General features: G+C 33.5%; 6 protein-coding genes and 1 pseudogene across 7 annotated transcripts; 1 reads left to right on the plus strand and 6 right to left on the minus strand.

The window, feature by feature from the left end:
- Positions 1 to 11038: 11038 nt before the first annotated feature.
- On the minus strand, positions 11039 to 19118 carry LOC127126607 (BTB/POZ and MATH domain-containing protein 4). 2 transcript variants are annotated; one of them, XM_051055558.1, is made up of 4 exons: positions 18610 to 19114; positions 17231 to 17576; positions 16798 to 17077; positions 11039 to 11566 (listed from the first exon to the last, which is right to left on the minus strand). In XM_051055558.1, the coding sequence occupies exons 1-4, from the start codon at positions 19032 to 19034 to the stop codon at positions 11295 to 11297; spliced, it is 1323 nt and encodes a 440-aa protein (XP_050911515.1). In that variant the 5' UTR covers positions 19035 to 19114; the 3' UTR covers positions 11039 to 11294. The 2 variants fall into 2 exon arrangements, with proteins under 2 accessions (XP_050911515.1, XP_050911516.1); XM_051055559.1 differs by lacking the exon at positions 11039 to 11566 and adding an exon at positions 12077 to 12400 and having other exon boundaries at positions 18610 to 19118.
- Positions 19119 to 20870: 1752 nt separating this feature from the next.
- LOC127130646 (protein FAR1-RELATED SEQUENCE 5-like) lies at positions 20871 to 21440 on the minus strand. Its single transcript, XM_051059619.1, has one exon. The coding sequence runs from the start codon at positions 21438 to 21440 to the stop codon at positions 20871 to 20873; it is 570 nt and encodes a 189-aa protein (XP_050915576.1).
- Positions 21441 to 34362: 12922 nt separating this feature from the next.
- On the minus strand, positions 34363 to 37677 carry LOC127126608 (uncharacterized). Its single transcript, XM_051055560.1, has 3 exons — positions 37139 to 37677; positions 36875 to 37004; positions 34363 to 35013 (listed from the first exon to the last, which is right to left on the minus strand). Exons 1-3 carry the CDS (start codon positions 37577 to 37579, stop codon positions 34787 to 34789), a joined length of 798 nt encoding a protein of 265 aa, XP_050911517.1. The 5' UTR covers positions 37580 to 37677; the 3' UTR covers positions 34363 to 34786.
- Positions 37678 to 45573: 7896 nt separating this feature from the next.
- On the minus strand, positions 45574 to 49588 carry LOC127126609 (uncharacterized). The gene is made up of 10 exons (XM_051055561.1): positions 49378 to 49588; positions 49002 to 49230; positions 48761 to 48918; positions 48535 to 48680; positions 48380 to 48442; positions 48187 to 48279; positions 47554 to 47718; positions 47004 to 47095; positions 46418 to 46599; positions 45574 to 46179 (listed from the first exon to the last, which is right to left on the minus strand). Exons 1-10 carry the CDS (start codon positions 49568 to 49570, stop codon positions 45857 to 45859), a joined length of 1644 nt encoding a protein of 547 aa, XP_050911518.1. The 5' UTR covers positions 49571 to 49588; the 3' UTR covers positions 45574 to 45856.
- Positions 49589 to 53988: 4400 nt separating this feature from the next.
- Positions 53989 to 58579, minus strand: LOC127130647 (protein FAR1-RELATED SEQUENCE 5-like; annotated as a pseudogene).
- A 97-nt stretch (positions 58580 to 58676) lies between these two features.
- Positions 58677 to 62838, plus strand: LOC127126612 (probable zinc metalloprotease EGY1, chloroplastic). Its single transcript, XM_051055563.1, has 10 exons — positions 58677 to 59131; positions 59381 to 59842; positions 60085 to 60225; positions 60480 to 60581; positions 60904 to 61115; positions 61351 to 61401; positions 61539 to 61608; positions 62079 to 62147; positions 62374 to 62424; positions 62505 to 62838. Exons 1-10 carry the CDS (start codon positions 58841 to 58843, stop codon positions 62667 to 62669), a joined length of 1614 nt encoding a protein of 537 aa, XP_050911520.1. The 5' UTR covers positions 58677 to 58840; the 3' UTR covers positions 62670 to 62838.
- Positions 62839 to 62845: 7 nt separating this feature from the next.
- LOC127126610 (probable inactive leucine-rich repeat receptor-like protein kinase At3g03770) lies at positions 62846 to 66602 on the minus strand. The gene is made up of 8 exons (XM_051055562.1): positions 66161 to 66602; positions 64645 to 66053; positions 64422 to 64555; positions 64078 to 64318; positions 63781 to 63983; positions 63646 to 63698; positions 63394 to 63505; positions 62846 to 63311 (listed from the first exon to the last, which is right to left on the minus strand). The coding sequence occupies exons 2-8, from the start codon at positions 65966 to 65968 to the stop codon at positions 63048 to 63050; spliced, it is 2331 nt and encodes a 776-aa protein (XP_050911519.1). The 5' UTR covers positions 65969 to 66053; positions 66161 to 66602; the 3' UTR covers positions 62846 to 63047.
- Between the last annotated feature and the right edge of the window lie 5487 nt (positions 66603 to 72089).

The following is a 72089-nucleotide window of genomic DNA, read 5'->3' on the forward strand; positions in this document are numbered from 1 at the left end:
TAGCAACACATTGTTGATTCTCAAGGGGAAACTTAAGCTTAGGTGCCTGCTGCTTAGGTCTGACTAGAGGTGTCTGATTAACAGCCCATTTTTGTTTCTTAATGGGGGCATTATGCTTAGATGCCTTCTGCTTAGGTCTGACTTGAGTAGTCTGGTTAGGATAACCATGCAGCCTGTAGCAGAAGGGTTTTATGTGACCAAATCTACCACAGTGGTGACATCTCCATCTCTGAAATTTCTTCTTCTGATGGTTACTCATCCTGGTTCCCTGATGTTGAGACATCGGTTGTGACTTCAGCTTGAGTTTCTGAACTTCAGCCTTTGATCTTTTGAGTTCAGTTGAAGACTTCTTAGCAAAGCCTAAACCAGACATGGTTCCTGACTTCTGTCCCACCTTTAAAATCTCTTCCAAGGTGTCAGTTCCTTTATTCAACATTCTGATGGATTTAGTCATTTGTTCTAGCTTAGATGTCAGCAAAGATATCTCACCATTCAGACCATCCATGACTTTCAGCTGCTTCTGTTTCTCAGCTTCCAGCTCTTTGATGAGTTTCTTTTGCTTTTCTCCTTGGATACACACTTCTGCACTTTTAACACATAGTTCTTTATATGACGCAGCAAGTTCTTCCAAGGTAAGTTCATCTCCGCTTGAGTCATCATCTGAGGTACAGACACTGGTCAGAGCAGTGACATGTTTAGCAGATTCTCCTTCAAATTCACTCTCAGAGTCTCCTTCTGACCAGGTGACAGATAGCCCTTTCTTTTGCATCTTGAGAAAGGTAGGGCATTCAGCTTTAATATGACCATAACCTTCACATCCATGGCACTGGATTCCCTTGCCTTGAGTGACCTTTTCTTCATATTTTGACTTTCTACTGATGTCATATGAAGAGTTCTTGACATTAGGTCTACCCTGTTGATCAACCTTCTTTATGAACTTGTTGAACTGTCTTCCAAGCATGGCTATGGCTTCTGAAATGCTTTCATTTCCTCCAATGTTTCCTTCTTCTGAATTCTCTTCAGTATTTGATACAAAAGCTATGCTTTTGTTCTTCTTTTCATCATCCTCACAGAAGCCCATTTCAAAGGTTTGGAGAGAACCAATGAGCTCATCCACCTTCATATTGCAGATCTCCCGAGCCTCTTCTATAGCCGTGACCTTCATGGAAAATTTCTTAGGTAAAGACCTGAGAATCTTTCTTACAAGTTTCTCTTCAGCCATTTTCTCACCTAAGCCACCAGAGGTGTTGGCAATTTCAAGAATATTCATGTGAAAGTCATGAATAGTCTCATCCTCTTTCAGCCTCAGATTTTTAAACTTGGTGGTCAACATCTGAAGTTTAGACATCTTCACCTTGGAGGTACCTTCATGAGTTATCTTGAGGGTATCCCACACTTCCTTGGCCAGCTCACAGTGGTGCACCAGTCTGAAGATGTTCTTGCTTATTCCATTGAACAATGCATTCAAGGCCTTAGAGTTTCCAAGGGCTAATGCCTCTTGCTCCTTGTCCCACTCTTCTTCAGGAATTTGCATACTGACTCCATCGTTACCTGTCTTCGTTGGATGTTCCCATCCTTTGTTGACAGCTCTCCAGACTTTGCTATCTAGAGACCTTAAGGAGCCTATCATACGAGGCTTCCAGTCATCATAGTTAGAACCATCCAGCATGGGTGGTCTATTTGAGTGTCCTACATCCTTGTCCATGGTACTAGAAAGTAACTTCCCTAGATCTCACCCAGAAATTAACAGGCAGGGTGCCTGCTCTGATGCCAATTGAAATTCTAGTTAACAGACTTTCGATGTCACACGGGTTGTTATGACATCCAATTCTGCGCAGACAAGAATTATGCAGAACTTAAAAAGTAAGTGCAGTAAATAACACAAGGAATTGTTTACCCAGTTCGGTCCAACATGACCTACGTCTGGGGGCTACCAAGCCAGGGAGGAAATCCACTATTAGTAGTATTAATTCAGACCTTAAACCAATTGTTTAACCCTATCACTTAATACCTACCCAATGCAATTTCAATCTTACACTAAGATCAGAGTTCCTACTCACTCCCCCTCATTCACCTCAGTGATTACAACCTTTAATTAAGATTAAAGACAATTATGAAGTCACACTTCAAACAACTCTTGATTGTGCTTAACAGCTTTAATCAAGATACACAGCACTCGCGCTTAAAAGCTTAGAGTGACACAACACTTACAACTCAATGAACACCCTATACCAATGCAATCATCTCAGTGATAATAGCTTGGCTCACAAGATACACCTAATACAAGACACACAAAAATACAGCAGTGAAGTATGATGGACACACAAAATCTTCACGCCTAAAATCCCCGAGTTCTGAAAGAAGGATTGCCATCCTTTTATATTGCAGCGCTTGGGCCTTGTACTTGTATTTCCTGAATTTAAGGTCAAGCGAGTTAACCTAAATTCCACAACTAGGTTACTAACAAATAGGCTATTTGTTAGGTTCATTTATTGTAGCTTAGTTGTTGGTTTCCTGGACTTTAGCTCAGCTGTTGACTTCCTGAAGAGTAGCCTGAGAAAAATGCTGAAACAGAAAAACTAAACAACCTACAATTTAGCATATGTTTCCAGGAGTGAATGTCACAACATTTAGTTTGACATCCAAAGCATAGACCATATGCTAAGTCTGTTATCTTCCTGAAAACAGACTGTACAAATTTGATGTACTGTACAGGACCAATCTGTCCATACTTCAGTAACAGCGTACATTCATAAATGTCAAAGCATCCAATTTGACATTTACACAATGAGCCTTACGTCAGGTCTGTTATCCTCTTGATAAGCAGACTGAGAAATATACTGAACTGTAGCAGACAACTAACCTGCCTATTATTCAGTATATGCTGTCAATGATGAATGTCATAACTTCCAGTTTGACATTCAGACAGTAGGCCTTGTGCCAGGTCTGTTATCCCCTTGATAAACAGACTAGAGGTAAATACTGAGTTATTAAAGAACACCAGTTGTTCTAGTCCTCAGTATCTGCTGACAGGGATGAATGTCATAACATCCAGTTTGACATTCAGTAGATCCTATATTAGCTAAACCTGCAGCAAACTACTCAAGTATGTCATGACATCAGTCAAGACATCAGAGTACAGTTAGATGATCTAACACACAATGCAGTCAAACAATCATCTCCACAGCATGTCATGACATCAGTCAAGACATTAGAATCCAGCTAGTGTTTTACCATACAATGCAGCCAATTAAACATCTACACTTCTCAACAAATAAAGATAACCATTATGCATCTTCATCATTTCTAAAAGGTTTTAGATCTTTTTCCAAACTATCATCTTCATGCTTTCACCAAATTTTCACACCATCAACCTTGAACTATGAGTCCACTCCCTTAATTAGATCATGAGCTTCAAAAAAGGACCAGAAATCAGTGTCTTGTGCACTGTATTCATAAATATCCACACCTTTAGACCTTAATTTAGGGTCTTTTACAAAACATTAGTGTAAAATACCATCTTAAATAAGTCCGTCTTATATACATTATACATATGATAAGGGATAAATTTGACAATAACTTCACATGGTCATCATATTTCAGTTAACATAACATCAATTTGACATTAAAAATCCAGTTAAGATAACATCAATGTTTACAAACCCTAATGCAATTTTGGTCAAATGTAAACAACAATCATTGTTATTTTATTTCATTGGCATACAAGACAAAATTGGAGTTTATTAACATATTAAAAAAGAAACTCTAAAACGGTGGGACAAAGCAAAAAGAAATCCTAAACAATTCAAAAAAAAGAAGAAGAAAAAAAGAGAGAGACATGTGAGACAAATCTATCTAAAAGGTGTGTGTTGTACGGTTTCAATGGAACCACAACTTTCAATGCCCTAATCTACTTCAAGGACCAGGCCAAAAGAAACTTTGAAGTCTTCGTAGAAACGAAAAATAAGATACCCCTCAAACTGAATTCAACCTTCAACATAACGTTGCAATAAAAACTTCGAACTACCTCAATGGAGAACTGGCAGAGAAGACATCAATGGTGTTTTGAAAATATTTTTTTATTTATAAAGAGACAATTGAGAAATAACTTAAATATAAATGAAGTTTATAATTAATTGAGTAAATTTCACTCTAACATTCATACTCATTTTAACTGTTAAATTTTAAATGTAAGTCATCTATCATGTCACATCATATTATGTTATATCACTTAACGTCATAGATTAAATGTAATGATGAAAAATATTGAGAACTATTTTTTAAAAAAAATTAAGGGTTAAAAGTGAAATTATCAATACTTAAGAAAACAAAACATATTTAACCTTTTACTTTTTTAACATACACTTCCTTGTCAATTGGTGTTGTAGTGGCAAATTTTTTACCCAAATATCCCTGATTTTAAAAAAAAATCTCAACCTACCCCACTTTTTAGAGGAGGCGACAAACCAATTGACGTCTACTCCTAAACTTAGAGAGGAGACGCCAATTGGATTGGCTACAGCACATGGTGCTTCCAATCCAATTGGCGCCCGTGTGTTATTTTGTAGAGGAGGCGTCAATTGGTCCAGCGCCTTAGTGTATTGTGTAACTTTTTGTGTTATAAATAGAGGTGTTGTGTGAATCATTTTTTCACATCTTATTTCATCATATTGCAAACATGTTTGGTGTTCGTCGCCGCTATGGAAAAATGATTTATTCAAGAGACAAACCTCCGATGTTGATGCTCTTCTGGAACATCAGTAGTTTCGATCAACTGAAGAGGGAGCTCGTTCATTGGTTAGATGGAAAAATACCAGAAGGGGAAAAAATTAGAAGTATTGAGAGACTCGATAGTATATTTGGTTAGGTGCGAGTCAAAATTGATAAGGATGCTAGGAAAATGATGTTTGGACGAGATGACATAAGTTTGATTGTTGTAATCAGTTAGAAATATTTTGTTTTAAGTTTGCTTATGTTGTAGTGATGTTTGTTGTTAACCTTGTTGTAACAAAAAGATAATGATATATAAAAATCCAAGGTTACAATAATTAAAAGGAGATACTATCTTATGATGCAGATGTTGCTCCTTGATTCAGACAGTAGTTCTTATTGTGTCCTGGCTGACGACATATACTACATAGTCTTATCATTTTATCAGTCGTACCCATTTCTATTCTAATATGCGTGTTATTTGGCCGTCCTTTTTTCTTTCTTTGCATCCCATAGTTGTGTGAAACTATGTCACCTTTATATGGAGACCAGTATTCCTCCATTGGTAGCACTTAGAAACTTTTGTTATACACATTCATGACGGTAATGGCCTTGTAAACATCAGATAGATGGTTGTAAGCGTCCTGACGAGTATGCGCGTATACCGCAATGACATGGGAGTAAGAAATACGGAAGGCCTGGAACTTTCCACAGTCACACCAACTTCTATTTAGTTTGACAGCATAGGATAAATTTGGCATCCCCTTATTGTGGTCTATTATTTCCTGTACGCTGAAATTTTGCCTATGACAGTCAAAGACTGTAACCGCGTGTGTACTAGCTTTGATACTTTCCTCTTTCATCACTTTCATACAACATTCACTGAATATTTAACCCGACATTAACACTTCACTCTATCTTTCACCTCTGGTTGCGAAGGTAGAAGCCAACCTATAATAGGTTGTTCTAACCAAAGCGGTTATTGGTAGATTTCTAATGCCTTTGAATACGCCGTTCATGCATTCCACAAGGTTTGTTGTCATGTGACCCCATCGACAGCCTCCGCCAAATGCCCTTGTCCACTACTCTAGTGGTATGTTATCCATCCATCTTCCTGCATCTGCATTATACAATCTAATTTCATCACAGTAATATTGAAATAATGGTTGAGTTAGAGCATACCCAACATTCACCACTTTTCTGTGAAGGTTCTTATCTTTGATTGCACGCATGAAGTTTTATGCGATATGTCTAATGCAATAGACATGGGTAGAAGAAAGATCATGACATCTGTTATCATGGTTATTGTAAGCACTCTCAATGGCAGCATGCCTATCAGAAATAAAACATAAATTAGCTTGTGGAGCGACATGTGTTCTGAGATGTCGAAGAAAGAAACCCCAACCACCAGCGGTTTCACCTTCAACCAGAGCAAAGGAAATGGGAAAGACATTGTTGTTTCCGTCTTGTGAAACAGCCATAAGCAAAGTACCATTGTATTTGTCGTATAACCATGTTCCATCAATTTGAATAATAGGTTTGCATAATGTAAAACCTTTGATGCACGGTTCAAACGCCGAAAAGAGGCGGTGGAAGATTCTATTTCCAGCAACATAGGTTCCGTCTGGCGTAACTGCTGGCAATGTCTCCATAATTGCAATAGTTACTGGTACGTATGTTTTTAGGGCCCATAAAAACCGTGGCAATTCTTTGAATGAATCCTCCCAGTTGCTGAATACCTGTTCAACAACCTTTGTCCTTGCAATCCACGCTTTCTTGTAAGATGGAGTATAATTATATCTTGTGACGATATGAGATATTATTATACTCACCTTCACCGATGGGTCTTTGTTAGCAAGCGGCAAAATGTCTTGACATATCAATACAACGCTTAATTTACGGTGATCTTGTTCAACGTTAGTTGCAATGCAACTGTGAGGTGGGTCTATAGAAGCTATCTCCCAAGAGTCGCTTCTCTTTTTGTGAGATGCATCCAACCGAAACTTAGAAAGAATGTTACGACATTCAATGACATACCTTCTCGAATCAGTGTGTTTCACAGTGAAATTAGCAGAGTTATTCATGTGAAATTTTTTGATAGCTCGCACACATTCTTCTTTAGTGTGGAACATGTCTCCCACTTTTAACTCACCCTCTGGTCATGGATACGGGTTATAAAAAACACTGTTGGATGTTTCATCGTCATGCAGATTCATGTTTATCATATGTTGAGGCGGATTGTATACATGACTTGGAGGTAATGGCGTTGGTTGATCATCATCTTCAATGTTGTTGTTCAACATATGATCGACCTGTGTCTCGGTCTCTTCTTCTTCTTCATCAACGACGTTGACTTCTGCTTCTGCTTCTAGGTCGGCGTCATCTGAGTTTTTTGAATCAAATTCATCAGATTCAACTTGATTAGTTATTTGAGATTGCTGAGATGGTATACTTGGTTGAAGAGTAATATACAACTCAATAGAGTTGCAACCAGAATGTTCGTGACTAACAAACATATATTCAACATCTTCATCATCCCGTACCTTCAGCGGGAAAAATTTGCATTGACGGTTCTAAAAAAAATGAACTTTGATACGTGATCTTTGACACAAGATCAGATCTTATGCAAGATTCAATTCGTTTTTTCAAATGCAAGAAATTTGAATTTCCCTTGATCGTAAGTCTAACATATGTTCACATTTCAGTTCATTTGGCGTCCATATCTAAATTTGGATCATGACCATGAAATCAACGAACAAGACGCAGTCGTTTGAATTGCATGCACACCAATCATAAGATTCACCATTGTGGAGATGCACAATAGTGATCGTGCTAAATTGTAGTTCGGTATGCTTCAACACATCTCATATCCCCCAGCAAACCTAGGAGAATGACATCTATGCAAAGTTAACGACCAATGGAACTTTAACCTATGGCAAAGCTTCGCTAGATCTGAGTGTCGCAAATGAAAGCACCGCCATGACCATGTCTTAACTGACGTTGTGATGCCAATTGAAGAAAAACCAAATCGTAATTATATGACTTGATACATATCGGCTGGATTTGAGTTCATCGCCGAGGATATGTACCTATACGATCCACGACAGGCAACTTACACACCAGAAGGCTCAACATCTAACCCCCAACAACACCTTTAACAACATTGTCAGACCGACTACTCACAACCCCCTATCCATCAAACTTGTCGATCCACAAACACACAAACATACAACCCTAACATGCCATACACCCAATCACAATACCAAGAGCATACCCCGTACCACCACCAACTAGATCATCACCAAAAGACCAACATCGCTATGCACCCAACACATCACCCTACCATAGATGTCTTAGCTGAAACACTCAACGATCATTTAACACTAACCGTCCCTCCTCCTACCATAACCAAGAAGCCCAAACATCTCAAAACCAAAACCTTCAACAACCATATGTCTACCAAACACCACAACAATCATTTCAACATTTCCTCGACGTATCGTTCACACCAATGTCTCCCTTCAATCGTCCCGGTCACTGTAACACCCAGAATATTGTTAGATTAATTTAAATATTATTTTAATATGATTATTTGAAGGTAAAATGAATTATTAAATAATATTGGGAATTATTATTATTATTATAGATGTTATTTATTTTAATAATAATTAAATAAATAAAATAAATGGAATATGAAGAGTGGAAGGGTAAAAGTGGAAATGGATAAAAGAGGCCAAGGTGAGAACTCAGAGTGTTTTCACGTATTTTTGCCTCAGAGTCAGAGAAAGGGAGAAACGCTGAAGAGAAAGAGAAGGAAGAGGAAAAGGCCAAAGATTGCTCAGAACTTCCTTCAATCCAAAGAGGTAAGGGGTCTGAACCTTATTAAACGATAATATGCGAGCAAATTCATGATATACGTTGGATTGTTGATGGATTTTGGGGATTTTAGGGAGATTGGGAAAGTTTGGGGTTTTGATGGAAATTCTCCGATCTGTGAGTTTTGTTGAGTTATATGCTTAGAAGCCCGCGCGTCCACTGTTTCCGCACTTAAAATCTTATTTATGCACATAACAGCCAAATGACGTTCGCCATTATGCCTTTGGCGCTCGCCATTTGGGCTTTTTTCCAGAATAAGAGCGTTTAACGCTAATGGCGTTCGCCATTAGCCTAATGGCGTTCGCCATATCAGTTTGACGGACAGTTTTTCCAGAATAAGAGCGTTTAACGCTAATGGCGTTCGCCATTAGCCTAATGGCGTTCGCCATATCAGTTTGACGGACAGTTTTTCCAGAATAAGAGCGTTTAACGCTAATGGCGTTCGCCATTAGCCTAATGGCGTTCGCCATATCAGTTTGACGGACAGCTTTCGCGTTTTAAACTCCCAGATGTGATATCGTTGTAATGTTGTTGTTGTTTTGTTGAGTTGTATGTCATGCTATTAATGATGATGATAACATGACTATATGATGCTGTTGTTGCTATGTTGATTATGATGCATGTTTGGTGTGCATGCATTCATGAAAGGCCGATGCCTAGTGATGAACGGACTGAGTTCCAATGATGTTGTTGACTCCGGGCTTGTGGAGAGGCTTGGTTCCTTGCGGGGAACTCGGATTCTATGGTGATGAATCTGGGAGTGGTGATCCTGTAGTTGGTCACAAAATGGGTATACCGAGTCGTGTTGAGTCATGCATGGGTGTGTGCATTGCATTTGATATGTTGTTTTGTTGATGTTCATGAGTATGTTGATTATGATGATTATGATGAGCTGTGTTGGCATATGTGAAATATATTTATGTTTATATTTCTGTCGTTATATTATTATTTAATAATGTAATTCTCACCCCTTCTGCATGTGTTTATGTTCATCTATGATGAGCAATGTGCAAATAAAGAGGAGTAGCTATTGTTGAGGTTTGAAGAATAAGTGTAGAGTTATTCTACAGAGTCGAGTCAAATGCTCTGGTCATGTGACACCGGGGTTATGGGATTCGATAGATAATTGGTTATTATTTACGTTGTTTATGATGACTAATATGTTGAGATGCTTTGTTGAAATAATGTTGAAACATTATTATGAATTGTTATATGATGAATGATAATATTTGTGTTGTTGTCCGCTGCGAAGTTTTAATAAAATAAATAATATGTTTTATGTTGTGATGCGATAAGTGTTATGTTGTAAGAAATGTAAACTCTTCTACATGTTGTACTCTGATAATTTATTTAAATATGTCGTTTGGGTAGAAGGGTGTTACAGTCGCCCTCCAACAACTCAAACACAACACAACTACTCTGGCATGGGTCATGAACTCAGCTATGGCGGTACCCCTTCGATGCATACACAAGACTGCACTGATTTGTCTGACTATCTGAGATAATCTCCTGCAGTTGGTGGTGATGTTCCTGGACCCTCAGATACTCAAACACCCGGGATGAATCATCAACGTGGATTAGAACCACGAGTTCGGGTAGCTAGGGGATATGGGACCGGATGTCGATTAAGTAATCCTGATCATCAACATTAGTCTTTTTTGTGTAAACGCGTATTAATATTAATATGAATTGGTCTGATTTCGACTTTGTCTATCATGTAGAATATATTTTTTTTAAATTATAAAACACACACGGGTGTCAATTTAATTGACGCCTCCCGTAAAGTTTAACACATAGGCGTCAATTGGATTGTCAACAAAAGGAACACTAGCCAATCCAATTGACACCTTCTCTCTAAGTTTAAGAGCAGAGGTCAATTGGTCTGACGCCTCCTCTAAAAAGTGGTGTAGATTGATTTTTTTTTTTAAATCAAGATTATTTTGAATTTTTTTTTGAAAATAGGACTATTTGGATAAAAAAATCGATAGTGGCTTATCCAATTATTAAAATTATATGTCATACTAAGAATACTTATCCAAAATGTGTTGTTAATTACTTAATATTTTAAATAGAGAATCAAAAGCCTAATATTTTTAACTAATACGTAATGAATTTTTTGTTGTGATTCAAATTTCTTTTATTCCGGTTTAGCTCAAATATTGTTTTGTCAATTATGCAGGTAGTGTTCCACACGCAATTGCTGACTTAAATAGAAATGATTTTAGATTTCTAATCACCAAATATTGATGCAAGTGTTTTCAACCTTTGGATATAGAAAATAATGCACATAAATCAAGTTTGCAGATTAGTATAAAGAACAAATCCAAGGTAGTAACTGAAGAAATAAAACAAGTGTCATATAACACTGAACATTGGCTACCTCAATAAATTTTACAGCGTGAAAATAAATATTCTTCAAGAAATGCTACCAGTAAAGCAAGACCAGTTAATATGATGCAACAGACAAGACAAGACAAGCTTCCATACAATGTCAACTTATTTCTACAACTCAATTCGTGTAATCATATAATCAATAATCAAAAGAGAAAAAACAGCACGACGGTCATGTTACAATGGTGGCTGTATCTCAGCCTCCTTTCTTTACATTGTTTTGCACTCCACTCCCCCTTCTCCATTCAAATACGGGGTTATTAATGTAGTTTAATCTATACCTGAGCCTAACTAACAAGGAATCGTACCTTACTTCATCAAGCTTCTTGCCCTGGACTCCTATCATTGTTAACACCGTCAGAAAGGTTAACCCATAAGCTCTGACCTCTTTCAACTCCGTTTTCCCAGGTTTGTTGTCTTACGCTTCTATCATTAGTCTCACCGCCATCGGAAACCTGGGCCCACACACTTCGGCATTTTCCTTCTCCGCTAAATTCCTCTTCCCCTCCTGCAACTGTCTTAAGCAGTTCTGATTGCAGCAACGGACAGTTTTCCTTTAGATACTCAAAACCATCAGACTGCATCACAGCTGCAGCAAACAGAATAAAGACATGATATTAGAATCAACTGTTATGCAACTGATACACGTCAGCCAGTTAGTTACAATCTCTTAGAGCTGTTGCATCTAACTGTGTTAGACAGTTTAGTTGCGGTTAGTTACAAGGTTAGGCTACTGTACATTGTTTCTACATCTTAAGAACTTAAGACTTGAATATAAACATCTTACGAATTTACGACTCAAATATAAACATCTTAAAAATGCTTAACAGCAGCGCACAAATTCTTGATGATGGAAACATGACCTAGGCATACTGGCAAACACATTTTTGGAGACATTTAAAAGCTAACACCCATATCACAATTGAAGAGCCCAAGGCCTGAATCAAGTTCTTCAGGAAATTCTATTTCCCAGAAATAGCACAAAAGTCCTGAAGCTAAAAGCATGGACCATGTTTCCATAATTTGACTCATCTATACAGTTGTAAGGGTCAGGAGAGCGGTACCATGTGAAAGCCAACATCAAGCCGCACTACTCTAATGAAAACCTTGAAGTCAAATTTAGTATTTTGGTTGTCGGTGATTCAATTCTATTGGATAAATACCAATGAAGCCTTTACTACTGTTTTAAAATATTTTTGCCAACATTTGGGCATTTGACAAAAGCAGTGTGGTAACTTCACTTGGGTACAATCCCATCCTTGCATCACTGCACCATTACAGCATACAACCCAAGCAGATCCATGCAATCCAACTTTTTCTCCAGTTCCTTCTTTGTGTGATTAATGGTTCTTCATGTGAGCTTAGAACTCCCAAATAATAACTTTATCTTTGCTCCCATGCCCAAGCTACATGCAGAGCAATTCTGAGGCTCCCATGCAAAAGTAACACTAATTGTAAGATTTTAAAAAATTCATAAATCCCAAATAGAAGCATATCAATTCATATATATGCATATAAAATAGCATAAGTAAAAACCTTAAATCACACTTGAAATGAAACAGAAGAAGGACTAGGTAGAAGAAGAAGAAGAAGAAACTGTGGCGTGAAAAGCAGGGAAACAAGAGAAACAATGCAAGTGAGAGTTTTAATTGAGATGTTACTGGCTCTTCCAATGTTATAGGAGAAATGTTGCAGGGGAAAGTGGGAAACTTTGGAAAGATACATAAATCCTCAATTTACTGCAGTTATTGTGCATGTTTTCATTAAAAATGAACATACTTCCTATATATAAAACTAAATAAAAACTCATTTCTATTCGGCGTATTGACTTGACCTACAAAAAAAACATCTTCCAATCTGAGTGACAAAACAGGTCTTCTACTGACCCACAATCAGAATCACACCCTCTTCCCCAACAACGACCAGAATCGCAAAAGCATTTAGAAGTTCGTTAATTATACGATTCCACGATTAATAGTGGCAATCCCACAAAATTACGATTATGGGTATACTCACAATCATTGAGGGCAAGCATAGTCACAAAATTGTACAATTCGTATCAGGATTTTAACTGCCATGATGATTCAGATTTGTTGTCCAACTTTCTCACACTACCATGCCACCGCTATCTTGTCTTCAGTTTTATATCCAAATGTGTCCCTTTGTTGTCCCTCCAACAGCAATGGCGATTTCTGCCACCTGTTCCTCCAGCACACATTGATGTGTAGCCATTTTTCTATAAAGGGGGAGCTTGGCTGCCAAATTTACCGCATCACCTATGAGTATGACAGCCAGCTCTGGTACCAAGTTGTTACGTGTCTTCAAGTAAGACCTAGTCACAGGTCTCCGACACGGAAAAAATTTGTTTGCTGCCTATAATGAAATCTAGAAAAAGAACGGGATAGTATATTCGTCCTCAACAAAATCTTCCATATAATACTCAAATTGGGGTCATAATTTGATTTCCGTTTCATTGAGAAATGCACACCATTTAAAAGTCTCTCCCTAATAAAGAAATCCTTGATTGGTAGAACCTTGACTAATCAATAAAACAGATACCAAATTTTAGAGACAACTAAGGATTCTGCTTTATAAAAATCCTAACCAGTAAAGGAAGCATTATAAACAAAAGAAACAGAAATCAAATCAAATCAAATTGCCGGGCCAAATTTATTGGTGATGTCTTTCCCTCACAAAAAAGAATCCACATCAGATCTCTATTATGAGTGCAGAGTGTGGGGCTTTGTTAAGATCCCAGATCAACTAAATGGCCAAATAATCCTTATAAGACTTTGGAAATCCTCATCTCTTTAGCAAATTTTTGGAGTTGAGTAAAGTCTAAGCACAAATTTTGAAAGTTCGCCAAATTTTAAAAGTTCATTGGCAAACAATTTGGGCAACCCTTGCGACTTCAGTGTAAAGCAAAGAAAGAAGTTTTAGCTTTGTTTTGCAAGTTATTAGGGTAAAGGCATCAAGCTTTATTGCTGATGTCTTTACCCTAGTCAAATCATCAAGTTTTATTGCTGATGTCTTTACCCTAGTCAAATCATCAAGCTTTATTGCTGATGTCTTTCCCTCACAAAAAATAATCCACATCAGATCTCTATTATGAGTGCAGAGTGTGGGGCTTTGTTAAGATCCCAGATCAACTAAATGGCCAAATAATCCTTATAAGACTTTGGAAATCCTTATCTCTTTAGCAAATTTTTGGAGTTGAGTAAAGTCTAAGCACAAATTTTAAAAGTTCGCCAAATTTTAAAAGTTCACTGGCAAACAATTTGGGCAACCCTTGTGACTTCAGTGTAAAGCAAAGAAAGAAGTTTTAGCTTTGTTTTGCAAGTTATTAGGGTAAAGGCATGACTATTGTGTGCCGACCATTTTCCTCGGAGTAAATTTTATTTATCACAAGACTTTTCCAGTTACATTCTTTTCTCATATTTTATTTTTATTTTGTTGGCACCCTTTATATAATTTGTCATTTACTCTTTGCCTGTATATTAGACATGCAAATAATTATTTGGTTTTAAAATTGTAGTTGAAATCAATTCCTTGTTTTATAATAAAACTTTGGCCTTTTAGGTGTGCAATAATTAAATCACCCAAAATTGAATACCTAAACTAATTTGTATAATTACTTCTCTCTTGTAATTCATAATCAAGCTTTAAAGCTTCTTGTACAATTTTGTTTGTCATCATGCAGTGAGAGAGATTGGACTACATACTCCTTTAGCTATTCTTTGAAGAGAAACAAAATGGATTTGAAAAAAGTATAGAGCATTTTGTTTATGTGCATTCCAACACTTGACTTTTGCTTATAAAAGATAAGTTGTGGGACACAATATTGTCAATTGTGGATTGAAGGAAATAACAATTTGTTCAAATTCTGTTACAGTGCTATAGCACCACTAAAATCGCTATTTGACAACATTTTGAATTAAAGAAGTATGTAGTGTATCACGTAACAATAGTGATTTGCTCAAATTTCGTTATGCTAAGCTAGTTGCTTTAGTTGGCAGAGTTATCACTTGGCAAACAATATATAGTATTGTGTCTTGATGAACTAGGCATAAAAGCTAGTTTTTTCTGGACATCGGGATTGACAGAAACAAGAAGGATTCATTTTGTATCAAATGGTAAATAATGGCATTGGGACTAATGATGTTTCTTGTGACATTCTAACATGGGTTGGGGAAAAATATGAAAATTTTGCAACATTTTTATTGAGAAAGAATATTTCCTAATATGGGCAGCGAAGATATGTATCTCAGTTTTTCTAATTTATCTTAAGATACTTATCTACTAATCTCGCCATGTATAGAAGAGAAATTAATAATGTCTATTTATAAATATTGTGCATTTATATAAATGTTTATATAGGTTTTATAAGTTTTCATTGACATGACTATACAATATTACATCTTGTGCTTTGAATTTGTTTCCATAAGTCCATATTTGTGCCAAACCATTCTTACATTGAGTATAGGTTTCCAACCTATGCATCCCACTACCAAATGGACCAAGATATGGTTGATCCACAAACACCCAGAAAGTAAAGAATGTTTGCCTCTAAGTCTACGCAAAACCTCGTGTTTCAGTTTTAAGGAGCAGTTGTCGCATTGCAATGCAAATAGTATCCGTAGCAGCTTCTAAGTAAGACTCTAGCAAAAACCCAAATATCCCCTCAACTATGCGTTCCCTCTGTTTTTCGGGACCTGTTGGTCATTTCACACTAAAATTGTTGATGATGACCAAATAGGGCTTTTGTTTTGTTTCATTTGTTCTCTCGCTGAAACAGCTTTGTCTCTCCTAAAACTTGAACAGCTCTGTCTCCCATTCTCCTCGTGCGATTTCCAAGCGTGCAAGGAGACACAACATAGAAGCAGAACACAGAAAAGGAGGAGGATGTAGAACAAATGAGGTCTAGTAGTAGTGAAGAGAGAAAACACGATGACAAGGAAGACCTTGAAAACAGTGATTCCATTTAAGGAATCAAATCAAATCAAATGTACCATGTATTTTAAATATCTTGGCAAGGTATTTTAAACTTTGAAGGCTGGAGCTTATTTGCTTTATGTTTGGTTTGAATATTGGTACCAATGAAAGTAAATTGTAATTAGTGATGTCTTTAACTTTGTGCATTCTTCTGTTATTGAGCTTTTATGTGTATGGTAGGAATTTTGTAATGTTTCCCTAGATTTTGACATAGCGGCTTCCACCGTAGCGTTTTGGGGGTTGGGGCTGCCTGCTATCCAAGATACATAGATTCAAACTCAATCAAGAACAATGTTTCTCCACATGTTCATAATATTGAGAGTTAAAAGTATATTTTCATATAACCAAGTGTGCCATAAAAAAAATGACAGTACAGTTACAGAGCATTTTCATCAGTGTGAACATGAAAAAAAAAACATTGAGTTTGTTTTAAGTATAATATATTAAGAGTGATCTGTAGTGAATCTGTTTGTTTAAGTATAGTATGTTAAAGTAAGATCTGTAAATTTTCTCAGTTTTTACATTGTTCCGGTTTGATATATAAATTTCCACATGCAAAAGGGAGGACGTAAGGGGGTTAAACTGTTAATGCATGCCAACAGCTTAAGAATTATAAGTGAAATCCTCCTAACCCGTTTATGATTGCAAACTAAGTCAATGCCATAAAGCAAACGGAAAAGATTATGCATATACCAATAATCTATTTGTTCGTCAAATAACAGGTAAAACGTTGCTGAAGAATACTCAGTTGCAGAACCAAAATAATGCCAATATATAATAAGCTTAAATGTAGCTGACTATACTTTAGTGTAAAATAAACAAACTCACCAATAAGGTTTTCAGCCGAAAATTGTAGACAGATGGACTTTAACTCCGTAGCATGATGGCGATCGGCAAGAGCCAGAATATAGGCAACAGAATCTATAGATATGTCTTTGCAAAGTACAGACTCACACATCAGCTTAAGTCTAGGCAAGTCATACTTTTCGGCAGCAGCTAATAACTTTGCTGCAAATGTTTCAGATATTGAAGGCAGAAACGATGAACCTGACATGAAGAACTCTTCATCTTCTATAAGAGCGTCTCTATAAATAAAATGAAGCAACGCCTGCCAACAATAGGATTCAAGAAACATCACATAACCAAGCAAATAATATGGAACACTTGATCAGTTAGAACATGCCTGTTTGCATAGAGCATGGAATAAAAGATAGCTGCAAAATGATGGAGGGAAAATGACACTTTAGAGGAAAAGAGCTACCTTGAAAACCTTAGGTTCCATGTCCGTAACAACAACATCACAGTCATCTTCCTCCATCCTATTGAAAAACTCAGTTTCAAATGCAGTTGACCGAGCTGCCATAACAAGTTTGTGTGCGTGAAACCTTTCACCGCCAACAGAGAAAGTAATATCAGATCCCTCCTCATTCTCTAACAGCATGCCGAAATGAGATCCAATATCAGATTCAGGAACATGTATGGTGGTCAATTTAGAACAATCTATGGACGACACAACAACACCAACAGTGCAATTTATCTTCAAGCAGTCATCCTTAAGAAAGGATGATGCCTCGAGTTGAGCACGTTTGAAAAACCGCTTATATCCCCTAACACATAAGCAATGTATCATTGGTTAGTTCATAAAGTTTACAACAAAATGGATGGAATGGCTAATTACTCCTAATTTTACAAGTATACTATATCACAACATCAAGAGTTTTTGAATGGGGTGTTAGAATAAGCAAACATCCAAGTAAAAGGATTCAAGCCATCCATTGTTCATGTTTTAAAGGAAAATCCATCAAGAATAAATACATTCCATAAGGAATTAAATCGACAGAGTAACATTACAAATCAAGAAAATAAGATAAAAAATGAAAAACAAAAAAAAAGAGTAATTCAAATCGCACACTAGTACAGTTTAAATCTCAACACCAGGTTAAAGCATTAGAATATGACTCAGCTTCTGCAGAAACAGTACAAGCAAGGATATATCATATAGACACACACCCTTGATCCAATTCAAAGTACATTGTAATCTTAACTCACTAAATTTCAAGGACATGATACATCCTAATCCTAATTGGTACAATTTAACAACAAACTGGACTTTAGAGTAACTTTTTCAAAGATTTAACAACAAACTGACTTTAGAGTAACTTTTTCAAAAATGTTAAAGTTCATAATGAATCAACCCAAAGCTTATCTTAATAAAACTACTTAAAAATAGTTTAGATAAACTTTCTCATAATCACTTATTATAAATAAAAATATTAATTTTTCAATCCTCCCCGTTACATACCGGAAGGGCCCTTCTGGTAATGTATTTTGGGGGTCTCTAAGAATATATGAGGCAGATTGAGAAATCAAAATCATGAATAAAAAGTAGGCTTTTAAGATAAAAACTTCCGCTCTGAGTTGAAATCACCCTCTGCATCTCAATTTCCCTAAAAACCCTCTCTTTTATCATCTCCATAAACATTCACATACTCATTCAGAAACTTGTTTCCATAAGTGAAAAAACCATAAAAATTAAAAGCGAATTCTAAACCCTAAACCCTAAAATCGAAACAATTCAATTGAAATTTACAAGAACGAAATCACGAAACAGAAAATAGCAAAAAAGAGAAAGAAACGAACCACATGCTGCCTCTATACTTGAGAGTATAAGGACCACTCTCAAGAGATCGATCAAAGTGACTATGAACCTTATGCTTTCCATTGGGACTCTGATCAAGCAGAGTGAGTTCAAAAAGAGCACGAACATCGGTTCCTTCGGAAGCAAGAGCAATGAAAACGGAAACATAAGCGGAATTATCCTCGGGGTTTTTACCATCGGGGTAGAAGTAAATAGCCCATTGGTAACCACCGACGGTGAAAGTTTCGCTGGCTATGTGTTTTCCAACTCCCATCCCTTTGGCAAGAGAGTATCCCTTAATTACGAACTTGTGTGAACCGTTTACGGTTTCGGTTACAGAACGAGAGCTTGTTCGGGAAGAAAGAATGCTCATGGTGTTTCTGCTACCTTCTGAGTTGTTGATGTTGTTGTTGTTGTTACTGTGCATCGTTTCTTGGCATGTTCTTTCTTTAGGTTTTCGTTTTTTTGAGTGAAGGGAAATTTATATTATCAATCTCTCTAGATCGTTGTAAATTTGTATTCCAATGAGGTTTTTGAGTTTCCATTTTTTTTATTTTTTTATTTTTTTACTTTTCTTGACATTTTATTTATTTATTATTTCATCATTCATTTTTACATATTCAAAAAGTTTTTAAAAAATTAATGAATGGTTGGTTTGGATAAATATGACGTGTGTTAAATCTTAATGTGTGCTGCAAAATTTTAACAATTTAATTTTGGTCATTGACATTAATGGCATGTATTAAATAAAATTGACAATGTAACCAAAATTAAACAAAAAAAGAAATGGAGGTGGCTAATAGATTTATTCTTGTCTTTATCATTTAATGATGTATAAAAAGAGATTGACCTAACTCGTAGAAGAACTAAAACAAAAAAGTATAATCTTTTTTTATTACATCTATTTTCTTTCTTAGAAGTGATGTTAATAGGTGGATGTGGAGGATACGGAATACTGTGGAGACAAAATTGGATAAAATAAAGTGACATCATCTCAATCGTTCATTTACTTTAATGATGGATCAACTTAAATAAAAAATAAAGTGAATATATCTCATCCCTTTATTGATTTTATAGATATATCATCGAATAAGCATTTAAATCAATTTTCATTTAGATTGGCCCCATTTTTTCTCAAAGACATTTTCAAACCTTCTTATTTTTCTCACAACTCCATTAAATCAATGGTAATCCTTGATTTACAATTCGTGACAACGTTCGGAGAAATCGACGACAAAGACAACCTTTGATTGTGATTCGTGACAGCTTTCGGAGAAATCTATCAGCGCACAGGAGGCGGTTGCATGTGGAACTTGTTTGATTTCTTTTGTATAATAATATTTCTGGTATGGTTTTTCTGGTTATTGAGGTAGCGCAATGTTCTGGTTTTTGCATTAGCTCATTGTTTTGGTTTGATTTCTGGTATAATGGTTTTTCTGCAACAACCCTTGATGCTTAAATTTTTTCGGAGTATTCATTGATAAATATCTCATGTGAAATTGGTTTGGTTTTTCTGATATAATGGTGGAAGTACATCACTAGTTCTTGCTTTAAAGGTGGGAGCATTCTAATTCTTACCTGTATAGCCAAAGAAGACATCATTAGTCTTGAAATTATTATGGTCTGGTTAAAAGAAGATGTGTTGCTGCTATTCTACCATATTCTTTTTTTTTTAACTCCACGGTCAATTTGTAAAAATGGAAGAGTTATTAGTTTGCATCATATTGTTTGTACATCAATGTGAAATTATTATTTTGTTTGTAACTTATGATCTTTAATGTCCAAGTTTGGCTTTAAAGTGTTTGAAAAACTGAATAATGTCCAAGTCTGGCTTTAAACAAGTTTTCAAATCTGCATTGAAGCTTTCCCTGAGTTGTGTACTTCTCATGCCAATAGTCGTTGCGTTTTTCATGTAGCATGTTGCCCAATTCTCTTTTATTTTATACAAACTTGAGATCCACTCCCTTTGTGTAAGATTATAATCATAAACCAGTTTATCCCATGCTCTTTCAAAATCAACTTCTTCTAGATATTTGTACATACAAAACTTAAGGTCTCTCAACAAGTTATAACCATTCTTCATCAAATTACCAAGATGTTTTATGCCATTTTGCACGAAATGCCAAGAACATAGACCATGATATGTTTCAAGCATTACCTTAGGCAAAGCTTTCGCCATTTCATGGTCTTGATCTGTGAAAATAGTTTGAGGTTTCTTACTTTTATGCGCCTTTAAAAATTCTGGAAACAACCATTCAAATGATTATGCAGTTTCATCATAAAGAAGCGCAACACCAAATATTACAACCCCTCTGAAATGATTAAATCCTGCAAATACAACCAAAGGCCTATATGTATTATTAGTACTACATGTAATGTCAAGAGTGACTACATCACCAAAGTATTCATAATCCATTATCATTCTTGCATCAGTCCAAAAAATATTTGTTATTTGTTCTTCAATGTCTAATTGGACTCCATGGTAAAACGATGGATTTTGTATACACTTTTGTTGAAAGTGTTGTAATAAAGTGCTTGCCTCTCCGTAAGCCATATTTCCCAATCTTTTAATGTGAAGGTAATTCTTTTGATTCACACGTGTATAACCAAGATTCTCTCTACCACCAACTTGCCTACTCATTAGCTCAAATAAAGCCTTTTGCTTGATTCCTGCATCATCTGCAAAGTTAATCTCATGAGCTTGAACTTCAGATAATTTGCATTGAGATGCAAGCATGTGGGTTGTTTCAGAAAGCTGCAACTGATGATTATGCTTATCGTTAAAATCATGAATTTCATGTTTCTTAATCTCTTTCAAGTATTTTATTCCCATATTTACAGGGCATCCTAATCTAGTTTGCAGTCAATGGTTTGTTATCAAGTGTTCTCTTTTATCGATCTTACGGACGACTTCTTTACTACACACATATCTTTCCGAAAAAACCATTCCTTCTTTACTTTTGTTAAAATATTGCGTTCGAACATTAAATCTAATTTTTCCACCATAGTTATTCCAAAATTTCCATGCCTCTTCCCAAGTATTGAATTTTTTTCTACTTCAGGTTTCAACTCAAATTCATTATCCTTGGACACCACTTCTAGTGAAACAATAGAGTCGATTGACAACCTAATAAATTGAAAGAAAATAAAGATTACAGTAGTAAAACAAGATTTTTATAACCTAAATAAATAGTATAATGAAACAATATTATAGAAACTAATAAAAATGTTACATGTTAGCTAGAGGTTGTTCTTCTATATGATTAATAGACAACTCAATATTCATTATGAAAACAAAGCACAACGATGACGATGGCGAAGCACGACAATGACAGAGCACGAAAATGAGGATCAACAAAGCATAAAGATGACGTCAACTAAAGAACCCAATAAGACGATGAAGGCAGAATGACGACGGTGTTAACCAAAAGCATATAAGGAAGATTAACAAAACACGACGTCGACGTCAACCAAAGAGCACACGATGGAGATCAATAGAGAATGACCACAATGTCAACCAAATCTTACAGGGTAACAATCAATAGAGAATGATGACGATAACGATCAACAGAGCAAGGTGGTGGCGTCGACTAAACAAAACACAATGACGATCAATGGAGCAATACAAATGGTTTGTATTAGATTAGCTGTTATGTATAAGAATATCGAAGGAGTGTTAATTTCTATTACATATTGGTGTTTAGATAATTAGTTGTTGTTACGAAAGAATAGTGAAAGGGTTTCAATATCTACTACAGAAAATAGCGAAACAGCAAAACATGAAAAGAAGAAGACGTGAAAATGGGGGGAAATGAATTAGCCTAAAACGACAATTTAGTTAAGTATTTTAATTATAGCCTTTGATCTATCATTAAAGTAAATGAACGGTTGAGATGATGCCACTTTATTTTGTCAGGTTTTTCTCCACGGGAGACAATCTGTTCTTGGAGGATACTTGTCATTTCTACGCATATCCATCAACATTAAAAAAATTAGATAAGTTATATATTATTTTTAAAGATTTAATGATGATGGAAGTGTACAAAAAATTTCCACTGTTATTCAACTTTTGCTATGTCATTAAAGTAGTTTAAAATTTTCAATTTGATTTGGCGGGATGTATGATCGTCATTGATTGACAGTATAAAATAAATTTCCACTACCCGTGCATCATCTTTAAGGGTGTAATCTGTTCGGTTTGGACTGATTTTTGATCGAAAAAAGGTTCGAATCGATGATATCTTCATCAATTTTGTTTGGTTCGGTTTTTAATATTTTTCAAAAATGGATCCAAACCAAACTAATCGGTTTGGTTTGGTTTGCTTTGGTTTGGTTTGATTTGGTTGATCGATTTACAATGTTTTTTTCAAACATTATATTCATCAATTTATTTCCACTTTGGTGTTTTTTTGGCGTATTTTATGCTATTATTTTTTAATATAATATATGTCATGTTGTCATGTAATTTATTCCATGCTCTATTTTTCAAATAAATTACAAGTTTCTCTTAATCCATATAAAATAGTGACATGATTTTCATTGCATCATGAAATGAGTTCTCTATCATAAAAGTTGATACTTGGAATTAGAAGGCCGAGAAGGAATTTGATACTTAATAAATAGAACAGAACAAAACACACATCAATTAACATGTTTCAAACCTCAAACACGCATCAAAATTATTTTGTACGAAGACTAAAAGGAATTTTGTTTAAGAAGAAACAGAAAAGATTAAAAAAATGAAAATTAACTACGAAAACTTAAACACAGAAGACGACCATAAAATATTAGAACGACGGTAGACAGAGAAACACTTGTCGTTGGCAGTGAGAGCAGCAATTCAATGAAAGCAAGTTTGCCTTATGGTTTCTACTTTTTATGTTTTCGAGTTTGGTTATATATGTATGTTTTGCTAAAAAGAAGGAAGTGTAAACAAAGATGGAGAATGGTTGGACTGATACAAAATTTGGACTGAATGATGGGTGAAATAAAACATTTAGAGTATAATTATATCAATTGATTCGGTTCATCGGTTCCTAAAAACTAAAACCGAGAACTGAATCAAATCACATCGATTTTCATTTGTTCGGTTTGATTTTAGAATCAAACCAAAAACAATCAGTTTTATTTCGATTTGATTTGATTTGAGTTATCGATTTAATTAGTTTTTTTATGATCCTCTTACACCCCCAAATTTTCTCTATTTTTAAATAACATAACATTAGTATTTTACATATGTTAAAAATGATTTATGTGGACCATGATTTGTGAAAAGGAGATATATTTGTCTAGCCTTTGAGGTAGATATATAAATTCATCTTTGATTTATTGGAATGTGCGGAGTTTTAAGGTTATTTTCTTAGACTTTACTAGTTTGACCAGGCTCCATCAATGATCGTGGTGGATGACTCATATTTAAGGAACTATCCTGATGTGGCGAGCACATGATATAACTTGTTAAGTCCCATTTATAGGGATGACTATTGTACTCATCCTCGGGGGTACCCGTAAAACTTATCTACAACGAGTATGATAAAAACTCGCAAAATGATAAAAAAATTCTTGTGAATTGGATTCACTTTTCTTGCAGATCTTAAAAATGGTCTCTTCATAAGTGAAACAAGTGTTGTGTATGATTTTCGTGAAATCGAACTAACTCATATTTACCTTCTTCCACTCGTTTGAAAATAACATTTGCATTGCATCCTTTTCTTGTAAGACTCATTCTTGATACTAGATTCACTCTGCTCCTTTTCATTTGTCTTCATTTGCAAATAAGCTTCTTTTGAGCAAACAAAGTACTTCCAACGCTTCACGCTGTTTTTATCTTTAGTTTCTGATGATGAATGCACACTAAATCCAACATGATATGCATATTTTTTGTAAAATTCTCCACATTATTCAATATATCAAATACTTGTCCAATCTTAGGCTTTAACTCATCATCGCAATCTGGCACCCATTCATTTTCCTAAAAATCACAAAATAATATAATGATATCAAATATATTTACATTAATAACATTTAATCGTTTGTTCAGATCATATGCTTTTACTGTAAGAGAATCATTTATTTTGCTTACCAATTTCTAGTGAGAGACTTCTAATATAATTCGATGAAGCTTGAGTAGAGTTATGAGAAGTTGTCTTCAGAATTTGGTGATACTTTAAATTTCTTGGAGTATCGGGTTCGGAGACTAACATAAACTTGTAGTCAGAGCTTTATCATAGTTTGTCAGGATGGTTTTTGTTTATAAATGTCGACTTGATAGTCTTGAAGTTTAACTTGATTTAAACATATCTTTGAATTCTTTCTTTTGTTCAACATGTGTTTTCTATTCGTAATCAACTTTCAACTTTCATCAGACTTTGTATACTTTCAGATTGACTTCTTCAAATGCATAACTTTCTTCAGAGTATAGCTTTGATAATTTGATGTCATTCATACCTTACTTCAAACTTTTCTTTGATTTGAAGTTTGTTTCCCATTAGGATTTGCTTTCTTCCGAGTTGACTATCATAGTTGACTTTTTTAGAGTCTTCAATTATCAGAGTTGACATCAGACTTATCATTAGAAGTTTCTTGACTAAAATCTGCTTGATTAAGTATTTTTTCATTTTAGATTATGTTCTAGCCCTTGAGCTTCTGCACACTTAACAAAATAGTTAGTGCATAAAATTGCTCTTTTATACTTTGTTATTATAAAAACATAAAGGTATGTAGAACCAAAATTGTTCTTACAATCTCCCCATTTTTTGATGATGACAAATAAATGTATATTGATGAACAATTTTTACTTTGATAATCATGTTTATAAAATATCAGAGTTAGGTTTGTAAGATCCCCCTGAATTTTATACTTTCAAAATCATTTCTTAAACTTAAATCTACAGATTGAGGTTTGCAAGCTCCCCCTGAACTTAAGATTCAAAATAATTTTATTCCAATGAAAGTTCAAATCAGATAATCATATTTATAAAACTTAAGAGATAGGTTTATAAACTTCCCCTGAGTTATATACTTTCAAAATTATTTCTTCAACTTAAATCTACAAAGTGAGGTTTGCAAGCTCCCAATGAGTTTAAGATTCAAAATAATTTTGGTTTTCATGAAGATTCAAATCAATAAATATGCTAAAAGATTCAGAGTAAGGTTCGCAAGCTTTCTATGGGTATTTTAGAGTCAAAATTATTTATCTCTAAGTACCGAGTGAGGTTTGCAGTCTCTCTCTAAGTACAAGATTTAGAATTTTGATTCCACAAAATTATTTTATTAAAATACTTTCTCATCAGAGTTGATAGATTAAATTCTTCAGAGTAATTATTCTTGACCTCTTCAAAATGTTAATGTTAATACATTCTTTATATCATTTCTCTTATCCCTTTTGCTTAATGTTTGGTATATTATCAACTGAATAAAAATGATCAAAAGTATTACTCTTCTCCCCCTTTCTCGTCATAAAAAAGAATCATAGAATGATCAAGAAAATTAAAATAAGGACAAAGAAAATAAAATATCCATTGATAGAGAAAATTATACAAAGTATTTAGAGGGAAGACCAAACAACACGGAGAAACCCCAAAGAATAAAAGTTACAAGAACTATTATCTAAAGGACTTTTCCTAAGGGTCGCGCTTCCTTTTCTTCTGAGTCCCCAAGCCTATAACACCTACCGACTTATTTCTCCAGGAGGCCTCAAGTGCTTCAATTTGATCTGTCATTTGTACTTTCTTAACTATCCCTTTTTGAACAAACAGTTCAGAGAGAACTCTCCCAAAAGGAATGAAGTAAAACACACCCTCACGAGAGGTGAAGATTTTCTCTTTCAGATTATTAAAGATAGTAAGAGGTATATTTACCTTTACCCTTGAAGTGAGGAAGTAGATAAGATGTTTGTCATCCATAAACAAGAAGGGTGAATTCTGATCCCATGGTAAAACATTTATGATACATAACTGATACCACAAACTTGCCGCATGAGTTAAATCAAAAGCTTTGGAAGGGTTTCTAAAACTTTTGGTGATGATGAGAATGTCTTTGCGAAAGGTGAGGTTGGTTCAGTGGCACTCAATATCGACACCATCTTCTTCATGCTAAATGATATAAGCAATAAGTGAAGGAGTGATGGCAATATGAGTGTTTAAGATAATAGACTAGATTTCCTTAACATTATCATCATTAAAATGAATCGCAACATTCACCCAAAAGCTTTTCACTAGACTGGGAAAGACTAGAGCAGGGTGCATGTCAAAATAGTTCCCCCATCGTTGAGAGGTAACAAGATTTTGAATGTTGAACCCTATGGATTTTAACTCTTCAAAATTCACAACTTGTTATAGGATAGTAACAAAGTGAGTTTCATCACCTGTGAAGGTTTTGAAGGAAGCCATTTTAGGAGATATGTGCAAAGAGAAGATGAGAGTAAAATGAAAAGAAGGAGTGGTATGATAAGAAACAAAACAAGACTATGTTTAAATAGAGGTTAGGGAGAGGACGAGTGGAGTTTTCTGAAAAGACTCAATGATCATAGAGAAACGAGAGGGAACGCAACTAACATGAAGAAAACTGAAAAGACTTGAATCAACACAAAACGTCTGAGTATGGATGATCATTGCTATTCTAATTAATTAATGACGTATGGGGCGCCAAAGCATGATTTCGTTTTCCCAATAAAAATAATTATTATCCAAAGGTACTTCAAGCATTTTTGACAGCTTGGAAGATAATGAGATAACTTGTCACATATCTTTAGTCACACAAAAGTACTCAAGAATAAACATAAAGAGCTATCAAGGGAAAATGAATGTTACTCTTATTAAGCTAATGAACTTCTAGTCCATAGGTTTTGAGGACTTGAGTGTTGCATCTAGATTTTAATCACTTTTACCTTTCATTATGTGATTGTTTCTCTTACTGTTGGAATTGAGCCAAGAATTTACGCATTCTAAGAATTTTCTTCAAACGTTTAAATGGAGTATTGTACGACGATTGTTTTTACATTGGTGTCATAGGAACACATTTGATTACTTTAACTTCGGAGTTCATATGACATGAGTTCCCATATGCATTCTGGATTAGATAACATTCTGACTCTACTCAAGTATCCTTAGTGTTTAATGGAATGATGTTAGCATCATATTCTGAACACTTCTGCATTCAGCAATTTTCCGAATCTCTTTCTTCAGATTCTTTGCCTTCAGAGTCTGACAGGCAGTCCATCAACTCTGCAAATTTTTCAACTAGCTTTGACTTTTCAGAGCCAAGATTATCAACAAAATTAAACATTAATGAAATCATTCTCAATATTGGTTTTAGTGTTAGCTTTTGTGTAGACTTTTGACCATTCAGAGTATCTTAACATGATACACTCTTGAAAACCAAACTTGTTTAATTTCTTGTTAAAATAAAATAAGTGAAAGATGTTAACCTATTTGATACAGAAAATAGGTTTTTTGCTTTAAAATCAATTTTCATTTTAATAAGCTTTTAAAAGATCATAGAAATCAGTATGCTTATACTAAACTCTTAGCTGAAATTACTATAAAAATGTGTAGTGCGTCTTCAACACACACTTAGAGTCCATGAGAGCTTTTAAAAGAGTTTATTTCTCTAGATTATCATTTTAGATTATGAGAGCATAAATAATTTTAATCTTAATAAACTAGATTTTTCTTTTTTTTTTTGCTCACAATGGGTTTCAGAAAAATCTATATGAATCTATCTGAGTTTCAAAAGACTTTTCAGAAGTTTCTAATTCTTTTCAAGAATTTCAATTGAAGAAGAATAAAGATTTAAATGATAGTGCATTTTCTGCATCTGAATTTGTTTTCAAGGCTCTAGTTCTTTTATGCTTCTTTAGCTTCTTTTTCTGAGGAGTTAGATGCTTTTGTGCTCAGCTTCATGTTGATTTGTTCTTTGAACATAACCTTCTTTAAATTTGCTCTATGTATCCATCTGAACTTTCTTCATGTCCTTAATGAGTTCCTTTTATGGATTTTATATGTTGAACATATAACACTTCATTTATAGTGCTTATTGGATTGCTTTACTTGCTCATTTCTTTGTTGAACTTCATCTTGTTTCACATCAACACCATCAGCATCTGCAGGATGTGTGCATGTGGCTGATAAATTATCTTTTATCATTGTTGCTTGCATTGTCATAATGTGTTTCTAAAAATGGATATTTTTCTAACATGGTTAAGTGTTTGACATAACCTAGTCAATAACTGAATCAATGCTTTGATACTAATTGAAGTTGCAGGAAACACAAGAAATGAGGGGTTAAATTGGGTTTCTAGTATACCCATTTTTTGCTTCCTAAAACAAAAACAATAATAAGAACGATGATAAAAGACATAAGCATTTTATCCTGGTTCACCGTTAACTAGGCTACATCCAGCCCACCCACATGGATGATTTTCCTTAAACAAGGATTGAATTCAATAATCAAAACTGATTACAAATGCAATGACAACCTGTCACTGATTCCTTAAGAGTTTGGCCTACCTGTCCGCTTAAGAAACCTCATCTGTCATTGACTCCTTAAGATCTTGACCTACGTAGTTGCTAAAGAAGATATCACCCTCAATGACTATCCATCACTGACTTCTCAAGAGTCCGACCAACCTGGTCACTTAAGGAATATAACCAATTAGGTTACAATAATTTATGTTTACAGAGTTTTCTTCTTGATAAGCTAATAACATATAAGATGAAGATCAAATAATTACACTTAAAAGATATACAATAAAAGGTTTAAGTGTTTCTCTCTTTGATGTGTTGTCGTGTTGTAGCTTCAGCGTCTGCTAAGATTCACACACAACCAACCACATGCATGTCTGCGTTCACACATGTTCTATCCTTTCTACATTCTTCTCTCTACTCTTCTATATTCTTCTCTCCTTTTGTTTTTATTTGTTGTGTCTTCATATTATTATTCATCATAATATATAAGAGATGAATAGATCCATTGGAGGAAATATTCATAGGAGGGCAGAAAAGGAATTGACCTTAAAGTATCAGTTGTATGAAGGTCACTTCATGCGCAACTGTTGAGCGATACTTGCAGTATAGAGTTGTTGATGATTGGACGTGAGAAACTTCTTTACTTTAAAAGTAGATATGATTTTATACTTATGTCATATCAAAAAATATTGACCTTTAATTCAAATCTTCTAGTCAGAGACTTCTAGTGTAAGTGGATTGAAGCTTGAGTAGAGAGCATAATTTGTCTTCATAAGGAAATCTATTTTTGAATGTACTTTCCTTGAGTATACTACTTGTCATAATCATAGGCTTCATGTAATAGGTGAAGTGAAGATTGATCAGACTCTAGAGCCTAAATGATGTAGACTACAAAGTCTATTCATAGTGATGCTTGAAAGTACCAAAGTCCATAGTGAATGTGAACAAGAAACGCAAAAGCATTTAATAGTTTGTTCAGCTCAGATGCTTTGACTATAAGAGAACTATTTCCTTTGCTTACTAACTTCTAGTCAGAGGCTTCTAATATAATTTGATGAAGCTTAAGTAAAGTTCTTAGAAGTCGTCTTCAAAACTCAGTGATACTTTAGATTCCTTGAAGTACTGGGTTTTGAGACTAACACAAACTTGCAGTTAGAGCTTTATCAGAGTTTGTCTGGATGGTTTTTGTTCAGAAACGTTGTCTTGATAATCTTGAAGCTTGATTTGCTTTAAACACATCTTTGAATTTTTCCTTTTGTTTAACATGTGTTTTCTCTTCGTAGTCAGCTTTCAGCTTTCTTCAGACTTTATCTATGTTCAGATTGACTTCTTCAAATGCATAACTTTCTTCAGAGTCCGACTTTGATAATTTGATGTTGTTCAAACCTTGCTTCTGACTTTTCTTTGATTTTTGAATTTTGATTTCCGTTAGGATTTGCTTTCTTTTGAGTTGACTATCATAGTTGACTTCTTTAGAGTCTTCAACTATCAAAGTTGACATCAGAGTTATCATTAAAAGTTTCTTGATCAAAATATGTTTTATTCAGTATTTTTTTCATTTTAGATTCTTTTATAGCCTTTGAGCTTCTGCACACTTAACATAACAGTTAATGCATAAAGTTGTTATTTTATACTTTGTTATCATCAAAACATAAAGGTATGTAAAACCAAACTTATTCTTACATGAACTTCATGATTGTTTCAAAATTAAGGACTTAGATACTCTTAAGATTCCTTCTAAGAATAAAAGCAGCCAGATCTTCCAAAAGCATCAAGATTAATCAAAGAAATATACTTTATAACTCTTAGAAGATTCTGACCAACTTACTACCAAGCCATCTAAGAGGCTTATTGAAAGACTTTTTTTTATTTAACCACTTCTAGAACCGGCATAGCCTTTGGTTTCCAACAACTTAATATATTACCATTCCCAAATTAATTCACTTAAAAATTGTTAATCGTGTATTGAAATATTTAAAATATGTTCCAGGGACAAGTCTATTCTCTTCTTCCTTCACTTTTTTGTTATTATCTAGCTTTGCAGATTTGGACTGGATTACGGAACAACGTACAATTTAGAATGTGGAGGCATGATATATATTTTTTTGTTAAATAATTTGTCTTGTACGAAAAAAAATTATACTTATGTTAAATTAATTTCATCATCATGTCACTTTATTATATTACTTTTAAAAAAGTATGCAAATAAAATACAATTACATGTGTGATTTTTTATATATTAATAATATGCATATTAATTAAATTTTAAAACTAAATATTATAACATATATAAAATATAAATTAATATCAATGATCGATTATTAGTTTCAACAAGAGTCTAATTGCACTAAATCAAAAAATATGGTGCATATATCGTGTATAACATTTAGGCGTTGTATAATAGATTATGCATACCGTGTACTAATTATTTTTGCTTTTGAAGAGTTCAATTGTAATATAGGAAACAAATATATATATATATATATATATATATATATATATATATATATATATATATATATATATATATATATATATATATATATATAAATATATATATATATATATATATATATATATATATATATATATATATATATATATAAATATATATATATATAATATATATATAATAATGACATGAGTGACTCCGTCCTTATTGAATTACTTACTGCATTTTCAAAAAATTTATAAGAGGATATACAGTTTTTCTTGAAACATCTATACTTTATTGAAAATTTAAGAAGCAAAGTACGATTTCTAAGAAAAGTTCAAAGGCTGAATATCGGAATTTGACTAATGACTACATTATTTATTTAAGGATCTTAATAACTCTTGCACTCAGCCGATTTCGGTGTTTTATGACAACAACTCCGCTATCTATCTAGCTCGCAATTCTCGTTTCAAAAGTTTAAAACACATTGAATTCTACTGTCATGTCATTCGACAAAAGATTGAAGGTGGTTTTATCGAACCTTTTCTTATAAGTACTCAGACTCAAATGTAGATTTCTTTAACAAAGCAGCTATATAAACCTATCTTTGCGTCTCACATTTTCAAACTTAAACTACACAATTCTCATAGTTCAGCTTGTGCAAGTGTTTTACATATAGACATTATAACATAATTATCTTTATTTAATCTGCTCTAGTTAATTTGTTATTTTGTTTTCTGTTACCGCCATAACAACTTTCACTTAGGCCTTGCACATTTATAAGGCCAAGTTGTCGTTTTTTTATTTTATATATTGAGTATTCCTTCCTTCATTAAATTAAAGAATCGTTGCTTATTTCTTTCAATGATGTATACCACATGATGCATATCACATTTGTTCAACATTGTGAAAGAGGTTAAAAACCGCAAATTAAAAAACAATAGAACTTTTTAATTTTAAAATCTAGACAAATTTTTAATTTTAATCTTTCTCATATTTTAGATTGGATTCGGTGTGGTATGTTAGAGTAGTGTGTGTTCGAATTTTAATTGTTTGTTTTTTAGTCCGGATTTTAAAATCCAGTATATTTTTTTACGTTTTAATTTAGAATTTGACATATATTTGACACTTTTGGATTTTAAAAACTATTTTTAAAAGTATTTTTAAAACATCAAATATAGAGTAATGTCCTTAGAATTGCGTACATACATTTCACCACTTTAAAAGCATTACTAGTCCAATTTGTCTGCTATAGATAGATGTAACTCTAATTCTCTCTGTAATTTGACCTCTTAGATTAAATGTGTGGATCATTTAATTAAATTTGCCACTCCCTTCCTCAATTAAACTTGACATGTTCACATAACTGAATGTTATTATTTTTATATTTTTATTAATATTTTTTTTAGAATTTCTATTATATTTACTGGAAATTTAAAAAAATTATTCAAATTTTTTGATGAAAAATCAATAATTTTTAGAATCTTCTTGAAAAAAATACTAGAATTAAAAAAAAATGAATTCATAAATTTCGAAAATTTTTATTTTATACTATCAAAAATTTTGAAATTACAACACTTTTCCATATTTCCGATAGTGTTAACAATTTTTTTTCCTTATTGAATATGAAATATGAGAATTTTAAAAATCCAAAAAATAATAAGGCCGATACCAAATTTATCAAAAAATTCGGTATATCAATTTTAAAAAAATGATACAAAATTTATATCATCAATTTAAAAATGAATTACCTAAAATTTAATTCATTATCAAATTCATTCGTATTTTTTACTCAAACTTATTCATAAAAAATTTAAAAGTTATAAAAATATATAGGATACCCAATTTAGTTGATGAGGTGGCAAGTCGAATACTCAAATGTGTGGAGATGTCATGACACCAAAAAAAAAGAAAAACCATGCATGGTTGAGTTAATAGATCGACCTATTCAGAGAAATTTTGCTATCTCTAGCATGGCAATAGCGCTCCAGCCTTCAGCACTCTTATATTTCAAGCATGCAATATTCGGAGATCTAAAACATCTCAGCTATTCTGATATGATAATAAAATGGCATGCATCATTATATTTGTTTCTTATTTCTATTTTATTAAGTTGTTATTAATAGGTGAAACTATCTTCACAGTTTCTCATAATGGTACCCTCTATTCTCATAAGATTTTTTGGATAACGAAAAATAATATTGTTAGAAGAAAAATAAAAGTAAGAAGGCGCATTTTATGAAGCTTTGGCAGGAGTCACTATTCATAGGAAGGGTAAAATGTGGATCTGTGACTGGAACAGAACAGGATGAGATGAGATAGGAGGTTTGTGGCTGCAATCACAAATGTTTAGAATACTGGCTGACAAAGAAAGCCTGTGTAATTTTTATTTAATTAAAAATATATATAAAAATATTTAACACAAGCAAATTCATTAGGGATAATGGGTATAGCCCAAGTTTGGTTGATTTTGTATTAATAAGAGGCTGAACAGATGAACACGCCAAAATATGTATATCATGATCAATATAAACCTTAATCAATATAAATATTTGGCTATCTCTTCGGATAGATTTGCTTCTGCTAAGTTTCTAAGCTGCTATACTGTAAAAATAACATTATTCATGATCATACAAGGTTGGTATTTGTAACATAACTTCGATAGAGCATTGTGTAACTCAAGCTTAGCTACGAAAATTTCATCATAGGAATGTAAAATGCAAAACTGATATCGAGAACAAGACATTGCAGACTGAAATTCACAGAATTATGAAATGTTTATTTGCAAGCACAGTTGTGAAACATGAATAAAAAATAATAGTGATATCTTGGCAAAATTCAAAAACTGACACAATGTAGAAAAAAATTATAAATGACCTGTCATATTTCTAAGATTCAATCTGGAGTTATGGAGAAGAGGCCTAAATTACAATTTATTAAGGATGGGAGGGGACTCAGTGGTGACCCTCTACTTGTAATAACCCAAAACAAAACATAAACATTTCTATTGCATTCATGATCTCGCCATATCAACTTCCTATTCTCATTTGCAATATATTCTTTTATAAGCCAAAAGAAACAGCAGAAAGAGTGAACTGAAAGGTGGGAAGGAACTGAATAGGCAATGAAAAGGAAGCTTGCAAAAACCTAAGATTGGAATTCTATAGCCGTGTCCTTCACTGCAGCCAGGAATCAACTAATAAGATGACTACAAATGTTACATGTGAGCTAAAAAATGCTTCGGTGCAGCAATAGCAACCACCAAAGATGCAATAAGTAGTTACTTGGATTTCTTTGGTTGTTGTTCAGAAACCCTTTGGCCCATAATTTTACAAACAGCTTCGTCTTTGGAGTGAAGAAGTTTTAATGCAGGATGAATATTGAGATCACCCATGAGCACCTTCTGGCCCACATCTAACTCACTTAAATCCACTTCAATATAGGGGGGAATAATGTCTGCAGGGCATAGATACTTAACAGTCCTTTTGATGGTATTCAAAGAAGCACCTGCCAAAATTATAAAGTGATGAATACTACTCAGCCAAGTAAAGACTGTTGTAAGAATAAAACAAAATGCTGTTATTGTTATTACTGTAAAGATAATAATACCCATGCCATGGCGTCCATATCAGTTAGAATAGTCAGAAATGTTCAATACATAAACTCCCATTTTTAACAGAACTTATCTTCTATCCTTGTAATAATAACTAGCACAGAAGACAGTTAATAAGACAACAGACAAAATGGCATGAATCGGAACATCTCAACCTTGTCATTCCAATACAGAATAGCATTCTAAAATTCACAATAATAAAATATTCCTGAATCAAATGGGTACAATTACTAAGATGCTTGATATTGTTCTTAAGTTCAGTAAACCTTAAGTTCAGTTGGACCTCTGGAAATAACAGAAAAACATTGGAATTTAGAAACAATATAAAACTAACAGATCCACAAGTAAGAAAATAAATTAATTAAAACTTAAGGTAGATGGGAACCCAGATTTAAAAACTTACTACTACTAGATATGTATAATAGGGTAGCTCAACAAAATCAATCAAATCATAGTTGAAATTGGAATAAAAAGATATGAAGATTAGAGCTCGAAGTTATATATATTATTATACAAATTTATAAATTTTACATAAGAAACATAGAGATAGATCACTAGCACATTTTCTGAAGCACTAATGACATAGAGAACATCCATTTAATATTTGCCATGTTTACATGGTAAAATTTTGATAACTAAATCACCAATAGTAGAGAGCTTTCTTCTAAAATAATATCAATTGGAATAATAGTAAGGTTACATGATGGCTTGTAACCTGCCGGTCATGGCTTTTCAGCCGTAGAAACAGCCTCTCTGCTCATGGTAAGGTTGTGTGCACCAAACTCTCACCAAACCCCACACTTATGGAAGCCAAGTGAACTAGAGCATTCCTATTTAGAGTACACTTATTGAGGTTTACCCTATCACATAAGTACTTGTTTAAATGTTTGGAAGTGCTTATGAAAATAGTTTACAAAAACTTTACACCTTAGTTTGATAAACTCTAGAATAGTTTACATAAAGATCTTGCAGTTGCAGAGATCTCTCTCACTTCCATTTTCGATGGTAGAAAGTAGAAACGGCTGATCTAAAACAACTCATAATAAACTGTTGTTGAATAGGAGCTTAATTAAAAAAAAAATTATCCAAACACCTAAGTCTTAAACCCATCATGATAAAACAAATATTGGACATAGCACTGTACCGCATTTTGCTATCCATAGCCATATGGAACAGAGAACTAGAAACTTTTCTCATAAAACATATAACCAGTTGCACATACCATCTAGCATAAAACCCCATGAGCATAAAATTGAACCTACGCAGAAACCATAGTCTTGGTCTATTCAGTTTTGAGGTGATGCTGATCATTGAATTATAGGTAACTTTTTACACTCTGAGCACAAACTTCCTTCTCTATTGCCTCCAAAATTTAGACAGATGAGATGTGTGTTAAGTGCAATAGTGAAAAAGGGAAAGAGTTAAAAAAGCTGGAGAAGTGAACTCTAAAAGAGGTTTGACATTCAATTGACACTGATTGGAAAGATACAGATGCAAATTGTTGGTAGGTAGCAACTAACTAACAACAAGTAACTTAATAATTGTATCAACAACTAACAGCAAACAGAATTAACAAAGAAAAAACTAATCTCCTAATCATGTGAAGCAGAATATTAACCAGAAGTCCAGAACAATGATAAACCAAAAATTAAGGAAAGGTGGTATAATGCAGTGGTAAATACATCAAATTTAATTTACTTATGAAAAACAAAAGCACAAGAACAATAGTAATTTTTCTACATGTGTTGAACTAACCTTTCTTGAGTCCAGGGGAAATATCATCTCCTATGAATACAATAGGAATATCAACTTTCAACAAAGCATCTGAAGGAGCCCTTATAAATGTAACATTCAAAGGTGCATCTGTGCCAGCTTTCAAATGAATCTGTCAAATTTCCAATAAATTCCATCAATTTTATTGCGAGCACAAAATCCATTCAACGAAAATTAGTAGAGCTTCTAATTGAGTAACCTAGCCGAAATCAAAGCACAAATAATCAGGAAAACAACAACGCATACACTGCGGGGCAAAACGCGAACGTTCTCAATGACATTGTCATCGTTAGGGTTTGAATCAGAGTCGAATTGGTGGAGAACGTGTAGATGGAAGAGGCGTGAGAGGAAAAACGAGCGTCCGAGATGGTTAATGAGCTTCCTGATCTGATCGGAGCGGACGGAAATGAGGCGTTTGTTACCGCCGTGCTGGCCGTCCTCCTGCTCGAACACTATGCTCGGAACGCGACCGACTTTGCGCTCCTTGGCCGAAATGTTCTTCCCGGAATCTCTGCGGGGGATAGCGAGGATGGTCTCGTCGTACTTAGGGTCAGGTTTTGGAAAGCCTTCGAGGTAGGTGAGCGGCTCTAGGTCTGGCTCTGGGGGGTGGAGGATGGCGGCGGCGGAATGGGAGAATGGACGGCGGTGAAGGAAGGTTCTGATGAGTATGTGGCGGGGGAGATACATTGTTAAGAAGAAGGGTTTTGGGTTTTGGGTTTTGGGTGAGAAGAGTTAAGAAGAGAGGGTTATGTTATGTGCCTCTCCTGAACCATTTCTTTAGATTGTCTAGGAATTTTTTTACATATAGTTAATTAGTTCTATCTTTCTAGTCGAATTGGGTTTATTGTGTTCATAAGTTCTTTAGGACATGTTCAATTAAATTTTAAAACATGTTTATAAAAAAAAAATTGACAACACAAATATTTTAATGTAAAACGCTTTTTTTTTTATTTTAACCTTATTTTTTAAAAATACTTTATAAAAAATTTAAGGGTTCCAAACTTCCAATATAACTTTTTATTCAAGGTGATAAAATAAATTAATCCGGTGAATTTGGATTTAGATTATACTTCAAGATTTCATTAAAACCTATTAAAAATTCTTTACAAATATTCAATTTATCTACTAATTCTTTTTTATAATATTACAAATTATAATTAAAATAAATAAAGTTAATACACAAATAGAAATAGAATACAAACAAAAATCATGTGTGTGGTTATCCCTTTTGGATTACATAAATCCTCTTAAAAATCATATTCATTGACCTAATTGTTATGTATAAGTCATTGAACTCTCTATAAAAGGATGTATGGTTGTTCTGGTGATAGAAAATCAAAGGTATCTAAAACAAATGGTATGAAATGATGTTTATTGTCGGAACACGTTTTTTCAAGTTTAACCATCTTACTTGGAATGACCGTGAGGAATGCCTATTCTGCATTAAAACCTTCGGTCTTCAGTCCCGCCAATGGAAAATTCATGTCGAGTTTACACATGCATGTTTTCCTCATACCCACTCGTATACAGGGTTGGTCATGTGCAAGTGCAACATGTGCTGCAACATAGGGTCCCAAAATTTAGAGTTTCAAAATTTTTATTTTTTATAAATATTAATAAAAATAAATAAAATATTATTAAAAAAACTCAATAATTAAAAGAAATGTTATGATAAAAATTCAATACATACAAAAATTAAAATTGATCAAAATTCAAAATAATTATAATTAAATTTATTTTTAATTAATACATAATTGTATTTTTTATATATACTTTTTAATTATTATAATTATATTTTTTAAAAAATTTGGGTCCATTTTTAAAATTGGAACGGGACCTTCAATATGATTGGACCGGTCCTACTCATACACAAAAATGATTAATGACCTAAGTGTTGATCTCTTTATGTGGATCAGTAAAAAATACAAGTACTTTTTTTCATAGATACTTCACTCCGTTGAAATATATCAAATATGACATTCCTATCTCGATCATATCGATATTTAAAGCCTAAAAATCCTCCTAAATTGAATTGTATGTTGCATAGTAGTTGATTTAAGACAGATCTACAAGCTTAAGGTTAGTAGTAGCATATATATGGCTGCATAGTTGTTGATTTAAGGCATTTCAACAAAATCCTTTAAAAAAAATTATACATTTAATGTCATTGAAATATATATATATATATATATATATATATATATATATATATATATATATATATATATATATATATATATATATATATATATATATATATATATATATATATCAAAAATAACATTTACTCAATAACATTTTTTTTTAAATTAGTTGTTTGATTGAAATAACTATTATATAGAACTTATCGATAAACTTTAACATTAACTATAATTATTTATAATATTAATTTTCATGTATTTAGCAGTTATAAGAAGTGATTATGTACTAATGTCAGGTTTTAACCTATCACCCCTGTTATACTTAACAGATTCCATTTTATGTAATTTTATCTATATATTTTTTAATAAAGTTATTGATTTTTTATAATATGTGATTACGTGTCAAAAATTTTGAAAATATATTGGAAATTTTTTTAATTGAAAAAAAAAATATATCGGGAATTTCACTATTAATATTGGGGATTTTGTTTTTGTTATAAAAGTTTCATAATTTCGGACATATTGTGGTATTGCAGTCCAAAATTTTGAAAATTTTGATATGTACTAATGTCAGGTTTTAACCTATCACCCCTATTATACTTAACACATTCCATTTTATGTAATTTTATCTATATATTTTTTAGTAAAGTTATTGATTTTTTATAATATGTGATTACGTGTCGAAAATTTTGAAAATATATTGGAAATTTTTTTAATTGAAAAAAAAATATATCGGGAATTTCACTATTAATATTGGGGATTTTGTTTTTGTTATAAAAGTTTCATAATTTCGGATATATTGTGGTATTGCAGTCCAAAATTTTGAAAATTTTGATATGCACCAAAAACTTTTGGAAATAATGGAAATTCCAGTATAACTGGAGTATTCTTTATTTATAATTTTTTTGCATTAAGTTGTTAAGTAAATAACCAGATAAAATAACTATACGATAAAATATATATAGATAAAATTTCAAAATGTGTTACATATATAAATACAAAACATACTACGATAACTTTCTAATCTTGTCTTCCTAGTGCCTAATGTGTCCCGCAAATGCAACTTCCCATGCTCTTGCCTCTTTAGTACAATTCTCTCTTCGACGGCCAATGATGGACAATGAGGTTTCAACTTTACCTAAACCCAGTGATTGTTGTTGACAAAACCAACAACCATGATTTTCTGTCTACTTGTATACATAAGTGGAGCAACTACAAGAGGGGAAAAAGTGATGTTTTAAACCATGGACAATGAGACAAATACGACATTGTATCTGCAAGCAATAGAGTGACCCATATCAATAATCGTCATCCATTTATCCACACTCTGCACACCTAAACTAGATACTCATAACGCACTCCTAACTTTATTTATCGTGTCATAATTTGGAATACAGTTTAGGATGTTGACGAACTTAAGCATCTAAATGCGTTCGGACCAAAGACCGTGACTCTTCGCCCTATCCAAGTTGAGCAGCAATAGCACGAAAACCATAATTTTCATCTTTGTCCATGTTGACAATGTTATCAATGTATGCATAAAGGAAATCAAGAAACAGAGACAAGTAGACATTTCTTGAAGATTTGGTGGACGATTGACTTACAGGAGACATATTTTCCCGTTGACTTAATGATGGTTTTGTGCATGATATTTTGGTAGTCTGACTAACCTACGACCCCGCAGCATACTCCCACTATGAAGAATCATGATGTACATCATTCTCTTGAGCCTTTCTCCTCTTCTTGGGCCCATCTTTGGTTTGTATTTCACCAACGGTGGACACATGGAAGTTGTGGATGGATGTTATGGTTCCAAAACCCTTTTCTTTAACACCCATTGGTCTACAATATCTAAAGTACTAATATATTTGTTCAACACTTCACATTTCACATAATAGTTAAGTTGAATTTGGGAACACAAGTTCCATGGCATTCATCAGTGTCAGTTCCCGGTCCGTCACCACAACTTGTGGTAGCGAATTCTCATAAAAGAATAACTCTTTGAGTTTCTCAAGTTCTCATCTGAAGTTCTCATCCCTTTCATGTTCCAGATAGGCAAAGTCAACCAAAAACATCAACTTCGTTGACGTAACACCAATAATTTCAAGTAGGGGTAGCCTATACCTGTAGGATCACAATGCACAATCGCTAATCAACAGCTGACCAAAAATAAAATAAAACAAAATGAAACATATTCAACATCCATTACCTATTTGTTTTGTACATGAAATCAAAAATCAACACCAAATGAAACATATTTAACAACTTCATTGAATCGGGATGTGGCCAAAAGATATCAGCAACAACATTTGACTCGTCTCTATTTCTAGTCCAACACATGTATTTCTCTTCATGAATAAGACTCAACAACATTTTCATTTTCGTCAACGAACCTCTCTTGGTCGTATGGTATGTTTGTTTATCCTTATACATTTGGGTAATACTCATGAGGTTTTCTGGATCTTTGTCTTTCAACGCATAATTTATGTACGTTGGAGTCATATTGTACTTCGTCATGTCATTCATAAACTACCTTTCATGATCTTTTAAATGGTTCAGTATGTCATGGTTGTCTAAATCCTTAGATAAATGATGATTTTGTAACATGCACCTAACAATCACCTTTCAACCACCACTACTTGGCACATATCTAAGGCTAAAAGGACATTTAATTTTGATACCATAAATGTCATTGCTTTCAAATTTATTCTTCTTTTTGTAGTTTTCACCTCTCTCACAACCTATAATTAACTTATCTTTTTTGTCATGCATCTCATTTGCGGTATACGGTCAAATAGTGACAATAATGCTTTGTTGTTTACCAATGGATTGTGTTCATGCTAATTATTGCACCGCAAAAAAATACCTGGGTGTATCGCACGCTCGAAGATACAACAGAGTCGCAACCGAACTTTATTCATTCTAAAAGGAAAGGAAAAATATAGATAAAATCCAAGGAGAAAGAGAAAAGGGTCAGGAAATCGATTATGCAAGGGGAATGTAATAGCATCCTCACATCTGTTGTACTCAGCAGGAACCATTTTGATTGTTCATTACGCGAATGAGTGTTATTATCTAAAGGTTACTTCCGAATGGGAAAAATAGGTTTATAATTAATGTGATCTCCAAGGATTCATACCCCCATCCTTACGTATTCTCATAGTGCAATGAGAATCAGAGTTTCATAGTTCATGGTAGAAAATATGGATGTGTTGGTTGTTTTTATTGAACGATGTTAAAATTCGTGTTCTAACAGTTAAACGTTGCTTGTATACTCGCGCATGAGAGACTTAAGCATTTGTTTATTTGCGGTAGAATGGATGCGCTTGAATCGCATTCTAGCAGTTAAACATTTACTTGTATGCTCTCACATGGGAGACTTAAGTGTTGTTTGCATTGCGGTAGAACGGAAGTAGCATATCCTTTGTGAAAAGGTTTTGGAATTTCCTAAGGCAAAAAATTAAGTTTGATGGATTGTGATTGATTTTAGTTTCGAAGAGATTGTCTTGATTTAAATTGTACTAAAGTCTATGAATGAATATGAATATTTTGAACAACTAGGTCAAGCGTACTGTATCCAAAGATATTCAGAATGAGGATAGGAATACTCCCTCTCATTCCTTTTCCACTTCTTAAGGCTCGTGGCATACAATTCAAATCGTATTTTTAAATATTTTTAAATTTATTTATAAAAATGATTTTAGTCTTATATGAACAACAAAAGAAAATGGGTGAAGACTGTTGTAGCGTTGTCCTGTGGAAAGATGTGGGATATGGGGAAGAAGACTTGATAGTTATTCGATTTTACTAAAGTCTATAAACGAAAGTGAATAATTTAAATAACTGGGGCCTACTCTCCGTACTCAAAGATACTCAGAACAATAATCCTTATCATTCTTCTCTGTTACTTAAGACTCATGGCGCATAATTTGTACCATGAGTGTTGACAGAAGAGTCTTTTTTATGTGCTTGAATGATGAGGCAATGTTGATCTCTAGTGTTTTCAAAGCCTTTTTTAATTTGAGTTAAGATCTAGCATAGTGTCAATACAGATGACTAATCCTATCAAATGATCAAGAGGTTTTTGATCACTTAATTGGATAGGGAAATCAAACATGTGTCAAAGGACTACTTGATCAAAGATAACTTTGATCAATCAATCAGATGTGAAATCAAAGTATACCAACACATGAGTTTTATTAAGTCTAAAAAACCTAAGGAAATCAAAGTGTTATCGGCTTAAATTTAATATGAATATGACATGTTCTTTATTTTCTAACAATCAATTAAATTCTAAACACTAAATATCATTACTTATTTCTAAAAAATATGGATTAAATGGTTAAAACCTAATTATCTAAGCGTTTATTTTCCAAGGTATTTCTCATGTAAAACAGAGATATGAGAAAAGAGTAACAAAAAGTATTTTAAAAAAGCTAAAATAATTTACAGGAATTAATAAAAAAGAAATTAAAAATAATATTAAAGAAAAAGAAAAATGAAAAGAGAGTGGCTTAATGATAGTTAATTGGAATGCTTAATGATTTAAGAGGTTGTTAGTCTGTTATAAAAATCAGCGAGTTAGCTCAAAAAAGTTAGTTAAAAAGGTAATGTTAGCATGCTAGTTTGAAGATAACTCAGCTGGGTTGAGCTTGGAAAACCTTTAATTCGATTGCCTATACACCTAGATTTGAATTCCATAGAAACGGTTGGTGATTGTTATGTGTTAGTGAGCTCTTTGCTAAGATGTTTAATTGAAATTGTTTGAATGGAACTATTATTTGCTTATGTTAGTGCTATGGCTTAAAATGGTGTGGTGAATGAACTTTGATGTGAGATTAGCTAAAAATGGTAGAAATATTGTGAACTGCTCTTGAATCTTGAAACCGAAATATGCCAATTGATTAGTTGTGGTGGGTCATGTTGAACATTGTGGTGTGTATGTATTTTGGAAACGGTTGTGATGAATAATGTGTTGCTAATGGAAAATGGATGAATGGTTTGATTTTGAAAATTAATTGAACATAATTTTGTTTAGGTGAGTGTATGTGTATGTGTTTTCTAACTGCGTAAGTGTGTAATTTGTAGGAATGGGGTACTTGATCAAGGCATGTGTTATGGAGACATTTTGGACAACATGTGAAACTTGAGGAAGGCTTTGGACACAAAAGACCATGAAATGGGATGGCTTCTCGAAGAAAAAGTAGGATTCAGAGTTAGGATTAGTGATTGATTTTGGTAAACTGTTGATCAAAAAGTCAACAGTTGATCAAAGTCGACTATAGGTCAAAAATATATTTTTTTGTAAAGAATCTGGTTTTGCAACTTTTATAATGGATTGATGGTTTTGTAATGCAATGGACTTTGAATGAATCATATATGTATCTCTGAAAAGAGAGTGGCTTCTCTTGAAATGAGGAAATGTAGCTTGTATTCTAGTAAGTAACATGTTTCCCCTCCCAAAACTTGATTTTGAATTTTGAACTTTGCCTTGACTTTGAAATGCAATTATCTTCTTGAATGAAACTTGAATAACAATGTCTGATACTTGATTCCAAAGATCAATACCATGATGCAATCCGTAGTGACCAATGACCATATTCCATGAATTGTATCACTAAGATTCATAGGTTTGATTCCATGTTAGTCATAAATAACAAAAGACCTTTGAATCAATTATGTTTCTTTTTAAAATGTTAATGTGAATGAATGATATGGATGAATATGGCATGAATGTATAAGTGAGGTAAAGGTCATGAGCCATATGAAAAATGAAAAGAGTATGATAAATTTTGGGGTATGACACTAATATTTCAGATCGGGATTGAAATATCTGTCCTTTACATCATATAAAGACTAAATTATCAATAATATACCGACGAAAAAAATATTTAAATCTAAAACAGGATGAAAAGTAAGCTTACAGCGTCTATGGAAGTTCACAATAATCCATTGACGAGCATTCCGGTTCAAAACCTCACAAGCGAAACATTATTCTATACAACCATTTTTTTTAAGACGAAAATTCTAATATCCAGAAAATTTGACATTTTTTAATAAATTTTGAAATTTTTAAAAATTTATCAGAATTGTCAATATTTTATCTTGATAATTTCACAAAATTTCAATATAATTACATATATTTACCCAAAATATTACGGAAATTCTAATATTCCCGATACAAAATTTCAGCAATTTAAAAAAAAATCGTATCATAAATTTCATTTTAACCATCAAAAATTTAGATTTTTAGATTCAGTGGATTTTTTTTTAAAAAGAGAAATCAATTTTTGTGGTTAGTTATAACATAAGCATTGTTGAAAATATAAAAAAAACTGAAATGTGTAAAATTTAAAATGGGGTGGCAGATAAAAAACTCCAAAAGTTCCGTATATGATCTAATATAATATTGGCCAGTTTATATATATAATTTTATTTCCAACTGATCATTGTTGTAAGGACCAGCAATGCCACGTGTATGTGTCTTCTCGTAAATATGTTTAGCATGTTGTCAAATGCTAGTAAATCGTGGGTACAGTATTGAAATCCAGTAGGAGTGCAATATTCGAAACTATTACAAATTGACAAATGGTACTACAAGAGAAGTAACAAAAACAGGTCCAATAGTAAAAGAATTGGCATGATTTCTCATGCTTTCAGTTTGGAAAATTCAGGCAAACTAATAAATACTATCTACATGTTAGTTGTTAGTAAGGGAATGTGACTTCCTACCAAAATTACACTCTTAATTGTTATTGTTACCTAACCCTATGAATAAAAAAAAATCATTTCTGCTAGTTACTACATTCTTATTTGTATCAACTCACTGCCAACTAAAAAATCGAAATCCATTTCCACTTCCACTTCCTCCTTCTGTGGAATCTGATTCACTCCCCAATATCTCATCCGAACTCTCGCTCGGAAGCAGTTTTATCCGATCCGCGTGTTCAATGATCCAATCAGTGAATTCTGGAGATGCTGCCCATTCAGCTAAAGCTTGCTTGGTGGAGTCTCTGGTGAAGTCATCCCACTCTTCCTTAGTGAACTTCTTCCTGTTGCCCGTCTTGTGGAAGGTTGAATAATAATTTGTCCCTAATTGAGTCCCAGAAGTTTGTGTCGAAAACCCAGAAGAGGGTGAAACAATACCTAAAACAGACAAAATGAGTTAGACAGCATATTCATGGCATTTTACTGCAAGTGAATTAACACTACAGAAGCTTAATACATAAACACGGGCCAGCGATATCTCCCTTAGCCAAAGTTCATATTATTTTATCTACTTATTTCTGAAAATATTGCTCCATTGACTGAAAAGGTGAAATCTTGCTTGGCTAATAACATGCAGTAATCATTATCACATATCAACAAGGTTGGAAAGACATACCTCTCACAGGAGAGTCAGACCAGGACGTCCTTTTAGGGTTGTTCCACATTTTTCCATTAGAGCCACTTTTAGGGCTATTCCACATTTTTCCTTTAGGAGGTGACTTGCTAAGGAATTCTGCACGACTGGGAGTTCCTCTCGCCCAGTTCAGCGAATAATCATCATTCCCTGAAGTTTCATACCTGCATAAATTACAATAACATAGTTTGAAGTCAACAACTTGAGGCATTGAATTACTTGAATGAATGATCTTTGATGGATAAAGACAAAAGGACAAAAAAAAGAACACAGGTAATGTTTCACACTTTTATGAGAGTCCTAGACAGTAAAAAAACCAGCATATAATATTATATAAAAATGAAAAAATTGTTATAATATAAAATTATATTAACCATTACTATTTCCTAAAATTCCATTCAGTGCTTTAAATTCTACAAAAGCAAAACACACCAATTCATGAAAACATTCAAAATCCCTTAGTAGCATGTCACTATTACCATGAAAACCATTTCTAACAAACCAAAAATGGCTATAATGCAGAACAAAATTGCATTGCTTAATAAAGCTGGAGAAAAGTAATACTTACCATCCATGAAGTAATTTTATTAAAGAACCAATTTGGCAAACAACTCCACAAGAGATTAAGGCTCCAAATGCGAGAGGAGTATCAAGAGTGCTCTGATACATAAACAAAAAACATTGAATAAATAGGGGGCAACTTCACAATACAATCAAATAAATAAACAAAAATTTGTACCACCCCATGCAACTTCATCAAAAATATTACCAAGTTATGCGACTTTCAGATTAGTTACCGTTACCAATATATGTCAGTTTTTTAAACTTCATTCGATTAATGCATACATTTTTTTAAATGAAAGATAATTAGCAATATTTATTATGATCTACAGTTAAGTTTATTCTGATCCAAGTGACCTAGCAATATCTGTCTCATGTGACAGGAAAAACTATACTTGTTTTATTATTCTATTGTTATGGACAACTAATAATATTATGATCTACGGTTAATTCTATTATGATCCAAGTGACCTAGCAATATCTGTCTCATGTGACAGGAAAAATTATATCAAGCAATACTGCATTGCATTTCATTTAGTGTAAACACAAATGCAAACCTGCAAAACAAAGGTAGCCCCAATAATGCGCATTGCCCATTTCACAAACTGAGCAACCCCAGCATCCACAGTACCGTCTTCTTTTGAAATAACAAATCTCCTGACAATCCAGTAGCCTAAAGCAGCTCCAGCCAAGATGATACCCAGTAGTACAAAAAGGGCAACCTGCAAATCATAGAGGTAAAGTATTTCATGAAAAAGAGTTGCTGTCTGGTTGACAAGTCAAATCCCATATGAACTAAGACAGTTGACAATGCATATCATCATTAGAGCAAACATCAGGGAAACAGTACACGTGGTAGAAATGTCGAGTTTATTCCACAAAATTAAATAACATGCAGAAGGAGGAAGTCATTCCCACCTCCTTAGCGCAGCTATTTTCTGCTGACCGCACAAAAATTGTTTTTAATCCGAAGAGAACTTTATTATACTTCAAAGATCACATGGTGGACAAAACTTAAAAGAGTGACAAACTGATTGTAAAAGTATCGATCTGAAGAAAAAACCAACTAATGGTAGCCAGGTGTGTGCATAATATATCTCAAGCAGTTTAGCATGAATTATATCTGTAAGACACACCATTAAAAAAATAGCAACAAGTTAGCTAAAAGATAAATAGACAGAGATACTAACCGGATTGTGCATCTCTTCACTCAACCCAAAACTTTGAAGAATTGAATTGACAATCATAGAGAATTGATGCAAAAGGAATGACCCAGCTCCAAGCTGAAACAGATCACAATAGTAATGTTAAGAGTTGTAATAGTATGAGCTTGAAACATGAAGAGCTGCAAATCAACATCAGTCAAAACTAAAACAAACTCACCACTGATCCATATATAGCAAGGTAAAAGATATTTTTTCTTCCTGTTGGCAAAAATTTCATGCCCTGCCACATTCATAAGAAATGAGTTAGAAAAATTGGAAGCTATGGAGAAAAGACGAAATCCATAAATAATACAAAAGTAATTGATCATATACCTGAAAAAGAATGATTATAACGACAAGAAAGATTCCAATGGCCATTGAACTGCTGTAATAAAACGGAACCCAACTGCTAATAATTGGAGCCAACAGCAACATTATCAATCCAGCAGCAAGACTAATGAGACGCCATTGCTGAAAACCTGCACAGTTTTTTACAAATTAGCATTGAAAGTTTAAAAATTCACAGCAACAGAGAACAATAGAATTCTTCCCCGTTTACCTTCTTCGAGTGCAACTGTAACTGAACCCAGTATTTCCCGATCAATCTTGACATCAACATATCTAGTCTCGTAAGGTGACATAACTGCACTCCAGACCCCCTTCTGTACACCCCTCCATTCATCCTTTTCACACTGACACCATCCAAGAGTATTATTCCTGCACAGACATTGTAAACAATAAATAGCAATCTTGACAAAATTCACTACAAATCAAAACTAAAAGAGATGTTATGCACTTACTTGTGAAAACAAATCTTAATTTTGGTATGCAATCTTTCTGGAATGGCAACAGATGGAGCCAGAGTAATATGATATGAATTAGCATAGCTTCGGAGGTTCAATCTCGAGATGCCAGAAACTTGAACACGCTCACATAGCTTAATGTTTTTATTTTTAACACCTTCAGTATCAGAGTTCCCCAAAGGTAAGGAAGGAGATACATCCAAAACTGGTTTTTCAATATCAACACCTGCAATTACAAAAAGCTGAAATCATTTCCAAATGCAAAGAGAATGAACATAACCGCAAGGCAAATTTAGTTATAAACCCTAAGATACCGAAATGGAATTGGTCTAGAAAGAACATAAAAAGTAGGCATTGAGAAGAGAATTGTTACCTTTGAGAGTGGTTAGGGTTTGTTCATCGTGGGCGAGTGAAGAAATGAAGAAGAAGAAAAGTAGGTTGAGAGAGAAGTAGAAGAAGCACCGTGTGAAGGTGAATCGACCCGCGCTTCTTGCCATCGATTTGATTTGATTTTTTTGGTTCCAGCTCATCATTACGGATATATATATATATGCGCGACCGACCATTTGTTAATTAATTTTTACGCAGCGTCGCGTTTATTTAAGGCAAGTGTTTTAATTTACTTTCCTTTTCTTACGCGGCCTATTGTTAACATAATTCCTTTCGAAGCTTTTTTATAAATATAAAGAAATTTATTATCAAATTTAAATTTGGTCTGCTTAAAAAATCAGACTAAGTTAAACCTTTTTCTTTTTTTATGCTTAAGTTCGGCTTTTTCAAGTATATGGTTAGTCTAGGGGGTAAAGGAGTTAAGTTGGATTGGATTCGGTATAATTCGACTTTTAATAAAATATAAAATAAATTATGGATTGAATTGATTTTTTGGATTGTGTTTCAAATATAAAATATTTTTTATAATTCTTTTTGTCGGGTTAAAAAGATATAACACAACTCAATACAATTATTCTTATTTATAACACTCAAATTTGATGAAACACATCATATAATATCTAATAAAATTCATCAACATGATATAACACTTGATAATAATATAAAAAATTCAACAAAACATGTTATTTCTATACAATACATGAGTTGAAAATGATACAAAAGAAAATAAGAAACAATATTTTATCTTATAATTACGAAAATTCATTGGTCTAATAGTATTATTGATGAAAAATAAAATTAAAATTAAAATAAATTATGGTTATTAGTGAGATATTCATTTTATATTTTCATTTTAAAAAAAAATTATTAAAGTCACATCAATAGGTTGAATCAACGGGTCCGCGAGTTGGATAAGTTAAACCTGATACCCAAATCAAAATTATATGGATTGTTAAGGGTTGGGTTGGATATACTCGTAAATGAATGAGTTTTTAGATAATTTATGAGTTGGTTCGATTTGGGTCAGCAGGTTTGTGGATCGACTCGCACCCATGAACACCCATATATTAGGTTGCTTGTATGTTTACGAATTTATTTTATTTAAACATATTTAAATAAGAACTTTAACTAATATTTAAATAAACTAACAAAATAAAATATCAATGAGATTAGAAATTTGTTGTCAGTGACTAATAAGATTTTAGTTGGTAGTTAAATTTTGTGAGATAATTTGATTTAAAGAACTTATGAAAACATCTTTGACATTGTTATGAGTTGTTTTCAACCTGTTTTCACGATTGTTAAACTTTATTTTGTATTTGACTTGACATTTTTTAAGTATATAAAATATCACATTTTAATTCTAATTTATAATAATTATTTTATATTGATGTATTTATACTGGTCCAAAATAGGGCGATATATATCCTTCGTTGAGCGTTTTCCCATGAGGTGTCACTCAGGACATCCCTTTACGAGACACGGGGGCTCGCCCTAAGGGGAATACATGGATAATATCGTTTACCAAAACCCTAAATATATGTGTGAAGTCAAGCCACGTGCCTCATAGAAAATAAGATGCAAACAACCTCTCTCAATCAAGGGAGAACGATTACCACTTCTTAGAGTTTTCCTGAATCTTAGGTTTAAACACCTCTATAAATATCTCAACCTTAGGTTTGAAGAGGGACAAATCATAATATATCCAGAATAACACATAAACACATAGTTTCTCACCTCATATGACTTTCCTCTTTCCATAACCAAAACACCACCACATAGGGTTTCTCGCTGCCGCGGACAAACCATAACCTACCAGAAAATACTAAGGCCTCTAGGCACCCTTACTATTTTAGGAGTACCATACAATCCTCTAAATTTTGACAAGTACAGTGGTTTCCATCGGGTGACCTTAGTAAAACTGACTTGGGTCACACCTTTCATTACCATCTTAGGTTTAATTGTTCTTAATCATGGTTGCTAAGAGAGCACAGTATCCCACACTGAAAGACACAAGAGATAACAATGATGTCAACGCCCTGGCAGAGATTCGCATCGCCATGGACGAACTGTGGCGCCAAAATCAAAGCTTGCATCCTCGACATCCAACAAAGCCAACATTCGACTAACCCCTCAAAATGAGATTGAAATGCTAGACCCTATACCACTTTCAGACGAAAATATAGGAAATGTGTGTCCTTAAAGGGTTCAAGCCTCCCTCTTTGACGAAGTTTGATGGGTGTAGTTATCCTTACGAGCATGTTGCCTCCATCAACCACTTTAGCCCATTCTTGTTCACCAATGGAATTAGTTAAATCATCAAACACTTCAACCTCTGAATCTAAGCTGATGAGTATTGGGCCAGTCTCTTCTTTACATTTGACTATACTATTCTTTTTTTTCCTAATTCAACATCACAAACCACCAATTTCTTTAAAAAAATACAATCACATTAATTCAAAATCAAAGAGGCAACACCACTTTATTAAAAAAAAACATCCTTTCACCATTGAAGCCATTAACAGGTCTAGTTCATCCATAAAACAACAACAAAAAATTCATTTCTTGGGGATTATGTTAATTTCTAAATGTTCCTAAAAAATAGTCAGCGTCACTTTGTTAAAAAAAACAACTTACGTTCACCATTAGCCCAACTTATGAGGGGTGCAGTTAGTAAATAAACTTCAACGAGCCATCTTCACAAATAACACATACCACATCAATTTTGTGAGGCACCAATAACACATACATCATACGTTAAAATTAGGGGCGCAAATAACATTCAATTTAAAAAACAAAATTGCATTCACATTTGTATCAAATTATATATACACTAAAATACTCAATCATGGCCAACATGTTTCATCACTTGTTGTTGTTGATCGAAGCACAACTTTGAATTTTCCCTAACATTCATTATGTATATTGGGTATATGGGTTGTACATGCGTTGGATGAATTATCTAATGTACCACATGCATCAAAGGTTGAAGTCCATACATTTGAGGGAATTGTCTGCTTATGCTAGTAGCATCCATATGTGTTGTCGTTGTCACATTAACGTCATGATATTTTATGGATCTGAACATTTCTTTTGCACACTTTCTTCACCATTGCAACTTGTTTTTCTTTTCTTTTTTTGTTTTAAAAAAATATATATTATTTTAATATAAATAATAACACAATATATTTAATAAAACATATTATACATTATACCAAAAAAAACAATCATATAATACCTTCTCAATCTGGCTTAAAGAATCAGTTAACGACGTTGACTCCAACTCAACATTTTGTTCAAATGACGCATTTTTTGTACCCTACAAATTGTACAATAACAACTATTATGTTTAATAAAAAAATAATACATTGATTATAACAATCAGATCATAAGTTATTGAAATTACTGAACAATCCCTCGCATTATGAGTTATACTCTTGCATTATGAGCAGTGCATGACAACTTTTGTGCCTGAAATAATTTTAAATAATTGCTCGGACAAATTAGTTTCAAAATGGTCAGCAGTTAACTCTTGGTTGACTTTTAACGTAGATTAATCACTACTACGAAAAACACATATAATGACGATTGTGAAACACATATAATGACAGTTGGATGTCCGTTGTTAGGTAGTGTGTGATTGTATGTATGGTGGTTTTCACAATGGGCATGTCATCGTGGTTATAAGCTAGGTAGACGCTACCTATCACAATTGTTATATTAAACAACCGGTGTGATATATATGTGGGTCATGGGTTTGAAGCCCAACAACAATAATTTATTTGGAATATAATTAATATTTCACCATAGTTACAAAAGATAATCATTGTGAAAAACACATGAGTTTATTATAAAATATACAAATTGCTTGTAGAAGATGATAATTTGAAAAATTAAATTATTCTTGAAAAATAACTTAAACGAACAACTACTTTTCAAATTGCATTCATACCGTAAGTCATCTCTTGCTTCTTAACACGTAGTATTTGATTTAATGCCCCAAATTCTTCAAAGCAACGATTCATTCCTATTTTATTTTGCAAAACACCAATATGTTTACTAATTCGGTATCATCATCGTCATCATCATCATTATTTGAATCAATGATGAAGATTATTATGATGACAACAATAAAGATGATCCAATTTCTCAATAAATTTGATGTTTTGTAATATAAATTAATAGATAACGAACTGTTGCTCTGAAAACCTGTGGCAATAAACAAAGTTCTACATGTTAAAGAGTGATATAGATGAATTACGAGATGGATGCAATTCGAAAACACATGTTTGATCTAAGTTGCATTTCAAATATAACTTAATTTTTGAATTATTATTTTCTAAATACTTTAAATAAATGCATGTTCAATGAAGGGTGAGTGAAAGAAACAATCAACATACATTATAATAAACTCAACAACAACATACATCAACAAAACGACAACAACATACATTTTATAAAAAAAGACGTGGAATGATCTGAAGTTTATCTACTTTGTGTTGCCATGGAGAAAAAGTACAAGGCGGATGAAGCTTCTAAAACTCTTTCATACTTCTTTTGTTGTTTCTCCATAGCAAAAAGAATCATTTATGAATCACATCCATAATCCGAGTTCTCTTGAACCAAAATTTGAAATATAAACAACTTTCCGAATGTTAACCTATTTTGAAAACATAAATTAGAATTAACATCGTAACATAACAAACAATAATAACCAACAGTATATTGTTAACCCAAATAGCAATACACTGTAACATTAATAAGTAGTACATTGTAACATAACAAGCAACAACAACCACAACATAACTATCATTAACATTGTAATATAACAAGCAACAACAACCAGAAGTAAATTGTTAACATAACAAGCAACAACAACAACCAAGAAAAAAAATTTAAAACATAAAAAAAACCTTCAGTCTTCATGCCTACTTGAATTCGTGTAATTCTCAAGGTCTTCATCTGATTCAGAATCAGTTACATCCATATGCATTAGGTCATTCATAATAGCTTATACCTTCTTCATCTTTTCAGTGTTAAGATTCTTGAAAAGAATATTCTTATAGTTTATTCCATCAGATAGTTTAACAACAATAATATGATTCCTAACAGATCCAGCTTCCTTGGCTATATTTAACCATAACTCCACCATATCAATAACCTCCTTCGTAATCTGACTCTCGTGGATAAGTTTGTTGCTCCCATTATTTATGTTGAGAGAATGATCTGAAATCTAAACATGAAAACAACAATATACAATAACATAAAACAACAACAACAACATACAACACAAAAACAAAACAAACTCTTGAACAAGAAGAAAGTCATGTAAAAATCACGTGAAACATAAAAACAACATAGACGAAAAAGAAAGAACAAGGAAGAAGAGGAATACCTTTACGTATAAAGTGAAAGCTAATGACGAATAAGAAAAGAGAAAATGTGTGCTAGGGTTTTGTTGTGATAGATATAGTGATATTGTCATGGAGCGAGAGCTAATTTGCTTATATTATATATGAGTAAACAATTTCACCATGATTGTATTAAAAAATCATGATGAAATGTGATTACTTTCACAATGATTCACATTAACTATTGTGATAGATATTTTAATTTTAATTATATATTATAATTATAAGGACAATATTAATTGTAACGAAAAAGTAGAAAGTTGTTGGAGCTGGGATTCGAACATTGTCACTCCATAAATGTATAATCATGGTTTATTATTTTACCGTAGTGCAATGTATTTTCTTAAATATAAATAAATAAATCACGTCAAAAAATGAGGTATTTCCACGGTTAACAGTCAGACCGTTGTAGTTTAGTGTGACGAAAAGTCTATTTTGTGGTAGTGAATGCATAAATGATTGAACAAATATGCAAATGCATTAATGGATGAAATGATGAGGGAAAAAAATAAGGGTACGACACTTTCCATATTTAAAACCTAGCATCATTGAATGATGGGGATGTATTTAGGAAAGATCTATTGTTTAAAAATGTGTTTAAAATCATATTTCTCCATTGGCGATTAGTCCTTAAACAGGAGTTAGACTTTGATGTCATTTGTGAGACATGTGAATCCACTCATAAGAGGGAGTGTGAATTGTGGGTTTCAGAAAAATTATAGTTTGAAAAACTTTTAGAACCAGTTTTAGAGTTCAAATTCATTTCAAAAGAATTTTAGAAATTATCAACGAAAAATAAAATGCGGAAAGTAACGGGTGAAGAGATATAAGATAACACTGAGAATTATAGAGGTTCAGTAAAAAATAAAAGACCTAATCCTCTCCCTGAGATTTTTTTCTTGAGATTCAGTAAATCTCAAGAGTTTTTAGTATGTTGAACTCTCGAACCCCATTATACAAGAAAAATGTACTTTTTGGCTAACTTCAAACCAAATAGCGAACAACGGAAAGAAGAAATGAATCTTCCTTCCAAGCAGAGGATTAAAGCAATTAGTATTATTTCCAAACAGAAAATCGAAGCGGTTAGTATCCAAGCTAAATCAAGGTTTTACACGAGCTTATATCAAACTTAAGTCACCTTTTAAATTGGGTTGAATTCACAAACTAAACCGATGTTTTGACATCCTGGCCACACACTTATGAGATTTTATACTGGGCTTATCTCCAACCTTATCAAGTTTTTAACCGGGCTGAGCTTATGAATCGAACCGAGTTTTTTTACCATGATAACTATAAACCAATTGAGATTTTATACCAGGATGATCTCGACCAAAGAAAGCTCTTGAAGGGGCTGAGCTTTCGAACCGAATCGAAGACTTAGTAACTAAATCCCCAAACAAATCTTTTAAAAGGTTTAACTTCAAACTCAAATAAAACAAATCCTTTACGGATAATTTATTCAACCAAGATAAAAAAGTTGTGAATTTACAATACTACACTTTCAAAATTACAAAAAATTCCTCATTAAATAAAAGAACATTCTCGAAAGCGCAACGACTAAACATAAGTTAGACAAAATTGAAAAATATTTTTAAAGAGATAATGATGTGTGAGATAAAGTGTTCTTGATTCTGGATGTGAAATTACGAAGGAAGAATCTTCTATTGATAGACTAGAGGGTGACACAAAAAAGGAAAAGTTTTTGGGCCAAAATTAATGTGTCAATTGATTAACATCTTCCTCCAATCGATTGGAAGACCTAAAGTTAATCATTTAGGATGTTTAAAAAGGAAGGAAAATCTATATATCCATTGTCGTTCATTAAGACACTGTCCTAAACGGTTGAGGATAACTTTTACATTGACCCAATCGGTTGGGCATAAGTACCAATCTATTGGACAATACAAATTTTATCCAAAATTATTCAGACAATTCCTAATTTAACTTACACCACTTCAAAATATTTTTATGGATAATTTATTTAATAAAAATAGGCATGAAAATATGTTTTTAGTGTGTGTGTGTGATTTAGTCGTAACTTTATGCAATTGTAGACATTCTTGCAACGAACGATGAGGAACTATGAGTTGACTGTGCAAATGTCCTTTCCTTAGCCCACTGATACCATCAACTCGAGCCTTGATATGTATGTAAGCTTCCTCTCTCTAGGTCCATCTTTCCGAACAACTCAAAATACATTATAACTTGGAAATGTTGGGTTATCATGGCTATGATTGTCATTTTCGTTGTCTTATGACTGAAGTTCAATTATTTTCGTGTGCATGAGATCTACAGGTCCTATCACCTTTATGAATTTACAAATAACATGTCTGAACATTTGTGTCCTAGATAACTTTGGATCGACTCCATCCTCTTTTCCCCTAGAATATTACATGATGCCATAATGAGATTGTCTTGTTCACCTCATTAAAATATACTCATGGAGAATGCTCTTAACATTATTTTCTTCAAGCACTTTCAATGCATGCGAGTAAAGTATGCCAACAGTCTCAAGTTTTCTACAACTACAAGTAATGGAAATTGAAGCACAGTCAAACGACACTTTCCAATATCTTTCTTGATTCTCCATAAAAATTTCATATTTACATAAAGTGCGAGACTCGTTTGTCTCTGATATCGATAAAGCTAAAAATGGCCTAAATTCACTTTGAAATAACTCAAATACTGTGTGTGTGCGTGTTTCCCATTTATTTTAGAATTGGTGAAATCTCCTATATTAATCTTATAAGCTTATCTGATAACTCATACTTACACCTAAATTCATTTTCTCTCTTCTCTTCAATAACTTGTTCAAAATGTTTAAAGAACTGTATAATACTCACATTCAGTTTCATATAAGATTTGAAGTGAGCATTCATAATTTCACTGATTTGAGTACTTCACATGCCAAGTGTTAATGCTTTGTTCATATAACATGAACCCCATTTCTTTTTTTATAGCATAAAATGACTTGATCAAGTTATTTTCATTAACACTAATTGATCAAGTTGATACAAGCTACTTCAAAATCCGCTTCAATGTCAATACCATACATGCATTTTTAAAAATCTCTTACGAAAAACTTCATCCCTTCATCAAGTTTCCAGGGTGTTCAATTCCATTTTGCAATAAGTGCCAAATACATAATCCACATTGAGTCTCAGGCATCGGTGCAACAAATGCTATGACCATTGCTTGATCTTGATAAGCGAATACATTCCTTGATTTATTGTTGTTATGCGTTTGCAAGAATGTATCAAACAACCATTTAAGCGACTCAATTGTCTTGTCATACAATAAGGCTGCATCAAAAATTATCAAACTCCTATAATGGTTGAAGCCACAAAAAGAGTAATTGGTCTATTCCCATGGTTAGAACACTATTAAGTGTCCAAAAATACAACATCACCAAAATAATACTCGTAATCTAAAATCATATCCGCATCACACCAAAACATATTAGTAATTGGTTATTCTATATCCATTTGATATGCTTAATTGGTTATTCTATATCCATTTGATATGCGTGAAAGAAAGACGAATTATCCAACAATTGTGGTTGGAAATATTGTGAAAGATGTCCGACCGCGCCATACTCCATACTTCTTCGTCTTCTTGCATGTGTGTTCATAAATTGGAATATTGACTTCTGCCTTAATCTAGAGTCATCGGCCGAATCGATCTCATATATTTCTACTTCTATTTTTTATGAGATGCAAACATGTGTGTTGTGTGAAGAGATTTTAGAGATGGCGGTGGATGGATTGCAATGGTGGTGGATTGTCAAAATTTAAAATTGTGAAATAGAAGAATTAAAAAATTGAGTTTTAAAATAATGGGAATAAGAATGAAACTAAAATGAAAATATCCAAATGAATAAAACCAGTTCCGTTTTGATGTTGTCGTGTTCCGTTCTTTAGATATCCAACCAAACCAAACATAGAGGCTCAGAGGAGAGTGTGTCCTGTGGAGTCAGTGTTCCATTCATACCTTGTTACGCAACGTCGTTCACTTCTTTCTTTCCCCGCTCCAAAAATGGCGACTCTATCGAGTTGCACTTTATTGCCTCTAAACTCCGACTTCCGCTTCAACCCGGTTCGCCGCTCCTTCAGGAACAAAATCCACTGCCACCGTCTCAATTCACATGTATCCCAATGGGGAAACTTGAAGCACGTTGGTTTCGATAGGTTTAGGTGTTTTTCGATTAACAATAAAGACGGTGTTGATGCTGAAGGGGAAACTGGTAACAATAATGATTCTAAACCCAATGTAACCACCACTTCGCCTGATGAAGATAAATCAACCACTCCTTCCGTTTCTCAAATGGTACTTTTTTTGTTTTTTTTCTTCTTTAATTCATTCAATTATTATTGTATGCTTTTGTTGCTACCAATGTTTTATTTCTTTGCTACATAGCTTTAAACAAATTTTGTAAATTTTAATGTTGTACATGTGCTGAAACCTCACTGATCAACAACTTTTAATGATGCACTTGTATTGAAAAGCTACTGATTATTGTGTTATGTTGCATTTTTATGTGTGAAAATTGTTCATGTTATCGTTTTACCTTTTCAGTCATCTCTGTACTCACTTGAATCTGTATACAACGAAGCAATACTTGATTCTTTCAAACTCATGGAACTCCTTGAACCTGAGAAGGTTGATCCTGCTGATGTAAAGCTAATTAAGGATAAGCTTTTTGGTTATTCCACCTTTTGGGTGACCAGAGAGGAGCCTTTTGGGGAATATGGAGAAGGCGTTCTTTTCATCGGAAATTTAAGGGGAAAGAGAGAGGATGTGTTTTCCATACTCCAAAATCGGCTAGTTGAGGCCATTGGTGATAAGTACAGGCTTTTTATGCTGGAGGAACCTGAGTCAGACAGTTATGATCCACGGGGTGGTCCACGTGTTAGCTTTGGTTTGGCACTGAAGGAGGTTTTTGAGCCCAAGGGAACCACACTTTGGGAATATGTCATTGCATCTTTGTTGTTTTTTCTCACCATTGGTACCTCAGTGGAGCTAGGAATTGCATCTCAGGTAGACTGGTTATCAATACTATTTGAACGCCATCTTGTGATTGGTGATTGTTTGTCTTGAGCCTAACTCAACCTTACAAATCTGGTTTGTACGGCCAAGAGGACTAACCTCACTTATAAACACATTGTTCAGACGATATCCAATGTGGGACTCTTGGCAGTTTGTAAACAACTATAGTCTATATAAATGTCATTGATTGCTTCAATGTCTTACAAGTTACCATCTTCTTCTGCCAATGTCAGATCAGCAGACTTCCCCTAGAACTTGTGAAATTCTTGAAAGATCCTAACTATACGCAAGTCCCGGATATGGAGCTGCTATATCCATTTGTTGACTCAGCTTTACCTGTAGCATATGGTGTCTTGGGGGTTCTTTTATTTCATGTAAGAATTCATATGTACTGTTTTTTTTCGTGTTTGTTTATAGTTTTTGCTCTAAAATTAATGTTGTACAAGTAGAAATACCTGCCATATGTGCTGATTTTTCAGATTCATACTTCACTTATTTATTTATTTATATTGTCTAACTTTCTTGCCACACTTTTTTACTCAATTCCGTCAACTCCTCTTTTTCGCTTCTCGAACTTTTGTATACATTAAAATTTAAATTTATACCTAATGGATATGGGTATATGCAGGAAGTTGGACACTTTTTAGCTGCGTTTCCCAAACGAGTAAAATTAGGCATTCCTTTCTTCATTCCCCATATCACACTTGGCAGCTTTGGTGCTATTACTCAGGTTAGATTATCTAATTTCTCCAGCCAGTCACTTTTGCATTGAACCGGCAACTACAGTCTGAACTTGAAGCAATCACAACCACGTGCTTCTGTAATTTGTGGCCCTATTTATATAATATTTGTACAGAGATTTGGAAGTATTTTTTCTATAAAGGAACCTGTAAATACAACATGTTTGTATACTGTGAGTCATCAGTAGTATCTTTGAAGTTTCTATTTTTCCCTATTAAATAGGACACATGCTAAAACATGTTAGTTAGACTGAAGTCCGATTATGTGTTTTAGTATGCATCTAAATGCTGATCGATGGTTGTGTGCTGTAGTTTAAGTCCGTCCTTCCTGATAGAAGTACACAAGTAGACATATCACTTGCGGGTCCCTTTGCTGGTAGTGTGTTATCATTTTCAATGTTTGCCGTTGGTCTTCTTCTTTCATCAAATCCAGATGCAGCTGGAGATTTGGTGCAAGTTCCTAGCACGCTGTTTCAAGGTTCCTTGCTACTTGGTTTGATCAGTAGAGCGACTCTTGGTTATGCGTATGTCCCTCCCTTCCATTCTTTTTATGGAGTTAGAATACAATTTTACCTAAATATAGTTAACATACTCTAGTGAATCATTATCTATGGAGAGTTTTCTAGACCAAGATGTTTTGAAGTGGTATGAAACAATTACAGCCCATCTTTTTAGGTGCATAAACTAGAATTAATCAGTATTCATACTTTATGTTTTGGCCACAATTAACTTTGATACACTGCTATTGTCAATGTGCAGAGCAATTCATGCTGCAACAGTTTCAATTCATCCTCTCGTGATTGCAGGATGGTATTTAACTTTTCCTTCTTAAACTCGAGCACTTTCATTTATAAATCAAATGATTCCTCAAAATTGTGGTTCTTAACACTCTTAATTATTCATTATTCCGTAGTATGCTTACAAATTTTTTATTTATTGATTTGCAGGTGTGGTTTAACCATCCAAGCTTTTAACATGCTTCCAGCGGGGTGCCTTGATGGTGGCAGGTCTGTGCAGGTAAACTACATTGCTTTAGGTAGACTTAATATTTACTTGGCATATGAAAGGCTTGATATGATACTATCTTGATTGTCATCAAATTTTAGACAAATTGGTCATTCAGTAAATATGCAATCTTACTTTATTTTACAAAATATATTATGCGTTAAAATAAAATAGTATGGTCAAGTATCAGCTAATTTTGACGGTATGGATTGGACAGATATATAGCTTTTTATTGGAAGATGCAGTTTTTTTGAATTACTTCCTTAAAATGCTGTAAAGTTCAAAGCATAAAGTAGATAGTGTAGAAAATAGAGCATTTAGTAATTATCAATATGGAGTTGTACGCTTTGCCTGTATGACGGGTAGAAACAATTCATTGGAAGGTTTTTGTTTTTCACATAAATATTCTCATTCATGAATTGATGTCTTTTATTTTTCACAAATGAAATTTGTAACATTCGTTTTATTACATGTTCTTGCAGGGTGCTTTTGGAAAATGTGCACAAGGGGTCTTTAGTTTGACCACTTATTTACTGCTAGGGTTGGGAGTGGTATGTCTAATCTTTTTGCTTAGGTTACACAAGATGCATATTTTTATTCAACTACATGTTCATGTTAAAGTTTAACCATAACATGATTTGGTAGCATAGTGTTGTGACTTATCAGTCTTTCGGTAATTTTTCAGTTATATTCTTGATTTAATATTATAAAAAAAAGTCACTTTTTTTCATTGAAATGTAAGTTACTTTTTCTTTACCACTTCTCTCTTTTCAACAGCTCGGCGGACCTCTTTCCCTTGCTTGGGGATGTTTTGCTATATTTGCGCAGGTACTATTCTTATTTTGCATTTTCATGATACTTACACAGTTTTATTTCCAATTATTTACAAGTAACCGATGTTTTGTCAGATGTCACCGGAGAAACCATGCTTAGACGATGTGACAGAAGTTGGAACATGGAGACAGAGTTTTGTGGCGGTTGCTATTTTTCTTGCTGTCTTGACTCTTCTGCCTGTTTCGGATGAGCTTGCAGATGAGCTTGGCATAGGTCTTGTAAACACATTTCAGTTTTAATGGTTGTGTGTAGTGAAATGAATATATAGGAAAATCATTACCAAAGGAGAGTCTAATTCAATTTTATACAACCCCTTGTGACACAACTATTGTTAACACGAGTATTATTGTGTAAAGAAAAAGAATATTATAGGCCATTTATTTAGAAAGAACTTAACATTTCGAATTCTGCAAGGTTCCATTAAACATATACATAATTTTCATTATAAAGCTCAACATTTTTTGTGCACAGATGTTACAGCATGAAGAAAGAACTTGTAAAGCTGTATTAATCCGAGCCTGCAAACTATAAACCTTAATTCTGCAGCCATTGATCTTTTCAGCTTTATAGTGAAATATACAAATTTTAGAAAAAGAAGAAAAATATCTAGATTAACGCTAACGGAAGGCCGTTCTTTGAGGAGAACCTGGCGACCCCTCACTACTTTGAGAATCACCTCTCCAAGCATCCTGTACTTGAGCAGCAAACTGTAAATTCCACAAAACATCTTCTATGGAGGGTCTTTCTGCAGGTTCTTTAATAAGACACCTCACACATATCTCCATCATTGTCTTCAATGATTGTTCCAAGCACGCCTTGCGAATTGCTTGATCAACAATGCTTCTTCGAGCGTCCTCGTCTGCTCCTAAGCTTGCTTGCAACTGCCCTCAGAATTGCAAAAAATTATACTGATATGTCTGTATAATAAAATCCTAGGAAATGAGTCAGAGCTCTTGTTATTACCAGTTCCTTAAAAGCTTCTGCATCATTTGTTGTCTTTATTGTCCTTCCTAGAATGATTTCCAGTAATATTACTCCAAAGTCATATATGTCACATTTATCTTCATGCTTTCCACTACAAAACTCATTATTCATTACAATTTAGAAACAAGCATGCATACATAAATATCATATGGCATGTAAAATTACAATATGATGAGTTGAGTTCTGTTTTTCAGTAACAGAGAATGTTTATAAATTTCTATAGCCACACACCTTTTATTGATACTAGAATGTTTGAATCCATTGGAAGAGTTTCCACGTCGAACCTGCAAGGATTGATCAAGATGAATCGGTACCTTTTATCATCATAAAACAAAACAACAAAATTCATAATTATTATTTTCTTACCTTTCCAATGTTAGATAACAAAGGCAAGTTATAACTTCTGATTTTCGCAACAAGATTGTGATCCAATAAAACATCCTCAATTTTGAGTTTGTTTGAATATACACCAGGGACAATTCCTGTATGCAAAAATTGAATTCCCTTTGCTACTCCAATTGCTGCTCCTATGCGTTGCGTCCAATTCAGAGATTTTCCAGTGTGCCCGTCTGTCAAAAATACACGACAGTAACAATTATTTAGGACAAAGGATAACAAAAATAACATTGTTGTCTCAAACTTCAATCTCAGAAAGTATTATACCAGATGTCCAGCTCCTGAGTGTGCCATTTGGTATGTATTCAAATACGAGAAATATTCTGCTAACACTTGAATCTTCTAAAGAACATTCGAAGCAGTGTCCGAGAGCGCTAACCAAATGACAGTGCCTAAGTTTCGAGATAAGTTCCATGTGCTGCATGAAGTTCTGAGTGCTGTATCTTTTTTTCATTTTGATACATCTAATAACAACAAAGGATCCATTCTTCAGCTGACCTTTGTACATCTGAGACATGTAAGAAGAACACATTCACTAAAGCGCACGATTCAAAGAAATATTTCTTATATAAAACATGATTTGTGATTGCGACAATGTGGCAGTGACATACCTCTCCATAAGAATCTTCACCTATGAAAGAAGCCGTGTCGAAGTTGTTTGTAGCTGCCTCGATCTCTTCCAATGAAAAACTCTTATAATTTGGCAGGCCAAGTGCTCCGAATTTCTTTGTTTGAGATATATATCCTTTATGTACACAGAAAAATAAATGTTTATGAATCTGTATTTACCACAGAAAGTGAGCAAGAACATGTTTAAGAAAGATAGAAGATTACTTGCATCAGAAAGCAACTTAGAGGTGTATCCGGAAGCTGCATTCTCCGATATTAGTCTTGTTGGAGGATTCTTCTTCGTTTTGCTTCTAGATTTTCCTCTTCTAACAATAAACAAAATCAGCAAAAAAACTGCTACTCCTCCAAGAGTTCCACCTACTATACCAAGGGTAAGAACTACCTTTGATACTTGCTTCTGCTTCTTTCTTTCAGGTAATACTCCCACAGCTAAGGCCTCGGTGTGGCAAAAAGGCGGTGGCTGCTGATTTTGATTCGTTGTCTCGAGACAATTTCTAGCATACGAAACAGTCCTATCACTAGAATTTGAAACTAGACATTTCGGTAAGCTCCCCGTCAAGAGATTCGACGATAAATCAACAACTTCAAGCTCGGAATTGCAGGAAACATTCTCGAAAAGCATTCCGGTTAATTTGTTCTGAGAGATGTTGATGTAAGCGATAGAAGGGAGTGACAACAATGCTGTTTGAAATGGCCCGATAAATGTATTCGATGAGATATCAAATCGCCTGAGCTGATAATACGAGCTCACATCAGCAGGAATACCAGACCTGAACATGTTATTTCTTAGCACTATAGTAACCAATTTGTGACCAAGCTTTGGAAATTGAGGTCCAAAAGCATTATCATCCAATTCAAGTACTTGAAGATTTCTCAAGTGACTCAAATCAGGTACTACACCATAAAATTTATTATGAGAAAGCGAAAGAACTCTCAAATTATCCAAGTTACTAACCGAATTCGGCAACGTTCCATTGAACAAATTGTTCTTCAAACTCAACACAGTTAAGCCCGAAAGCAAGTCAATCCAAATAGGAAGCACACCAGAAAACATGTTGTTGTCAAGAATGAGTGTTTGAAGATTCGAAAGCGATGAAAGTTCGATAGGGATCGAACCGTAGAGATGATTCGAACTCATGTTAACTATTTCCAACGACGAAAGACGAGCGATTTTACCCGGTAACGGACCCCATATACCAAGAGAAACCAATGTGAGGACTTTCAGACTTGGAAGCTTTACTAATGTAGTAACAAATGAATCAATTGAGAAATTTTTCGACAGAGTTTGAGATTTTCCTTCACCTATTATATGAAGTTGAGTTATAGTATCTTCATAGCATACAACAGTGAGTGAAGAGTTTGAATCTGTGTTGCAAAAATCTGTGGAGTTTTTCCAACTTCTTAAAGAAGAAGGAAAGTTCAAAAGCTGTTGAATTCTCAAAAGGGTTTGAGAGTTTGAAGATTGAAGTTGCTGCGAATAGTTTAAAGAGAGTAAAAAAGTTACCAACACAAGAAACACAGAAGCCATAGTGTTTTTTTTTGTTTGTTATATCCTAAAAAACCATTGAAATCCTCTCAAACTTGAAGCCTTCAAGCACATGCAGAAAAAAAACCTGCAAAGCATAAAACAAAAACTTATACACCTCAAGAACTACCATAGGTCACCATAATGAAAAAAATCCAAAAATAATCAGAAAGTGAAGAAAAGACCAAAACTCACGCTGTTTTCTTCTGTCATTTCATGATTCTCACTCATAAATGACTTGTTAATTTTTCTTTGATCCATTTATTTTTTTTGTTCCTTGAAAAATGTCTTTATTAAAGAGAAGGTGTGGTTTTGTGACACAAGGAAAAGCAAAAGAAAGATTCTTGAAATGAAGGGGACCTTTATTCTTAACCTTTAATGTTTAAGTTTAGCAGATGTGGTTTTAGGATCAAGTTTGGTAGTGTTGTCATGATTTTGAGGTGGAAAATTTGGTAAAGTTTGGTTTGGTTTTGAGTTGAGTGAGTAGTAATTATGTAAGCTTTCACTTTCAAGCATAGGTAAGCTTTCACTTGAAAATGGTAAGGTGAAATCAATCAATGAAATATTGAAAGGAAGGTAAGAATTGTTGTTACATTGTAGAAAGTTGAAAAATCCATGTCAGAAAACCATGTATGCTCTTAAAGGAAAAGGAACTAGACACAAACAAAAAATAATGGATGTTCTAAAGTAAACTAATGCATGTGTGTGAAAGCATATGTTATTGTTTTTTTCTTCTTTTCTTTTATTGTTAATTAGTGATAATAACCTACTTTTAGAGTAAAGAATATTTTGTGGAATAAAATATAATATTGAGTGTATAACGTTGGGTATTAGGATGCAGTTCCACTCACTTTTTATTTTAACTATCTCCATGTCTTTCTATATATTTTTTTCTCTCTTTATCTTTTTCTGATTTCCCCCTCTTCCCCACACTCATTGTTATTGCTAAGAGGGGCTGCATCATGGGAGAGGAATGGGTTACCAATAACATATTTAAATACAAATATATTTAAAATTAAAATAATACAATTTTTTTTTGGTTTAAAATGTTTTTGTTCCATTTTTGAACTAGAATTATTGTTGAAACATTGAGATAGCACATAAGTGGATTTAGGTGGGGCTAACATATATAGGGGTGTGTGCATGGATCATGAATCAAACCAAATTGAACCATATATATGGTTCGGTTTGGTTCTTAAAACCATTTTAATAAAATCAATTTATTTTTTAAAAATCGATTTATAAGTGAGTCGGTTCGGTTTTTAAAAAAAAAATAGTTAAAAAAACAGTTTTAAATCAATTTCTTTAAAACCAATTTTTTATTTTCTTAAAAAAATCAATTTCAAAACCAATTTTATAAAAGAAGTAGTTTTATTTTCACTAATTATAAAACTATTTTATATAAAAAAAATATTTATTTTAAAAAATTATTTTAAATTTGACTTTTATAATTACCACAAATTATATCTCGATTAAAAACAATCTCAAAGTATGATGTGTTACATAAAAACGGTCATAAAATAAAATAATTATGAATCATATCTCTATAAATCATAATTTTTCATAAAATAAATAAGTCATCAAAAAAATTGTTCAAATTTCTAAAATCTCTCATAATTGTTCACAAACAAACTTTATGAGATTTTAAAATATTTTTTCTTTTAAAATTTAAAAAACATAAAAAAAACAATTTTTTTTAAAAAAAAAATAACAAATATTCAGAAAAAAGAAAAAAAAATATATAAAAAAAATTGAAAATAAAAAAATTATACTATGAAAATAAAAAAAAATCTATTTTTTTTTTAAAAAAATACAAAATATTTTTGATAAAAAATATCTTTTTATTTAGAAAAAAAATAATTTTATTTGAAAAAAAAATCAAATATAATTTTTTCAAAAAAAAATCCAAATATAATATTTTTGGTGAAAAGAAAAAAAAACTGATTTTTATTTTTAAAATAATTTTTTTATAAAATTTAAAAAATTATAAAATTGATTTATAATATGATAAAACATAAAAACATACAAAAATAAAAATTTAACACATAGTAAAGTTTGAATAACCAATAACAAAACCAAATTTTTATAATGGGTAACGGTTTATATTTGGATAACCAATAACAAAACCAAATTTTTATAATGGGTAACGGTTTATATTTGGATAACCAATAACAAAACCAAATTTTTATAATGGGTAACGGTTTATATTTGGATAACCAATAACAAAACCAAATTTTATTTTAGCATTTGATTTATTTTTTTAAAGTGGATCAATTTGGATACCAATTTGGTTATTGATAACCGATTTTTTTTGCACACCCCTAAACATATATGTCCCCTCGTTTAGGGCCACCCCAGATTGCAAAAATTGGGAAGAGGCGAGGACGAATATAGTTGAGTGTGCGGATCTAAAACATAGGTCGCCCCATAAAAAGTGAGGGTGGGGAGGGCCTGATGCAAAAAATTATGTTAATATCCGCGCTCGTAAAAGCGTGAAAAAAAACGGTGCAGGACGAACACATTAGAGGATGCGATCATAAACTCTTGGTCCATCCCACACTAAAGTGCGGAAAAAACGGTCATGTCCAACGAGCCGGATCCATTTTGCCACCACTAAGTGGACTTGCAAAGCTAGCACTTCAACGTCCAAGTCAGTGATATAGTTAAAGTGATGTAAAAATGAAATTGGAATTGAATACTTGAGACTGACACATTTTTTTTCTTTATATACTAGTGGCGGTTAAAACCGCTCGCGAGGGACGTGACGAGCTATGCGGAAAATCGTCTGATTGATCTGGATTGTATATAATGCAATAGGGGATGAAGTTATCTACTTTGGATGAGAAGAAGAGATCACTTGTTTCTCGCGTTCACTTTCTTCATTCTTGTCGATGGTTTTTTTTATATTGAATATTGCAGACAACCCAAAATAGTTTCCCCTAGCCCTTGTCTCTATTCTGTTGGATAACGGTTTTTCCAAATACATTTTTAGATCGGGCCGAGGTAAATAAAGAGTCTTAATGAGACGTCATTGGTGGCGCTGGTAACATATGTATTAAATGTTTTCCTTGCAATAAACGACGTTTCCCAATGACGTCTTAACACATGTTGCTAACTTATCAGTAATGACTTCCTTTTTGTCCTAGGACACTCAAGTGTTCTTGCCCAATTTTTTTAGGGAATTTGGATCATTGGTGGCGTATTTCTCGTTTTCCAATGTATGAGATCATGTGTCTCATCACAATGGGGATACACATAAGAAACTCTTCTTATTCTTCTTCACTTGTACCTTTCTTCCCCGCTGTCAAACTTTCTACATAGGTCTTCGTTTGAGACTTGTTTGCATCACATCTTGTTTATCTGTGTTTTTGTTAAACAATCACTTAGTTTTGAATAATTACTTGCTTGGTCAAACTAGAAAATCCTAAGGCAGTTTTGTGCATATTTTCCAAAAGACAATCGTTCGACTGTTGTTATAAGTTAAAATTGAGTGTCTAACAAAGTAAGCAAAACTAAAAAGGATCAACAAAAAAATTATTGATTTCGACTGTGTCAAAATCCAAAATAAACTGGAAAAGAAATAAACTTAAGACAAAGTAAAGGAAAAAAATAAAAGTTACTTTAATTAAGTAAAGAAAATTTGGTGCACAGAATCATACATTTTCCTCACAAACTTGTTTCTCGCTCCGACAAGGTATGCCGACGAACTTTGTCTACGTAGGTTAGGATTACTCAGTAGTGTGCAATAGAAACTCGATAAATTAGATTTAACACACTTATGTTCTTTGAATGACGATACGTACGAAAAACTGACTTTGGAGTTTATGAGTTCTTTTACTTACTATACGTCTTTGGTTGATCAATACTCTTTTGGCACGGTAAGGTTTAGATTATTTAATAGAGATTATGAATTAAGCCAAGATACTAATGAGGACATGCTGCATTTTCCGCATGGGAATGCTATATCATATGCATGTCCTTTAGAATAAGAATGACAATATGAAGCGTTCTGTTTATGGGAACAATTGACAGATGAGAGAACATCTGACTGGGAAGGGCTAAAAACTTCACATATCCATAACCCGACCATACGTTATGTGCATCGTATATTAGCTAACATAATTTTCGACTGAATAAACAATGGTAGGGTAAATTCTAAAGAGTTATTCTTTTTACATGATGCATTCACATCGACACGAGTCAATGTGACTCCTTTCATGCTGGCACACATGCGATTGGTTTGCGCAAGAGGGCCCACCCCTTTCTGTATCGGAGGTCCGGTTACCTGCGTAGCCCGCACACTAGGCTTAGATACTGAACTTACAACTCTACATCCCTTACAAACGCCCTCCCTGGATATCGATTCCTGTCGATCCCAACGTTTAATTAAGGCCAGGCGGGACAGCAAATACTCTCTCATGGTTGGTAACCGCGATATTAGGAGTATCATTTTACTTTGCCACACACGTACATATGTGCGAAACAAGAACAATTGACTCTATGATCTGACCACCCCTGAACCCGGTCATCCTGCCCCTAATGACATGCCTGTGCAGGATAACCAAGGTGGTCAAACTGATGATGAATTTGATGAGATGGAGCAATATGCTCCCACTTTCTTTGATCCTATTACACGTGCACACACTGCACCTGACCCTTCTGTCACTTTTGCAGGTACCTCTCCCCAACACTAGTCCCGAGAGGAGTATCATTATGTTGGCATCATGACCGCACTTGACGATGTCCTCTGCAAGCTGCGACACTGTAACGATGCAGACACCGAATGTGATCGTCTGTTGAGAAATATACAGAGACAACAGGTTGACATGATGGCACAAATCCAACAGATACATGATCAACAGCACGACTACGCAGAAAGGACCGATCATAACATAGCAAGCCTGATTGAAGAAATGGAAGGCATGCGTGTAGGTACTGAGGACCTGCTTGAGTACATGCAACACGTAGGTATACCACCTCCTCAGCATGGTAGGTATGGACGAGCACGAGGCCAAGACCGTCGTTGAGCACTCCATTCAAGCTCTATCTTCCTTTTCCACCTTTTATCGAAACATTAGGGACAATGTTCGGTTTAAGTGGGGGGGGGGGGGAGGAGGAACTTTATCGTTTTTATTTACAACTTTCTTAGGTAGATTTATTGTTTTATCCATTTCCATTTCTAATTTAATTGTTTAGTGTTAAGTCAATGCATGTGTTGTCGAGTCTTTATGCGTGGTTTCCACTATTTATTGATCTTCTCATTTCCTTGAGCCATAACAAAATTTTTCCATGAAAATCATTTCATAATTAGAAATTTCTAAGTTACAAATGGCATTGAGGTTTAATCGTAAAATCTTGGGAAATTTGTGTGCAAGATCGGTATCGTTTTAACGCCTTAAGTCTCCTAAAAATGCGAATAAATTTGAATACTCATTATGTCAAAAACCTTGTATCCTTACCTAATAAAATAGTCCAGGCAATCAACATCATCTTGATCATGCTTTACGTAGGAGATTGATGCAAATAAGTGTTTGGTCCAAAGAATAAAAATGATATTGAATGAAATATGTTAAGACTTGAATTACCAATACCAATCGTAGTTGGTTTAGTGGTATTTGGCGCTAAACTTGATAGGGAGGACTACGGTACGATCCCCCTCGATTATGATTTGGGAGGGGGCTTAAACCACCTAGATGCCATAATCAACCCGGAACCGGGAAACCGAAGGTAAAAGAAAGACCAAAGTCACTAACAGATCTTCCTACTATAAGTGTGAAGGATAATGGACTTAATATGATCACACTTGAATGGAAAAATAAAAGGTGAGTTGACACGTTTCCGATATAATGACATCATTTAGATTTGTTTGCATGTAGTGACACTAATGACCGCAATTGTGGAATAACATTATTACGATATCCTTAGTGTGCCGATTAGTACCTATTTAAGCAATTATAACAAAAGCGAAGTTTGTAGCTTTAGAATGATTATTTGATTATTTATTTTCTTTTTCATGGATCTATATACTATGAGCCTCCAAATTTTCATGTCACAAGTGTAGCATTTGCTTAAGGACAAACAAAGGTTCAATTATGGGAGTGTTTGATAACGTGAAACTATGTTG

This window comes from Lathyrus oleraceus, chromosome 3 (assembly GCF_024323335.1).
Source record: "Lathyrus oleraceus cultivar Zhongwan6 chromosome 3, CAAS_Psat_ZW6_1.0, whole genome shotgun sequence".
Taxonomy (NCBI): domain Eukaryota; kingdom Viridiplantae; phylum Streptophyta; class Magnoliopsida; order Fabales; family Fabaceae; genus Lathyrus; species Lathyrus oleraceus.

Coding starts and splice junctions, on each gene's coding strand:
- LOC127126609 (XM_051055561.1), bottom strand. CDS start 49,570: ATGGTCGGTCGCGCATATATATATATATCCGTAATGATGAGCTGGAAC. Junction 48,443..48,534: donor TTATAATCATTCTTTTTCAG/GTATATGATCAA, acceptor TGAATGTGGCAG/GGCATGAAATTTTTGCCAAC. Junction 47,719..48,186: donor GTGAAGAGATGCACAATCCG/GTTAGTATCTCT, acceptor TATGATTTGCAG/GTTGCCCTTTTTGTACTACT.
- LOC127130646 (XM_051059619.1), bottom strand. CDS start 21,440: ATGGGAATAAAATACTTGAAAGAGATTAAGAAACATGAAATTCATGAT.
- LOC127126612 (XM_051055563.1), top strand. CDS start 58,841: ATGGCGACTCTATCGAGTTGCACTTTATTGCCTCTAAACTCCGACTTC. Junction 60,582..60,903: donor GCTTTGGTGCTATTACTCAG/GTTAGATTATCT, acceptor TGTGTGCTGTAG/TTTAAGTCCGTCCTTCCTGA. Junction 62,148..62,373: donor TACTGCTAGGGTTGGGAGTG/GTATGTCTAATC, acceptor TCTTTTCAACAG/CTCGGCGGACCTCTTTCCCT.
- LOC127126608 (XM_051055560.1), bottom strand. CDS start 37,579: ATGTATCTCCCCCGCCACATACTCATCAGAACCTTCCTTCACCGCCGT. Junction 37,005..37,138: donor TTCGCGTTTTGCCCCGCAGT/GTATGCGTTGTT, acceptor GAAATTTGACAG/ATTCATTTGAAAGCTGGCAC. Junction 35,014..36,874: donor TTCCCCTGGACTCAAGAAAG/GTTAGTTCAACA, acceptor TAATTTTGGCAG/GTGCTTCTTTGAATACCATC.
- LOC127126607 (XM_051055558.1), bottom strand. CDS start 19,034: ATGCACAGTAACAACAACAACAACATCAACAACTCAGAAGGTAGCAGA. Junction 17,577..18,609: donor AAGTATAGAGGCAGCATGTG/GTTCGTTTCTTT, acceptor CTTATGTGTTAG/GGGATATAAGCGGTTTTTCA. Junction 17,078..17,230: donor TGGAACCTAAGGTTTTCAAG/GTAGCTCTTTTC, acceptor TATTGTTGGCAG/GCGTTGCTTCATTTTATTTA.
- LOC127126610 (XM_051055562.1), bottom strand. CDS start 65,968: ATGGCTTCTGTGTTTCTTGTGTTGGTAACTTTTTTACTCTCTTTAAAC. Junction 64,556..64,644: donor TAAGTTGCTTTCTGATGCAA/GTAATCTTCTAT, acceptor GTGTACATAAAG/GATATATATCTCAAACAAAG. Junction 63,506..63,645: donor CATTCTAGTATCAATAAAAG/GTGTGTGGCTAT, acceptor TGAGTTTTGTAG/TGGAAAGCATGAAGATAAAT.